This window comes from Lathyrus oleraceus, chromosome 3 (genome assembly GCF_024323335.1).
Source record: "Lathyrus oleraceus cultivar Zhongwan6 chromosome 3, CAAS_Psat_ZW6_1.0, whole genome shotgun sequence".
Lineage (NCBI taxonomy): Eukaryota > Viridiplantae > Streptophyta > Magnoliopsida > Fabales > Fabaceae > Lathyrus > Lathyrus oleraceus.
The window spans coordinates 178053763-178125851 of NC_066581.1; positions in this window are offsets into that span (position 1 = coordinate 178053763).

The window sequence follows — 72089 nt, forward strand, 5'->3', positions numbered from 1 at the left end:
ATCGGTCTCCAAAATTTAATTTGGTTTTAATTAATTAACAGAATTTAAATTAATAAAAATAATGTGTTTATTATTATTGTCTTGTGGTGATCGGTTGTGGCCTTGGTTTTCCTTTATTTTGTTTTGGGATTTTAAAATACGACTTGCGTGTCGTGCCTCTCTTTTAATCTCTTAATGTAACTTCTTTTCTCATCTCACTCCCTCGTATGTAAAACGAATTTCTTTTATGTAATATAATATTATGAAGAAAAAGAAGAATACAATATCAAAGGATGACAACCTTGAAGATCTTGCTTGGAGAAGCTTAGATCGTTATTAGGTTAGCTTAGGTTCTCTCACTGGCTTGGGAGAATAATTGTGTTAGGCGCTATAACTGTTTCATTATGTATGTTGATGCATATGAATGTATGTTGATGCATATGAATGTATGTTGATGCATGTGAGATACGTTTTATATGATAAATAAGCCACTGAGATCAGAATAATTGCAAATTCCCTTAAATTAAATATTAAGTTTATGCTTTCCAAGTTTTAGCACTATTCAAGACTAGTATCGAATAATGTAGGTTTCGCCTATGCCTGTCGCATTACGCGAAAAACCGGCGGGAAAACAGAACAACAGAGCCGCCACCGTGCGTTATTTATCCCAAAAGAGGGAAAGGAAACGCTCGAAGTAAACTTGGAAAAAAAATGGTCTCGCGACCAAAGAGAATGGGATCGGGAGTCGGTTATGCGAAGGGAAGGTATTAGCACCCCTACGCATCCGTCGTACTCGACGGGATCCACGCATAATAGGAAGGAAAATGGTTGCTAAAACGCTGCTCAAAAACATCACACACACTGGCTGAAAAAGACACAAGAAAACAAACAAGACTGACTCGGCAGGATATCGCATCCTGGGCCTACTTAGTCTATCAGGCATAGACATCAGAGTCTAAGTAGTTCGGACTGGGGAAACGACACATGCTCGCTAGGATGTCGCATCCTATGCATACGTATCTTCTCGGACGAAGAAGAATCAGAGCTTTCGTAGCTCGGCTCACGCACACAAACAAAACAACACAGGAAATCGACTGCCAATCGCTGGGCTTACGTCAAACTCCTACACAAAACACGGGCAAACATGGAACCCGAATGCCAATCACTGGACTTACATCAGCTTCCGAACCAAACACACCCACACTGGAAACCAGATGCCACTTGATGGACTTATACCAGACTCCAAGCACACAACAAGAGGATACGGAATGCCGATCACTGGGCTTACATCCATCTCCTGACACACACAAGACAAAACAAAAACGGGCGCCCGGAGAGATCAGCTCATCTCCTGCCTACGTACCTCATCTGGTATGAGGATCAGGGCGACGTAGTTCCCCTACGAAGGGACAACGGACTAGCCTAACCAGATAACAGAGGGAGACACAACTAGGGAGACTAACTCGAGCCTAGATGTTATCATGCAAAATCATCCCTAAGTCAAGGTTTCTAGCTAACTTGCACAGGGAGCAAGCCTATCTTAATCAGCTCAAACAGCAAAGCAGACAATCACACATAGCACACACTATATACACACAAGTGGGGCTCAATCAATGGGTTAGGCTGCAAGAGCAAGCCAACTGGAAGGGTAATGTTAGCTCTTAACCTTGACATTGAGAGTCAAGGTGAAGCCAGATGAAAGGTGAGTGAAGATGAGACTTCACAGCTCTTATCCCTGGTCAGGGAGAGCTTCAGACAATGAAGTGTGGGTCCAGAAAGTGGGAACCCTTCTACACTTGTGACACTGACTCAACTGATCTTGGGTTAATGTCCACAAGGCATCAACATGTGATGTGAGCCAAGGGACGACTCAATAGAATAGCAGGAGGTGGACTACACACCTCTTGTGTCTGCCAATTGCCTTAACAAAGGTCTTTTCCTGCTTGGGGACAAAAATAAACAAGCACAAACATTGCCTCTTAAGGAGGACTTCAGACAGGTGCCTGGCCAAGTAACAGGCCAGGTCTTCCAGACTACATGGAGAAAAGAATGTTATACCTCAATGCAAATGCTATCAAGCAAAGCAATGCAAGTTCTCAAAGAACTATTAGCAACTAATGTACCTGAAATCAATCAAATACAATTAGTATACCAATCACAAAGTCAAAACAAGCAAATAAGAATCAACAGTCAACACAATCAATCAAATGTGCAAAGCACAAGCCCAAAGCAAGTGAGCTAAGCATCCTACAAAATAGAACAAGTTAGTTAATAACAATCAACCAAACTCAATCAACTTTCATTAATCTCCTTAAGGCATTTGCTTCCTAACCTGAAAAGCAAACTCAAACATGAGAAACAAGACCACTAGGCCAAGCCTAGGGTCAAAAGGAGGTAAAAAATTCAAAACAGCAAGTGAAAATTGATCAAAACCAAGATTAAACAATTAGGAAACAAACCCAAGTGGTTTCACACTCATATCATTCATCATTATCATTTCATGCACAAAACATGTCAAACTATGCACTTCAAAGGACCAAACAGAATGATCACAATCAAATCAATACCAAAACATTTCAAAAAATCCTAAAAAAATTCATGATCAAACAGCATTTATAACATGTCAATCATACCAAATTTCAGCTCATTTGGATCAAGGGAAGCAGGTCAATGAAATTCAGAAAGTCAACACAAATTCAAGCAAGCTCATTCATGGCATCAAAACAAGCATCAACTTCAACCAATCATAAAACAGAGACAAATCATGATAAATGAATGGGACCAAAGTCAAGATGCACTACAAGATGTCTACCATATACATGTCAAATTTCAGATCCATCCAATTAATAACCAAAATTTCCCAAATCAAATACAAACATGTCTCACAAAAAGTCAACAAATGACTAAACAGCAAATAAAATCCCAATCAAATAGGAAATGCCTTCAAAAATTCCAGAGAAAATCACATGTATTCTCAGCATCCACAAGTATCCTCATGCAAAAATCCAACTCAATTCAAGTTCAATAAGCATTGCAAATAAAATCAGGAAGATGCACAAGACATGGCATGGCACAAAATGTAACACCTCCAAAGATTATATCATATCTCTCAATCCAGGAACTCAAAAATTACAAACCACATACCAAAATCACCAGGAAAGAGTCTAGAACATGCATGCAAAATTTCAAGAATTTCTTATTAGGAATCAAGATTTTATGAGCAAAAGAGTGAGCATGGTACACAAAAGGACACATTCAAACAAACCCTAGCCAATAATTTTTCCACACGTGCACAATATTATTAAAAATCATCATAAAATCAAGCACATCACAAGGAGAATGATGCAAAAAATTGCACATGATTTGGCTTATTTTTGAATGAGTTATCATTTTTTGAATGCAAAAGAAAAAAAAATGAATAAAGGCATGGATGAACATATGAACATATGGAAAATTAATTGCCAAGCCAAAAAGTGGAAGTGGCTTCAAGCGGAATCGAAGGGAGTTCAGTTTAAAAAATGTGGCGCGCAAACACTTTAACACGTGAACAGTAGCGTAAACAAAGATCTAAACAGCATTTCCGGAATCTTCAACGAAAACACACGCGTTCTTGAGCAAATTCCAGCATGAACAAAATTTCACGAAAATGGACAAATAGCATATGGATCGAACCGTCTTCTCAAGCACAACAACAATATCAACATAATTGGACCTAATTCTCATCATGCTAAACAAATCGATCCAAGAAAGTTTTCACCAACAAACTTCAAATTCAAATATCTCACTCAAGACCTAATGAAAACGCCCGATTCAACTTGCATTATGCTCACCAATACGAGATCTATCAAAGCCATAACCTAATTCTAGCAATGGTGAAATTCGAGATCCAACCTTAGTGATGATGCAGTTCGCGATTTGGTGGATTCAGGGCTCAAAAGTTGAAAACAGATGTTGATTGATGCTTTAGGAGATGAATGAAAGAGGTTCTTCAGCTCAAAACAGCTCCAGCTCGAAGAATCTTCAAAATGCCATGTGAATTATTGGATGCAACAGTTGCGATTCTTCAGGATTTGGCCACGATCTCCTTCAAACAGATGCTCAATATGCCTGCAAATGATGAATAGAACAAAGAGGAAGCAACAGGAATCAATGAATTCGATGAAAAAGTGAATAAAAGATTGAGAGAGTTTTGAGAGAATTTGGTGATTTTTCTGTTTGGATCTGAAAGAATGATTGTGATTATGTGAAACAGTTACAATTAGTGCTTTATATGATGTACTAATCCAATTTGTTAATCAAGATTAAGCAAATTCAAGTGGATTAGCAAAAATGCAATTTTAAGCTAAGTGGCAAAAATGCCCTTTTTCAATTAAAGCCAATGGAACAGTAAAAGTGCAGCTGAAACAAGTCACATTTTCCATTTAGAATGTGTTGGAAATGGTTTGAAGTGCAAATGACATGTATTTTTCAAATTGACTATTTTTCCCACCAAAATGCAAAATGAACACTTGAAAAATGGACTTTTGCTATGATGATTTTTGATGAAATGTGATGATGCATCATGAAAGTTCATGTCAAATGTGACTTGCTCAAAAAAGAATCACCCAATTTGGCCTTTCCATTCAAAAGTTATGCCACTTTGAATTTCAACATTTTATGAAAATGATTTGATCATAACTTGCCAACCACACATGAGAAATGAGTGTTCTTAGACTTTTTGGAAAGGTGAGAGCAAGATCTTAAACTTTCATGTTGGACAAAATTCCATTTGAAGCTTGTATGATGAAGTAATTTTGAGAAGAAGAACTTTCCATTTTTGGCAGTTTCCAATTACAGGTCACCTGCTATTTCTGGAAACTTTTCATCTGACTTCAAATTCTTCAATCTTGATCTTTGAAATGTTAAATGAGACTTGTATGGACATGAATGAAGCCTTTCAAACCAACTCCCACCTTCAAATCCTTGATTTCTGGCACAGTTGACCACAGTTGACTTTCTAGGGTTTCAGATGAAAACCAGCTTGACTGATGACTTCTGAGCATCCAATCTTTGGTCAAACCACTTCAAAATGGTCCCTAGGTTATGTGAACTTGATGAACCAACCATAGGGCTTTGTTTCCTTGAGAAATACACTTGCTTGCTTGATTGACTGATTCTCCTGATCATCTTGACCTAAATCTGTCAGATGACTTGCACTTGGGCAAAGGACAATGCAATGTTATGCAGTGGACTATGTTATGTTAATGACCTAATGATGAAAATGTATGTACAAAAGGTAGGTGCAAATTTGAGGTGCTACAGCTGCCCCTATTCAATCAACTGGGAACCCGAACGGATGAGAGCAACGGCTGTCAGACTTTCAGGGTAAACAGGGATTGAATACCAAGAACCGTAGAATTTGCACACTGCGGGGAATCTTTTCATTTTCTTTCTTTTCAGAGGGTAAAACCACATCCAGACATCTCAACACAATGAATGGGAAAGGGAATCACAACTAGATGCCAACGGACAAATAGGAAACACTCAACGTTTACCAAGACCAACAGAGAGGTAAATCAACTGGGGACGACCAGGAAGGGATACAACCATACGTCAGCGGACGACATGGGAAAAACTCATCGTTTACCGAAACCAACGGAGAGGTAACCAGACATCAACGGAGGACGGATGAACTGGGAAGGACTCGACCACACGTCAACGGACGAAAGGGAGAAGCTCGACGTTTATCGACACCAACGGAGAAGGAGAATCAACTGGGGATGACCAGGAAAACTCGACCAGACGTCAACGGACGAAAGGGAGAAGCTCGACGTTTATCGACACCAACGGAGAAGGAGAATCAACTGGGGTCGACCAGGAAAACTCGACCAGACGTCAACGGACGAAAGGGAGAAGCTCGACGTTTATCGACACCAACGGAGAAGGAGAATCAACTGGGGACGACCAGGAAAACTCGACCAGACGTCAACGGACGAAAGGGAGAAGCTACTTCACTGAAGAAGGGTACAACAACCTGAAACCGAATAGGACGTCACCGACGACTCTACTGGGGATTCTGGCTGGGAATCAACCAGACATTAACGAATGACTGGAGAATAGGATACACAATCAGACGTCAACGGACGAATGAGAAAAACTCAACGTTTACCGAAACCAACGGAGAGGTAACTTTGCATGGGGAAAGGTACAACTAGACGTCATCGGACGAATAGGAAAAACTCGACGTTTATCGACACCAACGGAGAGGAGGAATACTCTGAGGGGAATCATATGGTATTACCAAATGATCTGTGGGGACAAACAACTATACGTCATCGGACGCATAGGAAAAACTCAACGTTTATCGACACCAACGGAGAGGAGGATATATTTCTGGGGATAATGAACACAACCAAATCATCAACGGATGATCGGGAAAAACTCAACGTTTATCGACACCAACGGAGAGGAGGAATGCTTCACTAGGGAAGGAGGACGACGTTACGAACATCGAAAGATGATGTTTACCGACATCAAAAGAAGGCCAGACACTACGCATGACTGGGAAAGCACTGAAAGATGGTGTTTACCGACACCAAGGAAGACCAGACACTTACGCATGACTGGGAAATCACCGAAAGATGGTGTTTACCGACACCAGGGAAGACCAGACACTTACGCATGACTGGGAAATCACCGAAAGATGGTGTTTACCGACACCAAGGAAACAACACACGCGGGTGCTGACAGGACGACATCTACATATGTCAGGGCCAGGCTACACACTTGCAGGGGATCTCACTGGGGATCAAGGTCACGACAGCAAGCAAACGGGAAGGAACACCAAGGATACCGGGTTGTAGGTATGACACGGGTGACCGACCAAAGCGTGAATTGGTTTGTATTCTAAAACACTCATCATCCTGAAGAGGGCTAGAAAAGCAGTCTTGTTAAAGGATGGACATTCGATTCCGAACAAAGGAATACGAATCCTACTCAGTTGGGGAGGACGACTTCGACCCAAGAGCGCATGAAATATATTATCTATAGCCGTCAAAACGTAGATAATACACTCGCATGGAAGATTATCCATAACCGGGCTGGAGGTTGTAAAATGGATAGATCGACCGACATCATCCTGAAGAGAGCGAAAGCAAACTTGTTAAAGGATGGACATTTGATTCCACAAGGAATACGAATCTTACTCAGCTGGTGAAAACAATCAAAAAACTGACCAAAGAGTGCATGAGATATATTATCTATAGCCGTCAAAACGTAGATAATACACTCGCATGGAAGATTATCCATAACCGGTTCGTAGGTTGTTAAATGGATAAATCGACCGAAAAAAAAAGCATCGGGGTACCAGACTAGGTATGCAAAGATGACCAATCAAAAGGGGAAACCACAAACATTACCAGCAAACGGTGAATGAAAGAGGACCCGCTGGGGATAAAATTGCTTACTTGGAGCAAATATCCGACAGGTGAAAGGAATATCAATACCGAGACTGGATAATGATAACCACAAAGAGGGGATTACATCTACCGGTTTGTAGGTAGAAGCCAACAAACAGTCTGCTGAGAGACAGAGTGAGAAAAAAGGATTTACAGCTACCGGGTAGTGGGTAGAAGACCGCAAAATCCGCCAACAATCAGAATGAACCACAAAGGTTACCTCTTCTAGGGGATGAAAGTGGGATTTTACAACTACCAGATATTAGGTAGAAAACCACAAAGATAGGACTTACAACTACCGGTTTGTAGGTAGAAGCCTACAAATTCCGCTGAGGATAAGATGAATGAGTGTCGGTTAGTGAGCAACTATTCATTTATACCACAGGGAAGCACAAGAGACAGCCACAAGGAAGCCAATTTAGGATCAATCCAAAGAGGCAAACTGAATCAAGACATCCTAATGAGGAAAGAACTCAATAGGGAAAACCCATCCCAAGGGGAGGGAACGGAAACAACCGTCATCCACGAGGATATAACTCAGTGGGGAGATGCAGAAGGAAATGACAGACACTTTCTGCTTAAGGGGTCGACTCTATATGGAGAGATCAGACACACCCACGTCTGCTGGGGGAATGGATCCAAGCATGCCAAATGCTACCAATTCTGGGGAGTAACACTGTCGGGGATACCCACTCGACTAAAGAGTCACTTGCTGGGGAAACACCTCTCTCAACCCTGCTGGGGAACCCAATTCCGAAATCAATCCAAAGGCGCGAGGCTAAACTCCTTCCAACAATCCATTCTCGGATGGTCACCACGGCCTGGGCTAATGGATATGCTTGCAATGCAAATGCATAAGTTTTTTTTGTTTTACACAATGCCCCATGATCATGGAAATGCTACGCACTAATGATGCAATATGCTATGCTTATCTAAATGATGAATGCATAAACACACGTCCCCTCCAGAGATAACACCGGGGAACTCCAGGAACTGTGCTGAAGCTTTCATTTCCACGTCAATTTCCACCCTGCTGGGAAAAGACAAACTTCGCTGGGGATGACCTCCATCGAACCCGATCCGCTTGGAGATTACCCTGCTAGGGGAGGAAACCCATGCTTATCTCTACTGGGGATGATTTTCTCCGAACCCGATCCGCTTGGGGACTTCGCTGAGGGAAAACCATCAACACAAACCCTACTGGGAAGGCAGTAACCTTCAGGCTTGCTGAGGAGACACTGATCTCAAATCTGTTAGGGAGATAACCCTCTCACACCCACTGGGGAAATACAGCCTATTGGACACGAAACACCTGTCGAGTTGCCGAACAGCGGCATCCATCGTCCACCCACAGTGTCGGCTTTCCACTTTTGAGAACTCCCAGACTCGCCTAGACTCTTCTGATTCATCCCACGAAGATCGAATTCCTGGGATTCATACAAACTTTCCAGTCCTTAGGCTTTGAAGAGTCTTCTTGATTAGCTTTCAGGGATTGTCGTCACAACTCTGTCACGGGCTTTTCACCGTTCGTCTGTCCATTGCCCCTGGTCGGGCTCTGCAGGGATCTTTTGGTCAAAGGGCTTCATATCATAGCCTGCCAGCGAGTGAAGGTATCTAACAGTATCTGCACAAGAGATCGTCAGATAAAAGCGTGCCCCAGGCGTGCCAATATTTCAACACCTAGGTCACTCAAACTTCCGAATAAGATTTTCAGACTTCAATCTTATAAGCATGCATCGGAAGGGACCTCTATGTTTCAAAATGCAAATATTCTTATCAAAACGAACGGATGTTTTCGTAATCAAAGCGGTAATGAAAACAAAACAAAACTATTTGACTGAACACGCATTTATTGACTGAAAAAGGGTGGCTCAGAATCGAGCAACACACAGGAAGCAAACCCTGGAAAGAGGTGATTGCGCACAAAAGGAAAAACCTATCCTAATGGCAATGTGAAACCGTGATCTCATCGGGTTCCAACTCGGTTACACCCCATATGTCCTCAAGACTTTCCGCACTTTCGCCCTTCTGAACCAGACGCTTCCGATCGATCTTTGTCGGAGATTAGCCAAGTCATCTAAAGCTCAAACGATCATGCTAGACGCAGTTGTTCGTTTCAATCCCTCTTTTGCCTGGACCGCCCTTTCGGGTTTCAGTCCACCGGGATACCCTTTTTTGCCCAAGCCTCCCTTGTGGGGTTTTCGACTTGCCGGGTGTACAGTTCTTTCCTTTTATTATCCCTAACTTTTGCCCAAACCTTTTCTTCTTTTTTTCTTGGTTCGCCGGGATGCCCTTTTTTGCCTGGACTCTTTTATTCTTTTTGTCCAGCGGGTCTCTTTTTACGAAGTATTTTCTAACTGCGTCCGCATTCACAGGGGATGGAAAATCCTCGCCACTCATGGTTGTCAGCAACAAGGCTTTGTCGGAGAAAGCCTTCTTGACCATGCTGGGGATTCATGACTGTATATCCACTTGCCCCACGATCGTCTTGAGGAAGAAGGATCCTTTTCAACACCACATCTCTTCCATGGCACGCACGAGGTCGCACTTCTTAGTTAACAACACGCTTCATTTACTGGGTACAACTGCCCCATGACAAGTAACTGTCAGCCTCTTTTCGCAATCAGGCTCAATGTGTCATACTGAGTCCTCATCCACTCATCCTTTTTCAAGTTTACGTCCAACGGGACCCCATGACGAAACCTGAATCTCAAATGGTAGTACAACCTTCATCCCATACCGGAGTGAGAAAGGCGTTGCCCCAGTAGATGCACGTACCGAAGTACGACACTCAGGATACCAACTTCGTACTCAGTCACCATCGTTGGTGCATTCAAATGTTATCGGGGAAGCACTAGCTCATTCACTTTAAATTCTCCCCATCAGACATCAGAATCTGTTCGGATTCAGGGTCAGGCCCCTCCTCCGGGATCGGTCACTCTCAATCTTTCGATTCGAGCACCTCGAGATATCCTCATCAGGGAATTCAGACTTCCTGGGTTGAGAATCATCAATGGGTTGTTGGGCGAGATAACCATACAATACCCTCCTCTTGGTTGCTTTCTGGGAGGTATACTGAATATCGTATTCAGTCGACACCATTTGCCCTCTCGCAACCCGTCCGTTCAATGCTAGCCCCTCAAGCACATATTTGATCAGATCCATTTTGGACTTCCACAAGGTGGTATGAATCAGCGTACTGTCTCAGTCGGAGAGCAGCCTATGCCAAAGTACATCAAGTTTTCTCGAGCAGTGAGTGTATTGTTTCACAGTCGATAAACTTTTTGCTTAGGTAAATTGCATGCTCTTTTCGACAAGACTCGTCATGCCGACCTAATACACACCTCATAGACCCCTTGAGGGCTGTCAAGTACCAGATTAACAATTGTTTCTTCCACGGAATGTCTCAGAATTAGAGGTTCCTGCTACTCGTTCTTTTTCCAATGCCCCTTGGCAATCATTATCCTACCTGACCGTTTGATCTCTTCTTGTTCTCGGTTCAGGCATTTCTTGCATTATTTTTCTTTTTGTTTTTTTTTTTTTTTTTTTTTTTGCTTTGCAGGATCAACCTCGATTCCTCTTATCCGCTCACAACACCTCGGTAGCTTGACGGACAGCACTCCATAAGTGCACTGATTCGGACTTAACAATACGAGTTATCTCAACCGGTCAAACAACTTGCCCCGGTCTACCGGATGCCTCTGTTCTATTTGGGACTTTGTCATCATGTCCTCAACATGGCATTCGCTTTCATGATGAATCATATCATGAAACAAAGTCACCATAGACCTCTGATACGTGGCACCGGCCTTCTCGAGACGGAATGGCATCACCTTAGGACAAGAAGGTACCCCTTGTGTGATGAACATGGTTTACTTCATATCATCTGGCAGCAATTCAATCTGGTTTTGGCCCAGAAGCCATCCATGAAGATAATCACTGAGACCTGAGCTATATAATCAACCAATACCTCATTGTGAAGTACCGGGAATTCATCTTTCAGATTAGCTCTGTTCACGTCTTGAGGGTCCATACACATTCTCTCTTCCTCATCTTTTTCGGCACCGGCTTCCGCTTCTCTGGAGAACAGTCTTGACCTTCTCCTCGTACGGTTTAATCACCTTCTCCTCTTGTTTCAACAACCTGGCTAATTCCAGCAGATCACAATCTTCTTCGCCTTCTTCTTCGGCATGATAGATCGGATTGTCGAAGTCATGCAGAGGTGTAACCAAATTGTTATCGATGAGATCAGGAAGGTAATCACTTTTGTGGTCGGAACCAAATGAATCAAAAGGAAAGAGAATAAAAACATTGCCATCTTTATTTTTATTTTTTTAAAACTGTGAAAAGTGAAAAACAGGGAACACCGCTTTAATCACCAAAAACATCCATTTATTACTGATGCAAAATGTTGCACAATGAAACACATGAGGTGGCCCTTACAATGGACCATTACGTTTCGGGCAAAACGTATGGCTTTCATGCAAACAACATTAAAACACAGAAATACTACACTTCCGGATGAGTGACAGTGATGCTTTGGGAGGCCTTCCAGTTGCCTGGTACGCACGACTTTATCCACGCCTTGAGCTCGCGGTCAGTGTCGATCTCTTCACCCACTGAACAGGCATGGCTAGGATCCATCATTCCTGCACTGACAAAGGTGTACGGTGGACGACATCCTCTGTTTGGTCTAGACGACTTTTGATCCGGCTGATAACCGACCCCAAACATGTCTGCTTTTACCACAATATCAATGATCCTTCCCCAGCCTCGGGCCTCTCTGTTCTTCACCACTTCCAGGGCTTGTTTATAAGAAGAGATGGACAGTTTCTTCTCTTTCTCAGCAACAAGGGCATTCTCTACCTTGACGGTTTCAATTGCTTGACTTGGTGTTTCAAGTTTTTCACTGTCTGTTTCTACTTCCTTCATCTTCTGGGTAGTGTCTCCCATCACTACATATCCCTTTGTGGCGACGGCCGCACAACAATTATCATCATCAGGGAAAGCTCCATCCTTCATCAGAGGTTTTGGGACCACAGACATTGGAACCTTTAACTGATCCTCCTCAGTCACCTCCATTCTTCTCTTGTCCTTTTTCACCGTCTTCACTTTTATAGGACCCTGCCTGGGTACGGGGTTGACATCCCCATTCATTATCAGTGTCAAGCTGATAGCCTTAGAGTCCACCATGTCCTGGACTACATGTTTGAAAGCTCTACAACCCTCAATGTTGTGTCCGGGTGCCTCAGAATGGAACTCGCACCTGGCATTCTCATCATAGTGTGCAGGCCTCCGCTGTCGTTCTATGGGAATCAATATCCTCGGCCGGACTAACCCCAAATCCCTCAATCTTCTGAACAGAAGGGCATAAGTCACAGGCGGCTCCTCAAACTGACGATCCTCCTTCTTCTTCTTCACCTGGCTCTTAGCTCTCGGTGCCTTCTGTTGAGGTGCTGGTTGTTGCTGCGGTACAGGTGGATTACCAACAAGAGTGGTTATAGTGGCAGCGTAAGGGTGATAACGATCCTGACTGCGTTCCCTTTTTACCGGCATACCAACTGACTCAACCTCCTTCTTGAACGGACCACTGTCAGAGGGTTTCTTGGCTACAGTGCCAGAGGGTTTGTTCACTTCGGAGGACGGATCCTTTCCCTGAACTTTCTCCTCTATCAGCCACTTCTCAATCTTTTCCAATCTCTCAGCCATGGCTTTCTTCCCCAAGGCAAGCCCTTGCACAACACCGAGCAACTCTCTCATCATCTTTTTCAGTTCGAGGATGTTGGCGTTGGGAGGATCCATCAGTTTGGATTTGTTTCCCCTAGCAGGATATCTGAGCAAACGAGCTATGCGCACCGGTTGACACCTACAAAACAGCAAATGGGTTAGTATGACTCACACATGCAATGTCTATCCGTACCAGGAATATTCCGTCCTTTGATTCTAGCATCACTGAGACAGTTAATTTTTCATCAATAACAATCTGACATCTGGATGTCCCTCAACCAGAATCTCAATCAACAATGGACCCTGAGTACGGATCGACATGTGTTGAATGCAGATGAATGCGAAATGGGATGATGCAAATGCATGAATGCAGGTCATTGGGCCACCAAGTCATCTGAAGACCCATTCTCTGAACCAGTCACAGTCAACTGAGTCACCATAAATCCGACTTGGGGAGTTCCGAAATAAACGGAACTGGAGATTACATCCCTATCATCACATGAACATCCACTGAACGGATGACAGCCAGATCCTCTGAACAGGTACTCTCAAATTCAACTCGGGGATCCGAAATAAATGGAACCCGCTGATAAACCACGGATAGAACTCCGGCGTCCCGGAAATAAATGTCCATAATTCACAGTCACCATCAGTACCTCGAGTCACCAACCAGTCACCAACAAGTCAGCAACAGTACCTGTAATAATTATCCCCTCCCACTCACGGGTGTCATCTAGGCCAGGGTAAAGTCGAAAGAAACGCAGCATAAATAACCTTTTGCAGAATACCATCATATACACACCCGAAGTATGTAACGATAATATCCTACCAGGGTCTGAACTGCTCGTGATATCAATGTTCCGCTAAGTGGCGCATACCACCCGCTTCCCATGAATCACTCTATTCCTAGGTTTCCTAGATTTCACTCATAGCCTGGGTATTGGGCCTTTTACCTCGAGTAACTCCCACCCCAAACAGAGAGAACACAGCACAACCAGCAGATGAATATGAATGAATGCAAACATTAATGCAAACAATAAATGCAAACACTAAACAATGAATGCAATAAATTACAGCAAACAGCAACCAAAACCCTATCCTAGAGAGCGCTAGGAGAGACTCGCTCGGGGAAGATGGACCAGCAAGAGGTCAACTTCTCATTTTCCCCAGCAGAGTCGCCAGCTGTCGCATTACGCGAAAAACCGGCGGGAAAACAGAACAACAGAGCCGCCACCGTGCGTTATTTATCCCAAAAGAGGGAAAGGAAACGCTCGAAGTAAACCTGGAAAAAAAATGGTCTCGCGACCAAAGAGAATGGGATCGGGAGTCGGTTATGCGAAGGGAAGGTATTAGCACCCCTACGCATCCGTCGTACTCGACGGGATCCACGCATAATAGGAAGGAAAATGGTTGCTAAAACGCTGCTCAAAAACATCACACACACTGGCTGAAAAAGACACAAGAAAACAAACAAGACTGACTCGGCAGGATATCGCATCCTGGGCCTACTTAGTCTATCAGGCATAGACATCAGAGTCTAAGTAGTTCGGACTGGGGAAACGACACATGCTCGCTAGGATGTCGCATCCTATGCATACGTATCTTCTCGGACGAAGAAGAATCAGAGCTTTCGTAGCTCGGCTCACGCACACAAACAAAACAACACAGGAAATCGACTGCCAATCGCTGGGCTTACGTCAAACTCCTACACAAAACACGGGCAAACATGGAACCCGAATGCCAATCGCTGGACTTACATCAGCTTCCGAACCAAACACACCCACACTGGAAACCAGATGCCACTTGATGGACTTATACCAGACTCCAAGCACACAACAAGAGGATACGGAATGCCGATCGCTGGGCTTACATCCATCTCCTGACACACACAAGACAAAACAAAAACGGGCGCCCGGAGAGATCAGCTCATCTCCTGCCTACGTACCTCATCTGGTATGAGGATCAGGGCGACGTAGTTCCCCTACGAAGGGACAACGGACTAGCCTAACCAGATAACAGAGGGAGACACAACTAGGGAGACTAACTCGAGCCTAGATGTTATCATGCAAAATCATCCCTAAGTCAAGGTTTCTAGCTAACTTGCACAGGGAGCAAGCCTATCTTAATCAGCTCAAACAGCAAAGCAGACAATCACACATAGCACACACTATATACACACAAGTGGGGCTCAATCAATGGGTTAGGCTGCAAGAGCAAGCCAACTGGAAGGGTAATGTTAGCTCTTAACCTTGACATTGAGAGTCAAGGTGAAGCCAGATGAAAGGTGAGTGAAGATGAGACTTCACAGCTCTTATCCCTGGTCAGGGAGAGCTTCAGACAATGAAGTGTGGGTCCAGAAAGTGGGAACCCTTCTACACTTGTGACACTGACTCAACTGATCTTGGGTTAATGTCCACAAGGCATCAACATGTGATGTGAGCCAAGGGACGACTCAACAGAATAGCAGGAGGTGGACTACACACCTCTTGTGTCTGCCAATTGCCTTAACAAAGGTCTTTTCCTGCTTGGGGACAAAAATAAACAAGCACAAACATTGCCTCTTAAGGAGGACTTCAGACAGGTGCCTGGCCAAGTAACAGGCCAGGTCTTCCAGACTACATGGAGAAAAGAATGTTATACCTCAATGCAAATGCTATCAAGCAAAGCAATGCAAGTTCTCAAAGAACTATTAGCAACTAATGTACCTGAAATCAATCAAATACAATTAGTATACCAATCACAAAGTCAAAACAAGCAAATAAGAATCAACAGTCAACACAATCAATCACATGTGCAAAGCACAAGCCCAAAGCAAGTGAGCTAAGCATCCTACAAAATAGAACAAGTTAGTTAATAACAATCAACCAAACTCAATCAACTTTCATTAATCTCCTTAAGGCATTTGCTTCCTAACCTGAAAAGCAAACTCAAACATGAGAAACAAGACCACTAGGCCAATCCTAGGGTCAAAAGGAGGTAAAAAATTCAAAACAGCAAGTGAAAATTGATCAAAACCAAGATTAAACAATTAGGAAACAAACCCAAGTGGTTTCACACTCATATCATTCATCATTATCATTTCATGCACAAAACATGTCAAACTATGCACTTCAAAGGACCAAACAGAATGATCACAATCAAATCAATACCAAAACATTTCAACAAATCCTCAAAAAATTCATGATCAAACAGCATTCATAATATGTCAATCATACCAAATTTCAGCTCATTTGGATCAAGGGAAGCAGGTCAATGAAATTCAGAAATTCAACACAAATTCAAGCAAGCTCATTCATGGCATGAAAACAAGCATCAACTTCAACCAATCATAAAACAGAGACAAATCATGATAAATGAATGGGACCAAAGCCAAGATGCACTTCAAGATGTCTACCATATACATGTCAAATTTCAGATCCATCCAATTAATAACCAAAATTTCCCAAATCAAATACAAACATGTCTCACAAAAAGTCAACAAATGACTAAACAGCAAATAAAATCCCAATCAAATAGGAAATGCCTTCAAAAATTCCAGAGAAAATCACATGTATTCTCAACATCCATAAGTATCCTCATGCAAAAATCCAACTCAATTCAAGTTCAATAAGCATTGCAAATAAAATCAGGAAGATGCACAAGACATGGCATGGCACAAAATGTAACACCTCCAAAGATTATATCATATCTCTCAATCCAGGAACTCAAAAATTACAAACCACATACCAAAATCACCAGGAAAGAGTCTAGAACATGCATGCAAAATTTCAAGAATTTCTTATTAGGAATCAAGATTTTATGAGCAAAAGAGTGAGCATGGTACACAAAAGGACACATTCAAACAAACCCTAGCCAATAATTTTTCCACACGTGCACAATATTATTAAAAATCATCATAAAATCATAATGATGCAAAAAATTGCACATGATTTGGCCTATTTTTGAATGAGTTATCATTTTTTGAATGCAAAAGAAAAAAAATGAATAAAGGCATGGATGAACATATGAACATATGGAAAATTAATTGCCAAGCCAAAAAGTGGAAGTGGCTTCAAGCGGAATCGAAGGGAGTTCAGTTTAAAAAATGTGGCGCGCAAACACTTTAACACGTGAACAGTAGCGTAAACAAAGATCTAAACAGCATTTCCGGAATCTTCAACGAAAACATACGCGTTCTTGAGCAAATTCCAGCATGAACAAAATTTCACGAAAATGGACAAATAGCATATGGATCGAACCGTCTTCTCAAGGACAACAACAATATCAACATAATTGGACCTAATTCTCATCATGCTAAACAAATCGATCCAAGAAAGTTTTCACCAACAAACTTCAAATTCAAATATCTCACTCAAGACCTAATGAAAACGCCCGATTCAACTTGCATTATGCTCACCAATACGAGATCTATCAAAGCCATAACCTAATTCTAGCAATGGTGAAATTCGAGATCCAACCTTAGTGATGATGCAGTTCGCGATTTGGTGGATTCAGGGCTCAAAAGTTGAAAACAGATGTTGATTGATGCTTTAGGAGATGAATGAAAGAGGTTCTTCAGCTCAAAACAGCTCCAGCTCGAAGAATCTTCAAAATGCCATGTGAATTATTGGATGCAACAGTTGCGATTCTTCAGGATTTGGCCACGATCTCCTTCAAACAGATGCTCAATATGCCTGCAAATGATGAATGGAACAAAGAGGAAGCAACAGGAATCAATGAATTCGATGAAAAAGTGAATAAAAGATTGAGAGAGTTTTGAGAGAATTTGGTGATTTTTCTGTTTGGATCTGAAAGAATGATTGTGATTATGTGAAACAGTTACAATTAGTGCTTTATATGATGTACTAATCCAATTTGTTAATCAAGATTAAGCAAATTCAAGTGGATTAGCAAAAATGCAATTTTAAGCTAAGTGGCCAAAATGCCCTTTTTCAATTAAAGCCAATGGAACAGTAAAAGTGCAGCTGAAACAAGTCACATTTTCCATTTAGAATGTGTTGGAAATGGTTTGAAGTGCAAATGACATGTATTTTTCAAATTGACTATTTTTCCCACCAAAATGCAAAATGAACACTTGAAAAATGGACTTTTGCTATGATGATTTTTGATGAAATGTGATGATGCATCATGAAAGTTCATGTCAAATGTGACTTGCTCAAAAAAGAATCACCCAATTTGGCCTTTCCATTCAAAAGTTATGCCACTTTGAATTTCAACATTTTATGAAAATGATTTGATCATAACTTGCCAACCACACATGAGAAATGAGTGTTCTTAGACTTTTTGGAAAGGTGAGAGCAAGATCTTAAACTTTCATGTTGAACAAAATTCCATTTGAAGCTTGTATGATGAAGTAATTTTGAGAAGAAGAACTTTCCATTTTTGGCAGTTTCCAATTACAGGTCACCTGCTATTTCTGGAAACTTTTCATCTGACTTCAAATTCTTCAATCTTGATCTTTGAAATGTTAAATGAGACTTGTATGGACATGAATGAAGCCTTTCAAACCAACTCCCACCTTCAAATCCTTGATTTCTGGCACAGTTGACCACAGTTGACTTTCTAGGGTTTCAGATGAAAACCAGCTTGACTGATGACTTCTGAGCATCCAATCTTTGGTCAAACCACTTCAAAATGGTCCCTAGGTCATGTGAACTTGATGAACCAACCATAGGGCTTTGTTTCCTTGAGAAATACACTTGCTTGCTTGATTGACTGATTCTCCTGATCATCTTGACCTAAATCTGTCAGATGACTTGCACTTGGGCAAAGGACAATGCAATGCTATGCAGTGGACTATGTTATGTTAATGACCTAATGATGAAAATGTATGTACAAAAGGTAGGTGCAAATTTGAGGTGCTACAATGCGAGGTGCATATTCTATATTAGTAAGGTGTGATGGGACAATTGTAATATAATTGCTAAAACAGTGGGTCGAACTTAACTAAACAAATTATAATAAGATTATTTATGTTTAGAAGGAAGACTTGGAATAATCCATGTGATGGATTGGAATAAGGAGTTATTCACCCAACTAAAATATTCGAGAGTTGTATTAGATACAATTGGAAGGAGTTCCTACCTAAATAACCTAGTTTTGTGTAATCTGCCTACGCGGACTTAAAACAAAGTGAAATGTGGATCTCGACCCACTTGAAAATCTTCCAACGGGATTTTCCGAATCAAATGGTGAGGGTCATTTATTTTGAGTAAAATAGTGGGAGCATATTTAATTAAAGGTCTAATTAAATATATTATTGATACTTATATTTTCATTATTTTCATGTAGATTACCATGAAAACAAACACCTCTAACAACATTTTGAGATAAATCCTTGATAAGGAAAAATTGTCTGGGTCAAAATTTCTGGATTGGCACCGAAATCTGAGGATTATCCTTAAACATGATAGAAAGTTGTATGTCTTGGAGAAACGTGTTCTTGAAGAGGAACCTCCTATTTCTGCACCTAAGGAAGAAAGAGATGCTTGTCAGAAGCATGTCGATTATACCAATGAAACAGCTTGCCTCATGCTAGCTACTATGAACTCAGAGTTGCAAAATCAACATGAGAACATGGCAGCGTTCGATATGATCGAACACCTGAAGATGCTCTATCAAGAGCAAGCAATGCATGAAAGGTTTGAAGTTTCAAAACCCCTTTTTCAAGGAAAGTTAGATGAGGGAGCCCCTGTAGGTCCCCATGTGCTCAAGATGATTGGGTATGTGGAGAACCTTGAGAGGTTGGGTTTTCCCCTCGGAAAGGAACTTGCGACTGATTTGATCTTGCAATCGTTGCCAGATAGATTTGGTTAATTTGCCTTAATTTCAATATAAATGATATGGACAAATCTCTTCCTAAACTGCTAGCCATGTTAAGAACTGCTGAGCAGAATCTGAAGTCAAAAAGGAAGTCCACTCTGATGATCGGAAATGGAAAGAGACAAAACAAAAGACCCACCAAGCAGGGTGATAAAGGGAAAGGAAAGGAAGTTGCCAAACTCAAACCCACTGTTCCTACTTTGAAGCCTAGTGGAGGCATAGCAAAGGAAGGAACCTGCTTCCATTGCGGTAAGACCGGACACTGGAAGAGAAACTGCCCAAAGTACCTGGAAAATAAGAAGAATGGAGTAGAGACTTCAATTTCAAGTATTTTTCTTATTGAAATTAATTTATCTACTTTTTCATCATGGGTATTAGATACTGGATGCGATTCTCACATTTGTACCAATGTGCGGGGGCTAAAAAAGAGTAGAGATTTGGCAAAAGGTGAAGTTGACATACGAGTTGGCAATGGAGCAAAGGTTGCTACTTTAGCCGTAGGAACTTATGTATTAACTTTACCTAGTGGTTTAATAATTCAGTTAGAGAACTGTTATTATGTACCTGCAATTAGAAGGAATATTATTTCCGTTTCTTGTTTAGACAAGTTTGGTTTTTCATTTATAATAAAGAACAATTGTTGCTCCATTTATTTGAATGATATATTTTATGCTGCTACACAAATGAACAATGGACTATATGTCCTTGATCTTGAAATGCCTATTTATAACATTAATATTAAAAGGATGAAACCTAATGAGTTAAATCCAACTTACCTTTGGCATTGTCGATTAGGCCACATAAATGAGAAACGCATTTCCAAACTCTATAAAGATGGACTCGTGGACTCTTTTGATTATGAATCATATGAGACATGCATATCTTGTTTAATTGGAAAGATGACAAAGTCTTCATTCATAGGAAAAGGTGAAAGAGCTAATGATCTTTTGGCCCTCATACATACTGATGTATGTGGACCACTGAATATACCATTCAAAGGAGGTTTTCAGTACTTCATCACATTTACTGATGATTTCAGTAGATATGGTTATTTGTATTTAATGAAACACAAATCAGAGTCTTTTGAAAAGTTAAAGGAATTCAAGAATGAAGTACAAAACCAACTAGGTAAGAATATTAAAACTCTTCAATCAGATCGAGGTGGTGAGTATTTAAGCCTAGAGTTTGATGACCATCTGAAAGAGTGTGGGATCATATCCCAACTTACTCCTCCTGGAACACCCCAATGAAACGGTGTATCTGAGAGAAGAAATTGAACCTTGTTAGACATGGTCCGATCCATGATGAGTCACGCCGATCTTCCAAACTCCTTTTGGGGACATGCACTATTGACAGCAGCTTACACACTTAATTGTGTTCCATCCAAAAAGGTTGAGAAGACACCATATGAGATATGGAGTGGTAAGAAACCACATATGTCTTACATGAAGATTTGGGGTTGCGAAGTTTATGTGAAACGACAAATTTCAACTAAGCTTAAGCCCAAATCTGACATATGCTTATTCATGGGGTATCCTAAAGAAACAAGAGGGTATTACTTCTACAATCCTTCTGAGGGAAAAGTGTTTATCGCTCGAACTGGAGTTTTCCTATAAAAGGATTTTATTTACAAAGGAATCAGTGGGAGGAAAGTAGTGCTTGAATAAATTCAAGAATCACAAAGCATTGATACACCTATGGAGGAATTAGAGCAGGAAACACAAGTAGTTACGGAAGAGAAACCTGCTCAAGTAGAACAAGACCAGCGTAGGTCAAGCAGGATATGTCACCTACTTGAGAGATATGGATATCTCATTACTGATCAAGGTGATGTGTTGTTCATGGATCAAGATGAGCCTGTGACCTACCAAGAGGCCATAACTGGTCCCGAGTTTGAGAAGTGGCTAGAAGCCATGAAATATGAAATGGATTCCATGTACACAAACCAAGTTTGGACCTTGGTAGAGCCTCCTGTAGGAGTTAACCCTATAGGATGCAAGTGGATCTTCAAAAAGAAGACTGACATGGATGGTAAGGTACATACCTATAAGGCAAGACTGGTTGCAAAAGGATATAAACAAATTCATGGGGTTGACTATGATGAAACCTTTTCCCTAGTTGCAATGCTTAAATCTGTTCGGATTTTACTTGCTATCGCTGCATATCATGATTATGAAATATGGAAGATGGATTTCAAAACTGCTTTCCTTAATGGGAATCTTCTTGAGGATGTGCACATGACACAGCCTGAAGGATTCGACATACCAGAAGAAGCCCAAAAGTAATTTAAGTTACAAAGATCAATCTATGGATTGAAGCAAGCTTCTAGACGCTGAAATCTTCGTTTTGATGAAACAGTAAAACGATATGGATTCATCAAGAACGAAGATGAGCCTTATGTCTACAAGAAGGTTAGTGGGAGCATGATTGTTTTCCTAGTATTATATGTAGATGACATATTACTCATTGGAAACGATGTCCCTACTATGCAACAAGTAAAGTATTGGTTAGGGAAATCCTTTTCTATGAAGGACCTAAGTGAAGCAGACTATATATTAGAAATCAGGGTCTATAGAGATAGATCATAAAAACTGCTTGTCCTAAGTCAGAGTACATACATAGACAAAGTGTTGAGCCACTTTAATATGCATGATTCCAAGAAAGGATTCATACCTATGCAACATGGCTTGTGTCTATCAAAAACACAATCCCCTTACACTACGCCAAAAACTGGAATAGACAGCGCACCTTAGAGGGCGCTTTATTACAAAAGCGCTCTCTAAAGTGAAGCGAAAAAATAAGGAGCAATAGACAGCGCACTTTAGAGGGCGCTTCTGTAATAAAGCGCCCTCTAAGGTGAAGCGAAAAAATAAGGAGGAGATAGAGGGACAACAATACATGGCGCTTTTTAGAAAGTTCCCTCTAAGGTTACCCTTAGAGGGCGCTTTTAATAAAGCGCTGTTATAAGTCCATGTGCATTTCCAGCTTATAAAGCGCTTCTGGAAAGCCTTAGAGAGCGTTTCATAAGCGCCCTCTTAGGCCCCTTTAGAGGGCGCTTTTTTAATAAAGCGCCCTCTAAGGTGAAGCGAAAAAATAAGGAGGAGATAGAGGGAAAACAATACATGGCGCTTTTTAGAAAGTGCCCTCTAATGTTACCCTTAGAGGGCGCTTTTAATAAAGCGCTGTTATAAGTCCATGTGCATTTCCAGCTTATAAAGCGCTTCTGGATAGCCTTAGAGAGCGCTTCCTTAAGCGCCCTCTTAGGCCCCCTATAGAGGGCGCTTTTTTTCCACAAGCGCCCTCTAAGGTCCCATTTAGTAAACATTAAAATTATAACATACTGCGCGTTTTTTTATTTCACTCTCTGTAATTTTCGTTCTTTTTCACGTTAGGATTCTAAGGCGTTTTCCTTCCACCTCTGTTAGATCTACATTATTACTGCGCGTTTCCTCCTTCTACCAATCAAAGGTACACGATGCATACATTATTACTTTTACTATTGCTTTGTTTTAGCTTTGCCCAATTTCAGTTTTATGTTATTGTTTTACTATTGCTTTGTTTTAGCTGCGCGTTTACTATTGCTTTGTTTTAGCTTTGTTTTAGCGCATGCAATGGGACTACATTACCCAGTAGTTAGGGTTATACGACCTATGAACATCTGATTTTGTGTCAACACCAGTATCATTAGAAACCTAGGTCCGAATGTGTTTGAACTCTTCTGAAATTTTTTTTTATTTATTCTAATTAGTAATGGATAATACATGGATGTCTTCCAATCGATTGTCGAGAGAGTACGAGAATGGGGTATCAGAATTCGTTAAGTTTGCCGTTGCGCACGCCGAAGACCCCAGTAGAATGATATGTCCTTGCTTGGGTTGTTGTTATGGGAAACGGGTTGACGCAGTTCAGTTGACATCGCATCTAATGAGGCATGGAATTGATCGAAGTTATACATGTCGGAATTTGCATGGTGAGAAAAGTAACGAGAATGTTGAACCGGGGGATAGTACGACCTATGCCTCAAACTATAGTGGCGCAGATACATACGATTGTGATCGAGTTAAAGAGATTGCAGAAGCACTTGAAGGAGATCTTAAGGATTGTCCCGAAATGTTTGAGAGGTTGGTAAGTGATGCAGAGAAACCTTTGTATGATGGTTGCACTAAATTCACAAGATTGTCTGCGGTATTAAAGTTGTACAACTTAAAGGCGGGCAATGGATGGTCGGATAAAAGTTTCACAGAGTTATTAGCCCTTTTGAAAGATATGCTTCCTGAGGATAATGTTCTTCCCAATCGAACATATGAGACCAAAAAGATGTTGTGCTCTATTGGCATGAGCTATGATAAGATACATGCATGTCCAAACGATTGCGTTTTGTTTCGAAATGAGTATGCATCGTTAAATGAGTGTCCTAAATGCGGTGTCTCGGGATTTAAGAACAAGTTGTCTCCAGCAAAAGTCTTGTGGTATTTTCCTATTATTCCAAGATTTAGACGCATGTTTCGTAGTGAAACTGATTCAAGACACTTGACCTGGAATGCAGATGAAAGAATTATAGATGGAAAGTATCGACATCCGGCAGATTCACCACAGTGGTTGAAAATTGATAATGATTATCCTGAATTTGGAGAAGAATCAAGAAACCTTCGCTTGGCATTATCTACTGATGGAATGAACCCACACGGTATCCAGAGTATCTCACACAGTACATGGCCTGTGATTATTATGATTTATAACCTACCTCCATGGCTATGTATGAAGCGTAAGTACATGATGTTGTCTATGTTGATTTCTGGACCTAAACAACCAGGGAATGACATAGACGTGTACTTGAAGCCCTTAATCGAAGATTTAAAGATTTTGTGGGAGACCGGTGTGGAGGTTTATGATGGATATAGGAAAGAAAGTTTCAACTTGAGGGCGATGTTGTTTGGCACAATTAATGATTTTCCAGCATACGGAAATCTATCAGGGTATAGCATAAAAGGTCAATGTGCGTGTCCTATTTGTGAAGATAAAACAGATTGGAAGCGCTTGGAGTTTGGTCAGAAGAATGTCTTTCTCGGTCATCGGAGATTCTTAAATTCAAATCATCACTACCGTGGATGGAGAAAGGCGTTCAATGGAGAGACAGAACAAGGCAGAGCTCCACCTATATTGACGGGTGATCAAATTTTTGAAAAGGTGAAGGATTTGGATACTCAGTTTGGCAAGCCTTTTACCCACACACTTGTCAAAATTGGGTGGAAGAAGAGGTCAGTTTTTTTTTAATTGCCGTATTGGAAGTCCTTGTATGTGAGACATTTTCTTGATGTTATGCATATTGAAAAAAATGTATTTGAAAGTGTTATTGGCACGTTACTCAATATACAAGGAAAGTCTAAGGATGTCCTTAAGGCAAGAAAGGACTTGATAGCGATGGGAATAAGAACTGAATTAGGACCCTTGAAGAAAGGAAAACGAACATATCTATCGCCTGCTGCTTATACTCTATCTAGAAAGGACAAAAAACATTGTGTAAGTTTCTAAGTGATGTTAAAGTTCCAGAAGGGTACTCTTCAGATATTAGAAGACTTGTGTCTATGAAAGACCTCAAGTTAAAGAGTTTAAAGACCCATGATTGCCATGTTATAATGGAACATTTTCTCCCAATAGGTATACGTTCTATTCTTCCAGAAAAAGTAAGAAGCTTTATAACTAAGTTGTGTTCTTTCTTCAAGTCAATTTGCAGTAAGGTGATCAATCCTACGATCATACCAATGTTGCAAAAAGAAATCGTTATTACTTTGTGTGAGCTTGAAATGTTTTTTCCTCCATCATTTTTTGACATAATGGTACATCTAGTTGTTCATCTTGTGAAAGAGACACAATTGTGTGGACCAGCTTATATGAGATGGATGTACCCTGTTGAACGTTATATGAAAATATTAAAAGGGTACGTGAAGAACCGAAGTCGACCAGAAGGTTGTATGGTTGAAAGATACATTGTTGAAGAAGCGATTGAGTTTTGTACTGAATATTTGTCTAACGTTCAGTCAATCGGACTCCCCAAGTCTCAGCTTGTCGAAAAGAAAGAAGGAAAAAATCTAATTGGAAATAAAATTGTGGCAGTATCAAGGGTCGAACGGGATCAAGTGCATTTGTATGTTCTGCACAATGAGAATGAGGTTGAGCCGTATGTTGAAATTCACAAGGATGTTCTCCGAGGTTTAAATCCCAATAGAAATGAAAATTGGATAGTACGAGAGCACAATCGATGTTTTATACCTTGGTTTAAGGATCATATTTATTCAAAGTATTATTCAGATCCCGCTTCAATAACAGAAAGGTTGAGATGCTTAGCATATGGTCCAAGTTTCCATGTTTTTTCTTATAGCGCATACGCGATTAATGGATACACATTTTATACCAAAGAACAAGATGATAAAAGTACTATGCAGAATAGTGGTGTCACCGTGGTAGCTGAAGCAATGCACATATCAAGTGTGAAGGACTTAAACCCCAAATTTGCAAATCTGTCGTATTTTGGTGTTATCGAGCGCATTTGGGTGTTTGATTATGAGAAGTTTCAGATTCCTATATTTGGTTGCAAGTGGGTTGAAAATAATAACGGCATTCGAATGGATAAGTCAGGATTTTTGCAAGTGGATCTTAATAGGGTGGGATACAAAGATGAGTCTTTTATTCTAGCCTCTCAAGCTAGACAAGTGTTCTATGTCAATGATCCGAAAAGTACGAAATGGTCTATAGTTCTTTTTTCCAACAAAGTAATTGATGAAAACACTGGAGATCAAGGTGATATTGATGTTGAGATTGAATCGTTTACCAGAAATGATCAAGATGAGAATATTATATCAAATGATTCATATATTAGAAATGATCATAATGAGGGTATTTGGATCAATCCAACCGTCCGTGTTGTTAAGAGACATGTAGAACATATTCCAACCAAGAAAAGAAAGAGAACTTAGTGAAAAAGGTACAGGTCAAATGATTTTAATTGTTTTCTTTATTACAGGTAAAATTACTTTTATGATTTTAATTGTTTTTACATATGTCATCTGATTTTAATTGTTTTCTTTATTACAGGTAAAATGGCTATTATGAAGTCAATCATTCGTGCAAGGGGCAAGGGATACTCGAGAGTATCAATTGATATTTGTTTAGATGGAGATGTTCCATTGTCGTCAAGCCTCATTCGCGTAGATGATGATGCTGGATATTTGAAAGTATCCCTCTACGACAATGGAACATGTCCATCTAAACAAATATCAATTCTATCTTCAAAAGATAAGAGACCAAAAATATAAGGGGATTACGCAGCAAATCGAGTCAGTTGCATCAAAAAAAAAGGTATAAACACAATTATATGATATTTATGCATAGAAAATGTTAATTCTTGATCTTATACATCACCTAACTAATTTTATGATATTTTAGGTTCATGCTATTGATATTGAACAAAAAGAGGTTGTTGCTAAGAAGACTGCTGCTAGCAAAAAAAAACATACATCTCAGAGATGCTTTTGCTACTTAGTTTTATTTCTTTTTAAGTTATGAATTGGTTGTATATAGAATCTTTAGAAGTTAAACGATTATATATCAGTGGATTGTTGTATATGTATGGATTGTTGTATATAAGGCTTGTTGAATGCAATGTGTGAAAAAGGGCTTCAAATTATATAGTTTTGGGTGTACTGCTTCAATATACAGGTTGTCTAAAATAAATAAAAAAATATAGCGCTTTTTAAAAAAAAAATTTAAATAACCACCCACTTTAGAGGGCGCTTCCCAAAATAAGCGCCCTCTAAACCCTTTAAATTTCCACTTTAGAGGGCGCTTTCTAGTAAAAGCGCCCTCTAAACCCTTAAAAGTTTCCACTTTAGAGGGCGCTTTCCAGTAAAAGCGCCCTCTAAACCCTTAAATGTTTCCACTTTAGAGGGCACTTTTTTTAAAAAGCGCCCTCTAAAGTGGCCCTTAAAGGGCTTAAAGAGCCACTTTAGACAGCGCTTTCACCAGGAAAAAAAGCGCTGTCTTTACCTATGCCAGCGCCAGATTAGAGGGCGCTATAAAGCGCTGTTATAGGCCAAAAAAAGCGCCCTCTTTTCCCTTATTTGGCGTAGTGTTACTAAGGAAGAAAGGGATCGCATGAATAAGACTCCATATGATTCTGCAATAGGATTTATCATGTATGCCATGTTATGTACTCAACCAGATGTATCGTATGCTTTAAGTGCAACGAGTAGGTACCAATCTAATCTCTGTGATGCTATTTGGGTAGCTGTCAAGAATATCCTTAAGTATTTGAGAAGGACTAAGGACTTATTCTTGGTATATGGAGGTCAGGAAGAGCTTGCTACAATTGGATACACCGATGTTAGCTTCCACGCAGATAAGGATGACATTAGATCGCAATCTGGTTATGTATTTTGCTTAAACAGTGGCGCTATGAGCTGGAAAAGTTCAAAGCTAGATACAGTTGTTGATTCTACAACTGAGGCCGAGTATATTGTTGCCTCAAGTGAAGCAAAGGAAATTGTTTGGATCAAAAAGTTCATTAGTGAACTTGGCATAGTTCCTAGCATTGTGGATCCCATTGGTCTCTATTATGATAACAATGCTACTATCGCACAAGCTAAGGAGCCTAGATCTCACCAAAGATCCAAACACATACTTAGGTGTTATCACCTCATTCGAGAGATAATAGATAGAGGAGATGTGAAAATATGCAGACTATCTACACTTGACAATATTGATGACCCACTGACTAAGCCTCTTGCATAGCAGAAGCATGATGGCCATACTAGATCTATGGGCATTAGGGGTATGCCTGATTGGCTCTAGTGCTAGTGGGAGATTGTTGGTGTAAGTACTAAAAGGCCAATACTTTTGGTACTTGTATTGAATTGTTTATTAATAATAAAAGGTTTTTTCTTTATTATGTTTGTTTAATAAGGTCCCTAGAATAGCTAGTCCATTTAATGTATCAAGTGTGACTTAACCATGAGATCCCATTAAACATAAGGACCCTATTCTTAAAGTATCCATAGTCGAGCTTTGTTGTGAAGTGGGATAACATTAAAGCATTAAGACTATTATGTATATAGACTGATGATCACATCTCATGGATCATGGATAAGAAGTTATCAAGTCTTAAACATAAGTATGAATATTGAGAGTAATACTTATACTAGATTGACCCGCTATGAGAATACTATATAGAATGTTATGCTAAGTGTCATAAGTTATTCTCATGGTGATAATGGTGTATACCACCCTTTTACTTGAAACCATTATGTACACTAGATGTAGAGTCGAGTGCCTTATTGATGATCAATCATTGCCCGTAACTGGATGACCATAAAGACAATTATGGGTACTCCACGTAGCATGCTAAGGGACATGACTGACCTATATGGAATTTGCCCATCCTGCATAACAGGATAAATGTCTACGGGCCCAATATTGAATTGGAAAAGGATGACACGGTCTATGCCATGTGTTCAATATAGACATGGGGGCAAAAGGGTAATTGTACACATAAGTATTATCACAAAAGGACTTGTCATATCACATGACATTTTCGTGTCTTGGGTAGCAGTGATGCATTTCTAGATACTTCTCGCTATTTATTATGTTAAATACATGATTTAATATAATTGTCAATGCCGTGAAAACCTACAGGGTCACACACAAAAGGACGAATTGATGAGAGATAGAGTAACTAAGGAACACCATAAGGTATGGTGCATTTAAGTGAATTGTAGAATATCATAAGGTACGGTGTACTTAAGTAGAATATGAAATATGGTAAGGTACCACGCGCTTAAGTGATTTTGGCATATTATAAGATATGGGTCACATACACATAAGTGGGCTTTTTAGCTTGCAGCCCACATAAGTGGTTCTATAAATAGAACCCTTGTGCAGAAACATTTGTGCAGCTACAATTTCGTTTCTATCTCTCTCTCTCTCACTCAAAGCCTTCATTCGTAGCAGCTAGCACTGAGATTGAAGGAATTTGTTCGTGTGAACTGAGTAGAGGCGTTGTTACCATTCAACGTTCGTGATCGCTCCGTAGATCTGCATTAAAGGTTTCGATCGCCACAAGAGATAACGATTATATCACTGATCATGTCCATTCGTAAGGATCACTAAATGAGATATTTTTTTATTTTTGTTGCGTTTTGGATCGCTCTTCTCCTTCACATGAATCATGAGTGGTTGTTGTCGTTGTCTCGTGAGCTTGAATCTGAACGTATATTCGTTAAGGTTGTGTGAAAGAACAAGCGAAAATCACTTATCTAGGAAAGCACTTATCGAAAGAGTCGTAAATTACTTTTTCATGTTACTGGTTCTGCAATTTCATTCCTTGTTTTCATGCTTTTATATTATTACTTTTTTTAAAATAAAAATTGATACAACATGTGTCAAACTTTGATTGGTTTTGACTTAATATGGAAAAAAACTAATCCTACGTCTCCCTCATTAAAGATTACATTAGTAGGTTGTCCCTTTTATTTTTTATCATCGTTTTATTTATTTGTTTGTTGTTTTCTTAATTTCTTTTATTTAAGTAAACCATAGTGATTTAAATTTAGGTCTATTAGGCCTTGCTAAGATAGCACCCCTCACTAACTCTTACACTCCTATGTCTAATGTAATTAATTTATTTAGTTTATTTGTTAAAAATACCAAAAATCTAAAAATACTTTTAAATTTATTAAAATACAAAAAAAAATGAAATTAATTGATGAATCTTATTTAATTAAGTAGGATTTTCTTTTAAAATTAATTTTTTGGATAGTATTTAAGGTTAATTTTAGGGCAGTATTAGAGTTTTAAGTGATCCAATTAAAATAATTAATAATTATTTAGTTATTTCATTTAGGGTTTAGGATTTAAAATTGAATAAAAAAAATGTAGGATTAATTCTTAGTTATAATATTCATATTTTATATAACTAGGGATATATATATATATATATATATATATATATATATATATATATATATATATATATATATATATATATATATATATATATATATATCATTCATATTAGGGTTAATTAAATCAAGAAACATGGAATAGAATCAGGGATAATTTCTAGGGTTTTAAGGGATATAAATTAGGGATAAAATCGGGATAGGGGATATATCATATTGCGTCTTATTCAATTTATTTTCTCAACCAAATTAAATTATATTTGCAATCAAATGGGATAATAATCAAAAGGATAAGAACATGGGATAAAACATGGGATAAATTTCTAGGATTTTAAGGATTAAAAAAATCAGGGATAAGGGATATGTCATTAACTTTTTAATATTTTTATTAATTGAATATACAATATTATTATTAATTTTAAAAAATTAATTAGAACATGAGGAGATATAATTAGGGATAATCATGGGATAACTTAGGAATAGCATGGGATAAAATCTATAACAATTGTTAGGGATAAAACCAGGGATTAAAATCAGGGATAGGGGATACGGTCTTTGGGTTTCTAAATCAAACTTTTAATATTGGAATAATGATATAATATCACTAGGGATCATTTTCTTAAATCAAAGTAATGAGATTTTTTTTTGCAATCAATCAAAGAGAGATAAAATCAAATTCAACACACTTCAAATTATAAGACCTCTACCCTATTGTATTGAGGCATTTTCTCCAAGTCAATTACTTCTCCGTCTCCGATGCGTGAGAATTTTCAAGGGATAAAAACAATAAACCAACCAACATTTTTTAAGATGAACTAAGGGGCTCTGATCCTTCAATAAATTTGAGGGTACGTAGGCATAGAGTTGTAAGACTCTAGCGAGTATAATAATCAAAAACATTTATTTGGGATTCCCTTATTAAAATAATAAAACATTTTTGTAAATAAATAAATAATTAAACAATTAATAAATATTAAAGCAAACGTTCTTTAGAAACACATTAATCCTAGAATTAAAGGAGGATCTCATTGAGTACAATGGAGGTAAGGGGTGCCTAACACCTTCCCCTTACTTAACTGACTCCCGAACCTAGTATCTCACCCTTAGTCATTAGGTTTTATAATTATTTCCCTATTCCTTTGGAATGAATAAAGGATGGTGGAAACTCTATCATTTTTCCAGTCGCGACAGTTGGCGACTCTGCTGGGGAAGACTTATACTTTCCCTAAAGAGAGTTTGTCCTAACCTTTGGTTTTAGGGTTGTGTGTTCCTTATTTGGTTGTTTATGTTCCGTGTATTTATTTTATTGTTTATTTTCTGTTTATATATTTTATTGTATATTTTAATATTACATTATTATTGATATATCATATGGATGGGATTGTTACATGTGGGAAGCTAAAACCCAAGCTCGAGAAAAATATAAGCTTAAGTAAGGGGTCGTCTTGTCTCGTCCACCGGGATTTTCATCCCGTAGGGTCTTTGATGACGATTCCGCCCAGAATAGATCAACTCAAAAGGTTTATCATGAGAAGGCCAACACTTCTTCGTGATAGAACTTTGAGTTTGGTCCATGACTCTAGGGACCTCTTCTAGAACCCTCTTAACTTGGGGTGACCTTATGTTATCAACTTGCAAAGGTCGTTACTAAGGTCCTGCCTAGACGAGACTTATCCCGAAGGATTTCCATAGGAAGGCTTGCTCCTTCTCATGGTAAAATAAGGGTATAATCCATGACTCTAGTACTATTATCTTACCCAAAACATTATATCCTACAAGTGAGGGGATTGGGTAGTTTAAACCTAGATCTGGCCTATCATAAGAAGCATACCTTAGCTAGGCCATGCTTGCATATTACCTTACCTATCCTTAAACATGTTTGGTTTTCCCATGCCGATCATTATCCCTATCTATATGGAGCCTTCTTAAACAAGGTGTCCTTATATTCGTCACTATCTTAAACCCGTAAGGGTTTCCTTTTATCTGTTACTATCATAATGTGACACTTGCATTGCATCTAAAAAAACTTTTAGCATACCTTCAAAATTAAAAATTAAAAAAATATTTTAAAAAAATTTGCATACCCATGCATTTGCGTACATACACATACATTTGCATTTCCTTTCCGCTTTCACCCTTAGTCAACTATCATCCAGCTAGCAGACTTCCTAATACTCATGAACGAACTCGAAGGACGTCTCAAAAAAGTATATAGGGACTCAATAAGGGAAAGTACCTTTGAAGAGAGAAGGTAACCCTTTGCCATGCCAGCCACGGTCTACCTAGAGCCTCAAATACAACCCTGGATGATGACCTCCGTAACAAAGTCTGCAACAGTATCTACTTTAGCACCAACCTAATGCGCTTCATCAATCACAACAAATGAAGCTTGAAAGGAAATTGGATCCTACACCAATGTCTCATGACTTACTCAGAAGTGCCATAGTTAAGATACAATCCCTTGGTCCTTCTCTTCGTCCATATCCTCCCAGTTATAAAGAGAATGTCGGGTGTGAATACAAAATCCAAGACCGGATCGATGATAAGTCGTTGACTCTTGAAAAAGGAGTCGCATTGGTGAACAATCACCCCTTATCTTTATAAGTGGAAGAACATCAAAAAGCATCCCATAAAGATAGTGGATCAACAATAAAGCTCACCCTTGGGATCAATAGGGTTTATCAGTTCCAATTGTAATTTCTTTTTTGCTAAGTGGTTTTTGTATTAAAAGTTATACTCTTTGGGAAGTAATTTTAATAAAATGAGCATGCATGTTTTTGAAATCAATCCATTAGTTTACACTCTCTTTCTTATGCCATCATGAAAATAAAAATAAAAATCAACCAAACCTTTTATTCTCACTTCTCACCTATTAACAAACTTATGAGGAGAATGATGTAATAAACAACCGAATTTGTTGATGTATGCTTTAATAGTAAGACCGGACTAACGATGTAAGGCATTGTTTCATTTCCCTAAATACTGGATAAATAAGGAGATAATCCGTAGTCAACCCCTTCGAGCCTGAAGTTGGTGTTCTTTCTATAAAAAAAACCTTAATCTTAACCAGGGGAAGGATAGTTTTTCAATTAAGTCAATGATGCATTCTGATCTCAAGAGAATTATTCCATCTAATCACAAGGATAATAAGTTCAAGTACATCTTATTCCTCGCATATATCATCTAACATTGAGGAAGTTGATAAAGTGTAAAGCTTACAATAGCTAACATGGCATTCACAACTTTTTAAATCAAAAGCAAAATCACCAGAGTTATTTTAAAAAAAGCCCGCTAAGTAAAAAAAACGGAAACAACCATAATTGAAGAAAGACATCTTATGCGACGAAAGCCATTCAAATTCCATGATCAAATTCAAGATGTATACTTCAACTTTGATGTTTGGAGAAAGTTCAAATTCAACTTGCAAATACATGTGCCAAGAGGAATAATTATAGGTCATTTTTGGCCAATACCATTGAACAAGTGATTTTCCTCAACTTCCAAAATTCATAACTTCTTCGTGCCAAATCCAAATGAGGTCAAATTTGTGACCAAATTGAAGAGTTTTGAAAGAGATACAACTTTAATGAAGTAATGTTTGTCATTTGAAGTTCATAAGAAAAGGTATTCAAGGTGGAAGAAGTGAACATTTGACTTGGGACTTTGAAAATTTTCAAATATGTTTGATTTCCCAAACCTCCACCTCAAAATTCATCATGATCCAAGCTTCAAATGAAAAAGTGTTCAACATGAAAGTTGTTCCCCTTGATCTCACCTTTATAAAAAGTCCAAGATCATCTCATTTTGCCAAATAATGAAGGACTTGTGCATGGGTTTAAGTTGATGAACCATTTGGACGTTTTCCACTTCCACTTTTCATACATGATTGCATGCCTTTGTAACATGGTTTCAGCATGATTCACATTCAATTATGGACCTAATTGAATCACTTGATGGGCATATCACACGCCCATGCAAGCATGCAAATAGAATTTCAAAAAAAAATCCAAATTTGGAAGTGTGTGGAAATCAATCTCATGGCATATAAATAAGACCCTCATTGCTCAGAATTAAGGACCTCATGCCCAAGCTTTAAACCTGCAACCCCAAACCCTCACCATTGAAGGATAAGCTTGAAGATTTTCTTTGAAAATCGAGTTTCAATTCTCCATATGTTTTGAGATTGAAACTTCAAGAGTTCATACCTTTCATTGATCCTAATCACTTCCAACAAGCATCTGAAGCAAGGCCAACCATAATTGAAATCAAGATTGTGCCAATCTGAAGCTCCATTGAAGGTGATATTTCAGAATTTTTATCTCTTCGATTCTCCCTCATTTCTTCACCATTCTTGTTGATTTTTGGTTGTCTGAAGTCCTATCAATGTAGGCAAGAAGATTAAGTTGCTTAGAGGTCAAATCGAAGCAACTCAGTTCATGATCCTTGACATTCTAATCCCTGTATCTTTTTATATACTTGGAATTGGAGAAAATTGAGGTCAGATTCGTGCTCTTGAGAATTTTTCCTTCAAATTAGTGTATCCACTTTTAATTTTCCATTGAGTTGAGCCTGAACTAGACAGGTGGCTCTCACCGGAGAAGATGACCGGAGTTAGGGCTCTGGTGATGCGTTGGATCAATCCAGGCCATCTGATTTGGTTCTTATGTTCTAATCTCACGCGTCCATTGTGATTACCCAGCGTATGGCGCAATTGTCTCAGGAGTTTGTGGAATGCACGCTCCTGGCCATCTGATCTGCCACCTCAATTAATGAGGGAGATCAGATGGCCCTTGTTTTTTTTATTTTCTAATTTTTCCATTTAATCCATTTTTTTTGATTAATTCATATTAATTTCATTTTTAATCCAAAAAATATGGGACTTTCACCAAAAAAAAATCAAAATTTTTCCTCTTTCATTTTCTGAATTAAAATTATTTTTTGGATTAATTTTGATATTTTTCATGATTTAATTGTTTTTGTGCATATTTTTAATTGTTTAAAAATACTTCTGACCTTTCAAAAATAATGAAATTTTTTTGTCTAAGGTCCTTTGACTTTGTTTGACCTAGGATAAATCTCTTGGCCGTTTATTTGGTGTGTTGAAGAGGTTATAGGTTTTTGATCAAACATAATTCAATTTAAATGCATTTTAATTTAATTTTTAATTGATCAATTGTGTATAAATTATGTTGAGCCATTTTTATTGACTTGTGAAGTTTGACTATGTGTTTGGGCCTTGGTCAAGGTTGATTTGACTTTTGTTGGATTAAAATCACTGGATTTAGGGGATTGATGAAATGTACATTTCATCTCCCAAAATGAATGAATGATTTTAATTTGATAAAATTCCTCCCATGATCAATTTGTGTTTGTCTCATCTTCCCTCCCTCTTCATCTTTAATCCCATTATTTCTCATCCTCTCTATTGACCAATGAAGTCTCAATATCCAAAGATTAATTGGTTCATCAATGACTTTATGTTAGATTGAACCAATACAAGTATGGATGAGATAGGTCCACCCCTTGATCTTTTCTTTCTTTTGTGTGTGGTATTTTTTAGGAGTATGGTTCATTATACCATATCCCTAACATGCATTAACACCAAAAATTTCTATTGTCCGGCCTCAGATAGTTGTGACTTCTACATAAGTCCAATTACGATTGCTTAATATAGCGCTAAATTTTGACCTTAAAGGCATAACATTCTAGTAAGTGAGATTGTAAGTCTCCCCTCTTTCATGGTATTGTGTGGAAACTTGACCTTTTTTCCTTCCTTTGGAAGATGTCTTGGTTCAACGATCCATGCTTGTGAATAGAGGGTTGAGTGTTCTCCAAAGAATGACTTAATCAATTGAAAAGAAAAACATCACTAACATCTAATCAACTAACATTTGACTAACTTTTATTAATATTGCTTTTATTTCCAAGCCATTTACTTTTATGCAATTTAAACTCAAGTCACTTACCATTTCATTTGTCGTTTCACATATCATTTAACTTGTTTATGTTTATGTCATTCTCACTTTGCTCATTTGAGCCATATCTTGTGATTGTACATATTTGTTTGTATATCTTGTTTATGTTTGTAGTCTTAGGATCTTAAAATACTTAATAAACAACAAAAACCCTAAAAAATGTTTGTGTGGACTGTTGGATTTGGTCTGAGCTTTGGACTTAGAATTAGGCAACATTCCCTATGCAAAAAGGACTTGGCCAATGCCAACATTTCTGAAATCAAGTTATTGTGATTTGAGCTTCCATCTGATGCAAGTATTGGGATCCACATGAATTCATATGCTACATGGTCTTGATGCAAATGTTACTTTGAACTTGTGTTTAATGCCTTATTCTGAGCCAATTAAGGAGTATGTCATCTGATACATGGGAAGATTAAGAAGAAGACTGTGAAGTTAATTGCTTGGATGTGGCTATCTTTATTTGATGCCTTGCTCTTCATACTGCTACTTGCTTATTGATATTGTTTGATTTAAAGTCCAAAGGAAAAGTGGGTTTCTATATGACATTCTTATATATTGGATTGCATCTCATTGGTCAGATCTTTTCAACTCTTAACTTTTAAATTTTTGCTTAGGATTAGTCTCTTCATCTCCTACCACTTCTTAAATTTCAAATATCTTCCCCCATTTTTAAAAAAACTTCTTTTCTTGTGATTTCTAAACTTAGACTTGATTGCAAATTAGAAACTTTGGCCTTATGCCATTGAATTTTTAAACTCTTTTCATAAATCAAAGTTGTGAATGAATCTAATCATATTGACTTAAAATTTCAAAAGGAAAAAAGAACTAACACTCATTCAAACTCTTTTAGGCCCTTTGTTCCTCTTTTAAATTTAAATTTTTGTTAAAAGCAATTAACTCACTTTGAAATTGATACCACGAACTACGAGGATTTTATCCTTCATTTTTATGTTGGTACGTAGGCACAAGTCTGAAGGTCTTGTCAAACACAAATATATAATTAATGAATTCTTTTCTCATCCCCACACTCTATTTATTGCAAACATCTTTTATACCAAAACACATACACATATAAAAAAGGGCTCCCTATGAGTACCTAGGACACTTTGGGTGTTAACACCTTCCCTCTGTGTAATCAACCCCCTTACTTGTAATCTCTGGAATTTTATTAGTTTTGATTTGGAAACTTCTTATATTTGGTTTTTGTTCGTACTTTTCCCTTTTCCTTTGCAAACAATAAAAGCGCGGTAGCGACTCTGGTTTTATTGACGTTAAGTTTATCCATAGCTTAATGGTCATGAATTTACCGCTACAGGTAGGAGTTTCTTTCTTCATACACATACAACCCTCATGTTTAACCAGGTACAGGGTAGTCTTCAGTTAGTTTGAACTTGCGTTCAGAATTTCAGAAAGAGAATATATCATCAGGTGATCGATCATACAATATCACTCTCAAGAGGATGGAATCACAAATTCAGAATGGTTATCCCTTACCTACAAAAGGAGTGAGATAGTCACAAACCGCACAATGAATCAAAAAGTAGAGTATCACAGGTTTTACTCCGGTACAGAAAAGAAAGATGAAATAAGAACATTAAAAGAAAATCAGAAATTCCGCTAAGTCAAAATCTTGAAAACAAGATTGACTTAGGCAAAAGTTAGGGCATCCCGATGGGTTGCAGACCCAAAGGATCATCCCAGGCAAAAATCAGGGTAAGCAAAAATAAAAGAAACAGAGGATCAATATCAAAATCCTCAGTAAGTGCAAATCCATGTGACTGCAAACAAAAGCAGATGGTGAATAACCAACCCCCTTACTTGTAATCTCTGGAATTTTATTAGTTTTGATTTGAAAACTTCTTATCTTAGGTTTTTGTTCGTACTTTTCCCTTTTCCTTTGCAAACAATAAAAGTGTTGGTGTAAGCCCTAGAGGCCAATACTTTTGGTACTTGTATCGAATTATTTATTAATAATAAAAGGTTTTTTCTTTATTATGTTTGTTTAATAAAGTCCCTAGAATAGCTAGTCCGTTTAATGTATCAAGTATGACTTAATCATGAGATCACATTAAACATAAGGACACTATTCTTAAAGTATCTGTAGTCGAGCTTTATTGTGAAGTGGGATAACATTAAAGCATGAAGACTATTATGTTTGTAGACTGATGATCACATCTAATGGATCATGGATAAGGAGTTATCAAGTCTTAAACATAGGTATGAATATTAAGAGTAATATTTATACTGGATTGACCCGCTATGAGAATACTATATAGAATGTTATGCAAAGTGTCATAAGTTATTCTCATGGTGATAATGATGTATACCACCCTTCGACTTGAAACCACTATGGACCCTAGATGTAGAGTCGAGTGCCTTATTGCTGATCAAACATTGTCCGTAATTGGATGACCATAAAGGCAGTTGATGGATACTCCACGAAGCATGCTAAGGGACATGAGTGACCTAGATGGAATTTGCCCATCCTGCGTAACAGGATAAATGTCTATGGGCCCAATATTGAACTGGACAAGGATGACACGGTATATGCCTTGTGTTCAATATTGACATATGGGAAAAAGGGTAATTATGCACATTAGTATTATCACAGAAGGATTTGTCAGATCACATGACATTTTCGTGTCTTGGGTAGAAGTGATGTGTTGCTAGATACCTCTCACTATTTATCATGTTAAATACGTGATTTAATATAATTGTTAATGCCGCGAAAACCTACAGGGTCACACACAAAGGACGGATTGATGAGAGATAGAGTAACTAAGGAACACCGTAAGATACGGTGCACTTAAGTGAATTATAGATCATCGTAAGGTACGGTGTACTTAAGTAGAATACGAAATATGGTAAGGTACCACGCGCTTAAGTGAATTTGGCATATTATAAGATATGGGCCACATATACTTAAGTGGGCTTTTTAGCTTGAAGCCCACACAAGTGGTTCTATAAATAGAACCCTTGTGTAGAAGCATTTAGCCGTTTCAATTTCGTTTCTCTCTCTCTCTCACACTTAAAGCCTTCATTCGTAGCAGTTAGCACTGAGATTGAAGGAATTCGTTCGTGTGGACTGAGTAGAGGCATTGTCATCGTTCAACGTTCGTGGTCGCTCTGTAGATCTGCATCAAAGGTTACAATTGCCACAAGAGGTAACAATTATAACACTAATCATGCCCATTCGTAAGAATCGTTAAAGGAGAAATTTGAAATTCCGCTGCATTTTGGATCGCCCTTCTCCTTTAGTGGTATCAGAGCCACTTACGAAACCATGCATCTGATAGTTGTTTATTTTCTGTATTTTCTGTATTAATACGATTAAAAGACAGAATGAATCAAAGAATAAACGAGTAACTAAATTTGGCATCATGTGTGTACGATTTGGATGATTGATGTTGACTATGCTTCGGAATCCGACATTAGTATGGTGAAGCAGCGATACATCGATCGTCCATAGGTTATGTAATTGAGATCGATCAAGTTATATATATATGATATAAGTAATCCTGATGCAAAATACGGTATATATGATATATGTTTCTGTTTCGTTCATTCAAACACTTAATGGTTGTTTTCCTTTGAACGATCAATGGTCGTTTGCTTCTTGATTCGACATTAGTATGGTGAAGCAATGACGTGTTGATCAATCATACTAAATCAACTAACGAGATGTGTTTGACGGTCTGAATTGGTGTATTAGGGTTAATGACGGCACAAGGGTTGTGTTGTCAAAGAGTTATGTGATTAGGGTTGTGACTGCGCAAGAGTTGTGCCTTAAAGTATCAAGTGTTGATGCGAAAAACGACGTCTATTTCAAATGAATTGTTCATTAAAATTTTCGGCCAGGGGCGCTGCCCCTACAACCCCGCAAGGGGCGCTTCCCCCTTGACCCCCGTCCGCTGAACGGTCAGCGGAACCACCGTCCGCTGACCGGGCAGCGGACCCCGGACTAACTCTGCGTAGTGTGATCGGTCTCCGAAATTTAATTTGGTTTTAATTAATTAAAAGAATTAAAATTAATAATAATAATGTGTTTATTATTATTGTCTTGTGGTGATCGGTTATGGCCTTAGTTTTCCTTTATTTTGTTTTGGGTTTTAAAATACGACCTGCGTGTCGTGCCTCTCTTTTAATCTCTTAATGTAACTTATTTTCTCATCTCACTCCCTCGTATGTAAAACGAGTTTATTTTATGTAATGTAATGTTATGAAGAAAGAAAAGAATTCAATACCAAAGGACGACAACCTTGAAGATCTTGCTTGGAGAAGCTTAGATCGTTATTAGGTTAGCTTAGGTTCTCTCATTGGCTTGGGAGAACAATTGTGCTAGGGGCCATAACTGTTTCATTATGTATGTATGTTGATGCATGTGGATGTATGTTGATGCATGTGAGAGACGATTTATATGATAAATAAGCCGGTGAGATCAGAATAATTGCAAATTCCCTTAAATTAAATATTAAGTTTATGTTTTCCAAGTTTTAACACTCATCAAGACTAGTATCGGATAATGTTGGTTTCGCCTACGCGAGGTGCATATTTTATATTAGTAAGGTGTGATGGGATAATTGTAATATCCAATTGTTAAAACAATGGGTCAAACTTAACTAAACAAATTATAATAAGATTATATATGTTTAGAAGCAAGAGTTGGAAATGATCCATGTGATGGATTGGAATAAGATGTTATTCACCCAACTAAAATATTTGAGAGTTGTATTAGATACAATTGGAAGGAGTTCCTACCTAAATAACCTAGTTTTGTGTAATCTGCCTACGCGGACTTAAAACAAAGTGAAATATGGATCTCGACCCACTAGAAAATCTTCCAACGGAATTTTCCGAATCAAATGGTGAGGGTCATTTGTTTTGAGTAAAATAGTGGGAGCATATTTAATTAAAGGCCTAATTAAATATGTTATTGATAATTATATTTTCATTATTTTCATGTAGATTACCATGACAACAAACACCTCTAACAACATTTTGCGATCAATCCTTGACAAGGAAAAATTGTCTGGGACAAATTTTCTGGATTGGCACCGAAATCTGATGATTGTCCTCAAACATGATAGAAAGCTGTATGTCTTGGAGAAACCTGTTCCTGAAGAGGAACCTCCTAGTTCTGCATCTAAGGCAGAAAGAGATGCTTATAAGAAGCATGTCGATGATGCCAATAAAACTTCTTGTCTCATGCTAGCTACCATGAACTTAGAGTTGCAAAAGCAACATGAGAACATGGCAGCGTTCGATATGATCGAACACCTGAAGATGCTCTATCAAGAGTAAGCAAGGCATGAAAGGTTTGAAGTTTCAAAGGCCCTTTTTTAACGCAAGTTAGCTGAGGGAGCCCCTGTAGGTCCCCATGTGCTTAAGATGATTGGGTATGTGGAGAACCTTGAGAGGTTGGGTTTTCCCCTCGGAAAGGAACTTGCGACTGATTTAATCTTGCAATCATTGCCAGATAGATTCAGTCAATTTGTCCTAAATTTCAATATAAATGATATGGACAAATCTCTTCCTGAACTGCTAGTCATGTTAAGAACTGCTGAGCAGAATCTGAAGTCAAAAGGGAAGTCCATTCTGATGATCGGAAATGGAAAGAGACAGAACAAAAGACCCACCAAGCAGGGTGATAAAGGGAAAGGAAAGGAAGTCGTCAAACCCAAACCCACCGTTGCTGCTTTGAAGCCTAGTGGAGGCATAGCAAAGGAAGGAACTGCTTCCATTGCGGTAAGACCGGACACTGGAAGAGAAACTGCCCAAAGTACCTGGAAAATAAGAAGAATGGAGTAGAGACTTCAACTTCAAGTATTTTCGTTATTTAAATTAGTTTATCTACTTCTGCATCATGGGTATTAGATACTGGATGCGGTTCTCACATTTGTACCAATGTGCAGGGGCTAAAAAGGAGTAGATATTTGGCAAAATGTGAAGTTGACCTACGAGTTGGCAATGGAGCAAAGGTTGCTGCTTTAGCCGTAGGAACTTATGTATTGACTTTACCTAGTGGTTTAATAATTCAGTTAGAGAACTGTTATTATGTACCTGCAATTAGCAGGAATATTATTTTCGTTTCTTGTTTGGACAAGTTTGGTTTTTCATTTATAATAAAGAACAATTATTGCTCAATTTATTTGAATGATATATTCTATGCTACTGCACAAATGAACAATGGACTATATGTCCTTGATCTTGAAATGCCTATTTATAACATTAATACTAAAAGGATGAAACATAATGAGTTAAATCCAACTTACCTTTGGCATTGTCGATTAGGCCACATAAATGAGAAACGCATTTCCAAACTCCATAAAGATGGACTCTTGGACTCTTTTGATTATGAATCATATGAGACATCCAAATCTTGTTTAATTAGAAAGATGACAAAGTCTCCATTCACAGGAAAAGGTGAAAGAGCTAATGATCTTTTGGCCCTCGTACATACTTATATTTGTGGACCACTGAACATACCAGCCAGAGGAGGTTTTCAGTACTTCATCACATTTACTGATGATTTCAGTAGATATGGTTATGTGTATTTAATGAAACATAAATCAGAGTCCTTTGAAAAGTTCAAGGAATTCAAGAATGAAATACAAAACCAACTAGGAAAGAATATTAAAACTCTTCGATCAGATCGAGGTGGTGAGTATTTCAGCCTAGAGTTTGATGACCATCTGAAAGAGTGTGGGATCTTATCCCAACTTACTCCTCCTGGAACACCCCAATGGAATGGTGTATCTGAGAGAAGAAATCGAACCCTGTTAGACATGGTCTAATCCATGATGAGTCACGCCGATCTTCCAAACTCCTTTTGGGGACATGCACTATTGACAGCAGCTTACACACTTAACTGTGTTCCATCCAAAAAGGTTGAGAAGACACCATATGAGATATGGAGTGGTAAGAAGCCACATATGTCTTGCATGAAGATTTGGGGTTGCGAAGTTTATGTGAAACGAAAAATTTCAACTAAGCTTGAGCCCAAATCTGATAAATTCTTATTTGTGGGGTATCCTAAAGAAACAAGAGGGTATTACTTCTACAATCCTTCTGAGGGAAAAGTGTTTGTCGCTCGAACTGAAGTTTTCCTAGAAAAGGATTTTATTTCCAAAGGAATCAGTGGGAGGAAAGTAGAGCTTGAAGAAATTCAAGAATCACAAAGCATCGACACACCTATAGAGGAATTAGAGCAGGAAACACAAGTAGTTGTGGAAGAGCAACCTGCTCAAGTAGAACAAGACCAGCCTAGGTCAAGCAGGATACGTCACATACCTGAGAGATATGGATATCTCATAACAGATCAAGGTGATGTATTACTCATGGATCAAGATGAGCCTGTGACCTACCAAGAGGCCATAACTGGTCTTGAGTCTGAGAAGTAGCTAGAAGCCATGAAATATGAAATGGATTCCATGTACACAAACCAAGTTTGGACCTTGGTAGAGCCTCCTGTAGGAGTTAACCCTATAGGATGCAAGTGGGTCTTCAAAAAGAAGAATGACATGGATGGTAAGGTACATACCTATAAGGCAAGACTGGTTTCAAAAGGATATAAACAAATTCATGGGGTTGACTATGATGAAACCTTTTCACCAGTTGCAATGCTTAAATCTGTTCAGATTTTACTTGATATCGCTGCATATCGTGATTATGAAATATGGCAGATGGATGTCAAAATTGCTTTCCTTAATAGGAATCTTCTTAAGGATGTGTACATGACACAGCCTGAAGGATTTGACATACCAGAAGAATCCCAAAAGATATGTAAGTTACAAAGATCAATCTATGGATTGAAGCAAGCTTCTCCAGAAGCTAGAATCTTCGTTTTAATGAAACGGTAAAACAATATGGATTCATCAAGAACGAAGATGAGCCTTGTCTCTACAAGAAGGTTAGTGGGAGCATGATCGTTTTTCTGGTATTATATGTAGATGACATATTACTCATTAGAAACGATGTCCCTACCCTGCAACAAGTAAAGTCTTGGTTGGGGAAATGCTTTTCTATGAAGGATCTAGGTGAAGCAGCCTATATATTAGGAATTAGAATCTATAGAGATAGATCATAAAAACTGTTTGGCCTAAGTCAGAGTACATACATAGACAAAGTGCTGAGATGCTTTAATATGCATGATTCCAAGAAAGGATTCATACATATGCAACATGGAATGTGTCTATCAAAAACACAATCCCCTTCAACTAAGGAAGAAAGGGATCGCATGAATAAGATTCCATATGCATCTGCAATAGGATCTATCATGTATGCCATGTTATGTACTCGACCAGATGTCTCATACGCTTTAAGTGCAACGAGTAGGTACCAATCTGATCCTGGTGATGCTCATTGGGTAGCTGTCAAGAATATCCTTAAGTATTTGAGAAGGACTAAGGACTCATTCTTGATATATGGAGGTCAGGAAGAGTTGGCTATAATTGGATACACCGATGCTAGCTTCCAGACAGATAAGGATTACTTTAGATCGCAATCTGGTTATGTGTTTTGCTTAAACGATGGCGCTGTGAGCTGGAAAAGTTCGAAGCAAGATACAGTTGTTGATTCTACAACTGAGGTCGAGTATATTGCTGCCTCAAGTGCAGCAAAGGAAGTTGTTTGGATCAAAAAGTTCATTAGTGAACTTGGCATAGTTCCTAGCATTGTGGATCCCATTGGTCTCTATTGTGATAAAAATGGTGCTATCGCACAAGCTAAGGAGCCTAGATCTCACCAACGATCCAAACACATACTTAGGCGTTATCACCTCATTCGAGAGATAATAGATAGAGGATATGTGAAAATATGCAGAGTACCTACACTTGACAATATTGTTGACCCACTGACAAAGCCTCTTGCGCAGCAGAAGCATGATGGCCATACTAGATCTATGGGCATTAGGGGAATGCCTGATTGGCTCTAGTGCTAGTAGGAGATTGTTGGTGTAAGCCCTAAAGGCCAATACTTTTGGTACTTGTATCGAATTATTTATTAATAATAAAAGGCTTTTTCTTTATTATGTTTGTTTAATAAAGTCCCTAGAATAGCTAGTCCGTTGAATGTATCAAGTATGACTTAATCATGAGATCACATTAAACATAAGGACACTATTCTTAAAGCATCCGTAGTCGAGCTTTATTGTGAAGTGGGATAACGTTAAAGCATGAAGACTATTATGTTTGTAGACTGATGATCACATCTTATGGATCATGGATAAGGAGTTATCAAGTCTTAAACATAGGTATGAATATTAAGAGTAATATTTATACTGGATTGACCCGCTATGAGAATACTATATAGAATGTTATGCAAAGTGTCATAAGTTATTCTCATGGTGATAATGGTGTATACCACCCTTCGACCTGAAACCACTATAGACCCTAGATGTAGAGTCGAGTGCCTTATTGCTGATCAAACGTTGTCCGTAATTGGATGACCATAAAGACAGTTGATGGGTACTCCACGAAGCATGCTAAGGGACATGAGTGGCCTAGATGGAGTTTGCCCATCCTGCGTAACAGGATAAATGTCTATGTGCCCAATATTGAACTGGACAAGGATGACACGGTCTATGCCTTGTGTTCAATATAGACATAAGGGCAAAACGGTAATTGTGCACATTAGTATTATAACAGAAGGATTTGTCAGATCACATGACATTTTCGTGTCTTCGGTAGCAGTGATGTGTTGCTAGATACCGCTCACTGTTTAATATGTTAAATATGTGATTTAATATAATTGCCAATGCCGTGAAAACCTACAGGGTCACACACAAAGGACGGATTGATGAGAGATAGAGTAACTAAGGAACACCGTAAGGTACGGTGAACTTAAGTGAATTGTAGAATATCAAAAGGTACGGTGTACTTAAGTAGAATACGAAATATGGTAAGGTACCACGCGCTTAAGTGAATTTGGCATATTATAAGATATGGGCCACATACACTTAAGTGGGCTTTTTAGCTTGAAGCCCACACAAGTGGTTCTATAAATAGAACCCTTGCGTAGAAGCATTTAGCAGTTTCAATTTCATTTCTCTCTCTCACACACTCAAAGCCTTCATTCGTTACAGCTAGCACTGAGATGGAAGGAATCTGTTTGTGTGGACTGAGTAGAGGCGTTGTCATCGTTCAACGTTCGTGATCGCTCCGTAGATCTGCATCAAAGGTTACAATCGCCACAAGAGGTAACGATTATATCACTGATCATGCCCATTCGTAAGGATCATTAAAGGAGAAATTTTAAATTCCGCTGCATTTTGGATCGCCCTTCTCCTTCAAAAAGTACGGTGGCGACTCTAGTTTTATTAACGTTAAGTTTATCCATAGCTTAATGGTCATGAATTTACCGCTACAGGTAAGAGTTTCTTTCTTCATACACATACAACCCTCATGTTTAACCAGGGGCAGGGTAGTCTTCAATTAGTTTGAACTTGCGCTCAGAATTTCAGTAAGAGAATCTATCATCAGGTGATCGATCATACCATATCACTCTCTAGAGGATGGAATCACAAATTCAGAATGGTTATCCCTTACCTACAAAAGAAGTGAGATAGTCACAAACCGTGCAATGAATCAAAAAGTAGAGTATCACAAGTTTTACTCCGGTACAAAAACGAAAGATGAAATAAGAACATTAAAAGAAAATCAGAAAGCCCGCAAAGTCAAAATCTTGAAAACAAGATTGACTTAGGCAAAAGTTAGGGCATCCCGATGGGTTGCAGACCCAAAGGATCAGCCCAGGCAAAAATCAGGGTAAGCAAAAATAAAAGAAACAGAGGATCAATATCAAAATCCTCAGTAAGTGCAAATCCATGTGACTGCAAACAAAAGCAGATGGTGAGTGACTATCGCTTAAAACTCTCAATGGATTCCTTAACCATCATTGTTGATATTCAAAATCTTTTCTGAAAGATGAACGCTTGTTTTAAGCTAATTGAATGTAGGACTGGAGAACATCATGGAGAATGGGTGCGTTAGAATAGGTTTTGAGCCTTATATCCTTTCTTTCAAAAAACCGTGAACCAGGTCACGTTACAAGCCTCAAAAGACCTAATTAAAGCAGGGTTTATTTCAGAAGCATACTATGTTAACTTCACGTTAGGATGACTCCTAAACATTTGCTTATCATATGTATTGAGACTGATATGGCATTCTAATAAGTGTTTCATTCACTAGATCTCATAATCTTAGTGAACACACTTGAGTTTTCAAAACTTGCATGAACATGACATTATAATTATCATTCACAAAATGAGCATTTTACATTCGAACAATCATTTGACATTAAGGGAGCTTACAAATTGGGAAGGTCGAACAAATTCCTTATATCCCATAGCCCAGGTCTCTTCAGGGGCCAATCAATTTGGGGAAGCCACGTCGAGATTCTACGAATCTCTCCAAATCTGAAAGACAGGGGCAAGTTATTTCAAGGCTCATATTAGGACAAGCTACCTCAGGAGCATGAGAAGTCAATCATTCCCAAGATGGTTAATCAAGGGAATATAGTTTCAAGATGTTGAGGCAAGCCAGTTTGAAATATTCAGATGTTGAGACAACCCAATTGTCGCATCCTGCGAAAAAACAACCGGCGAGCTAAAACAAAAACACACAGAGCCGCCACTGCGTGTTATTTATCCCAAAATAGGGAAAGGAAACGCTCAGAGAAACCTGGAAAGGAAATGGTCTTGCGACCAAAGAGAAAGGGTAAGGGAGTCGGTTACGCAAGGGGAAGGTATTAGCACCCCTCACGTCCGTCGTACTCGACGGGATCCACGTTCTAAAATAAAGAATAGGTTGCTAAAACATCACACACACACACAGGGAACGCAGGTGGGGTTAAGAGAAGGGAGCTCGATAGGACATCGCATCCTATGCCTACATATCTCGTCTGGAACGAGAATCAGAGCCACTGTAGTTCGGCTTACGCACGCCAAACAACACACGCACACAAACAGGCAAACATGGAGCCTGAATGCCAATCACTGGGCTTACATCAGCATCCGAACCAAACAGGCACAAACAAACAACAACATGCTAAGGAGTCGGGGACTCGATCCTAGCAATTGTCAAACAACACACACAAAAAGAAAAAAAAGGCGCCCGGAGAGGTCTCGCACGACCTCCTGCCTACATACCTTGTCTGGAACAAGGATCAGGGCGATGTAGTTCCCCTGAACAGGGGAGAAACTCTAGCCAGAAACAAAGGGAGACACACTACCAGGGAGCTGTACTCGAGCCTAGTGTTATCATGCATCATTGCCCTATGTTCAGGTTTCTATCCTACTTGCATAAGCAAGCTAATCCTATCCAGGAAAGAAGCAAGCATACAAGCATACCAACATACATCAAATGAGAACAAGCATCTCAAACAGATATCCACATAGCACACACTATAACCAAACAAGTGGGCTCAATCAATAGGTTTGACTGCCTCAGCAAGTCATCTGTACAGGCTGTGTTTGCTCTTAACCTTGCCATTTAGGGGCTAAGGTGAAGCAAATGAATGGATGAAGTGAGGATGAGACCTCACAGCTCTTATCCCTGACCAGGGAGAGCTTTTGACAAAAGAGCATGGGTCCAGAATGAGGGAACCCTTTTATACTCAAAGACTCTGACACAATTGTGCAACAGCACAGGATCTTGGGCTTGTGTCCCAATGCATCAACACACAGCAGTGTGAGCAGAGGGACGACTCAACAGAATAGTGGGGGATAGATTGCATATCCCTACCTTCCACCAATTGCCTCATAGAGGTCTTTACCTGCTTGGGCACAAAAAGTAAACAACCACAATCATTGCCTCTTAAGGAGGACTTCAGACATTTGCCCGGCCCGGTAACAGGCCCGGTCTCCCAGACTACATGAAGTCAAGAGGACCTACCTCAATTGGTTTACACAACCAAGCAGCAGCAAGCAAGTTCTTAAAAGAACTATAAGCAACTAAATGTACCTGAAAACAATCAAGTATCATCAGTACTCAAACAGACAAACATAAACAGCAAATGTTAATCAGTCAGACTATACAAGTCAATGCACAAACAAGGCAAGCTATAAACTTAAGCCCAAGCTTCATAACCTACAAAACAAAGTTATGTTAGTGTACAAACATCAAACAAACTCAATTGAATTAACTTGATTCAATCTCCTTGAGCATTATGCTTTTTGTCCGGAAAAATCAAGCAAATGTGAGAAACTAGACCACTAGGCCAAGCCTAGGGTCCAAAGGTGAGAAAAAAATCTAAACAGCAAGAAATTCTCAACCAAAATCAAATTAACACAAATAGAAAGCCAAGGCAATTGATCCCATGCTTATATCATTCATTATATTCATTTTATGCACAAAACAAACCAAACTAGGTCAAATGCAACATCCAATGTCCAAACAGAACTATTGCATTCAATTCCATATCAAAACAATTCCAAAAATCCTCAAATAATTCTCACCTAAACAGGACATATTCAAGGTATAGCATGTCAATTTTCAGCTCAATTGGACAAAAGGAACTATGACAATGAAAATCAAGAAAAACAGACACAAATATTCAAGCCAAACCATAGCATCAACACATGCATTCACTTCAAAAAATCATAAGTCAATGAAAACAATAAAGAAATGAATGGGACCAAAAGCATCATGTCCTATCATGTGCCTATAACCAGCATACCAAATTTCATGTTCATCTAAAACCATATGAGCATTTAACATCAAATTTACAAACATGTGTCACATGGACTTGCATAATTGACCAACAGAGATGAAAAATACCAATCAAATTGAAAATACCACATAAAAATCCAGAAAAATGTACATAGCATCTCAACATATCAATGATCCATCATGCAAAATTTCAATTTATTCCAACATCTCTAGGTCATGAAAATAAATCCAGAAAATTGACCTAGCTAGGTGTGACACAAATTGTCACACCTAGATTCAAAAATTCATAACTCAATCACCAAGTATCCAAAATTCACAAAATTTACATGTAAATCACCATTGGCATGTCTACAATCACCACAAAAATTTTCAAGCATTTCTTTTAAGGCATAAGAATTTCACAATAGAAATGGCAAAATGTGCACAAAAATGACCTAAGTCAAACATCTCTAAGTCAAACCAATTTTTTACCATGCACAACTTCTAAAAATATGTCCAAAAAAAACTAGAGAGGAAATGGAAGCTACCAAAAAAAACCTCATATTTTTCTGATCATTAAAATATTTTTTATGGATTTTTTAAGGTGTTGGGGATTTTTATAATAATTATTTGGATTTAATTAAATTTCCAATGGCATACTTGTAAATATTGAGACAAGGCGCGGTAAACAGAGAATTTGAAAATTCAAACGAAAAAATGGATCAAACAGCCTATATTTTCCAGAATTTCTTCATCCTTTCCCAGAAACTCAAGAACACGATGAACATCAAACTTTCACAAAAATTCTCATGCGTATAGGCATTGGAACGGTCTCACTCTCAGGAACACGAATATCACCATGATTCATCCTAAATGTTCATATATTTTGTGAATCGAAGGAGTTAGGGTTTGGTGTCATTACTTTGAATCAAGATCTCTCTCAACTCTCTCAATCATTTTACAAACCAATTGCTACATGTTAACCTATGATCAATGGCCTACACAACGCATATGATAATTGGCAAAATCGTGAGACTCGAACTTTGAGTACCTTGATATAGCAGTGATGATTTTGATGCTCTTTGCGCATGGAAGTCAAAAACAGATGAGGAATGATGATGAGGAAGGTGCCTGGAGGTGTTAGGTTCAACTGAGATCACTTCTAGTGGAAGGAATCTTCAAAAGCCATTGATGAACACTCTTTCAACAGCCACGATTCATGAGGATTTGGATGCTCCTTTCCCAAAACAGTTGAGGTAGAAGATGAATAGAGATCAACACAAAAAGAATTTTGCAAAATGCTGAAGAATTGGAAGAGATTCGATGGATTTGGCTTTGATGTGTTCTTGAGGGTTTTGATGAATTTGGAGGGAAATGATTGTGATTTTGGTGAATTGTGATTATTCATCTGAAGTTAGTTAGGATTAAGAATATATACTCCCACTTAAACAAGCCTTAATCACCAAATTAATCAAAATGGAAATGATTAGCAAATTTGTCATTTTCAAGCTGGGGGCAAAAATGTAACTTCACATGCCAGCTCATGACAGCTCAATGCCAGCTCATACAAACCCTAAACACCTGTCATGAGCTGTTGCCACTTGTTTCATGTTCATTGGACATGTATTTTGCATTTTCCACATGTGATGGCTATGTATTCATTTTTTCAAGTTCATTTCAAAACCCAATTCTCAAACCACAAGGCCTTGGCATATTATGATGATTCCAACAATTTCCAAATGTCAATTGTGAAGTGTTGCAAAAATCCCCATCCAAAAATTCCCATTATTTCTCAAGTTGGACAATTTTGCCCCTGGTTCTTTTAACTGTACAGTTGAAATTTGACTTTTTGCATTGACCATTTTTGAAGAAATCCAATTATGCACCATGAAAGTACATGTCAAATGGAGTTTGTGCATATAAAGAACATCCAATTTGGACACTCCATGTGGAAGTTATGCCCTCCTGATTATGGGTCATTTTTGAAATTCACTGGACCATAACTTGACAACCATACATGGGATTTTCAAGTTCTTGGACTTTTTGGAAAGGTGAGAACAAGATCTACAACTTTCATGTTGAACAAATTTTCATTTGAAGCTTCCTTGGACATGTAATTTTGAGGTCAAAAACTTTCCATTTTTGGAAACTTCTATTACAAGTCACTTTCTATTTTTGGCAGTTTTTGTCCTGACTTGATTTTCTCCATTCTTAAGCTTTGAAATGTCAAATAACACTTGTCCCAACATGAATGAAGTGTATCCAACTCATTTCCACCTCCAAATCCATCAGATCATGTACAGTTGACCACAATTGACTTTTTTCAACTGATAGATGAATTTGGCCATGCATAGATCCAACTGAGCCCCAATCTTCAGATGAAATGGCTCAAGGGTGATACCCTAGCCTCAATTAGCTCAATACAACCATATAATGAACCCCATAACCATCATAGACCCCATCTCCTGATTATGCCCTGATTGGCCCAGTGCAACTGATTAGGGTTGACCAGTGGTCAAAACCCTAATCTCAAGGAATGTGCTTCAATCACTTGATGACATCCAACCATGATGATGATGATGTATCATTGTAATCAAGATGAATACCCATATCCTTTGAGAATCATGAAACCCCAATTCATAGCCCAATCCTCAGATGGCCAATGATCAGTCAAATGAAACCCTAGGCTTGCACCTTGACTTCTCCATCTTCTGATCAAGACTTGGGAGAATGGCTTGCACAATGTAACCACATGATATGCAATATGCAATGCCTAATGACCTAAAAATGTATGTAATATGTTAATGCTAGTCCCAAGAGAGGAGGGCAAATTTTGAGGTATTACAGCTGCCCCTATTCAATCCACTATGAACCTATCGATACGAATAGCCTCGGCTTTCGGATGATCAGGATGAAGAGTGATTGAATACCAAGAACAGACGAACAATTTGCACTCTGATGGGATATAATTAACAACGCCTGTCAGCATCGGCGAAGAAACAAACTTGAAAGAAAAGTCCGTCTGGTACGGAGAAAGCCGGCCTGAATACCGCACATCCACTCGGGATTATTATTCTCTCTTCTTTTTATGCTTTTCTTGAACCCCGAAATTTTTCTGCTCTTTTTATTTTTATTTTTCTTGAACCCCGAAATTTTTCTCTGCGCAAACGATCCTCGGATCTCTGCATTTGAACCCCACTCTCCTCTTTGCCAAATAATGAACCCCATTCTCCGATTTGAACCCCAGTCGCCTGACGATAACTCGCGATCGCCAATATGAACCCCATTCTCCAGAAAATGTCGCAACATCTCCCTTTCTCCATTTGAACCCCGTCTCCAGAAAATGCCGCAACATCTCCCTTTCTCCATTTGAACCCCGTCTCCAGAAAATGCCTCGACATCTTCTTTTCTCCATTTGAACCCCATCTCCAGAAAATGCCTCGACATCTTCTTTTCTCCATTTGAACCCCGGAAAATGCCTCAGCATATCCTTTTCTCCGATCTCTCGTGATAATTCCGCTGGCAACGTCGGAAATAACACCAAACCACTCTGAGGGCGACATGTCAGAGGGTATACCTTCACAAAAGAAGGTAACATGTGTATCTCTTCCTCAGAAGACACCTATAACGACCTCCATTGGCCTCAGCCAAAGTCTAAGGTAACACATGAACAGAAGGTAATCCTAAGGACCTCATCCCGGATACAACCTTCAACTTCACTCTCCATTTGAACCCCAGAAAATACCTCAGCATTTCCTTTTCTCCATTTGAACCCCGGAATCGCGCTGATCGCGTAACGTCCTCTGAGTTTATTTCCATCTCCGTCCGACGGAAACATTTCCTCCAATATCGCACTACTGGGGAACACTGCTGATCTGACGTCATGATGCTAGACTCCTCAGAGTAACATCTTCACCACTCAGGGCAACAAAACTTCAAGCGGTAACCACGGCTTGAGTTGCGCTGATCGTATCATATTTCCATCTCCGCTCGACGGAAAAAAAACCTCCTCCAGTATCGCACTACTGGGGAAACACTTTTGATCAAGTCATGAGGCTAAACTCCTCGGAGTAATACCTCGCTCGGCCGGCAAAAACCACTTCTCAAACGGTAACCACGGCTTGAGACTAGCTTATGCTGGCAATGATGCATGATTGATTTTTTTCTGCGTAATGCTCCATAATCATGGAAATGCTACGCGATTTATCATTTTTTTATGCAATATGCCATGCTATTTTTTCATGATGAATGCATAAAAAGGAATATCCCCCTCAAGGGACTCTTCTGGGGAGCACGAGACACTCTGCTGAGGAACCCGATATCGCTCTGATTCCACCCTACTGGGGAATAACACTGCTGCTGAGAATAAGGCAACCCTTGATGGGAAGAACCTCCTTTGCACCCAATCCGCTCGAGACTGCTGGGGATAAGCACCACCAACACTCTGTGGGGATACAATAGTCTTTGACTTGCTGGGGATAGCAATCCCGACTCTGCTTCGGGAAACCCTCACAGATACCTGACGACTTCACTGGGGAAATGCTCACAGATACTCCGTTGGGGAAATAGCAATCTCCAGGCTCATCGACTGGGGAAGCATCAATCTAATCACCTGCTGGGGATAACCATCCTGACCCTGCTAGGGAAACGCATACTACTCCGCTGGGGGACAACCCATGCAATCCATAGGTAGCATCAGCTCAACTGGGTATGCAAAATCTGTCCGCTACGGGAACTTGTCCAATCCACTGGTAGGATGAACACTGCTGGAGATATATTTCATTGAAACCCGCTCCACTCGGGGAACAACAACCTTCTGACCTGGCTGCTGAGGAAACACCGTTGTAAACCTGCCGGGGATAACCATCCTGACTCGGCTGGAGAAGTCACAGATCCGGAATCTGCTGGGGAGCTAGTCCTATAATTCTGCTCGGGGACCTAGCTGGGAAATGAGAAAGGTTGGCACAGAACACCCGCCGACTCGTCGAAACACGGTATCCCCCTTACAATCTCGTATCAACTTTCCACTTTTGAGAACTCCCAGACTCGTCTGGACCTTTTCTGCTCCATCATCTTGTATTCCCAATCGTTCCGCGCTCGACAAAAACGTACTCCTGGGATTTATACAGAAATTTCAATCTTCCGACTTTGAAGAGTCTTCTTGATTAATTCCAAAGGTCGTCGGACGTCTCAACGTCGTCTCTTCACCGTCCTTTCTTCATGCACTCGTCCCTGGTCGGACTCTGCGGGGAATTACATACTTTCAAGTCTTCCGACTTTGAAGAGTCTTCTTGATTACCATCAAGGATCGTCGTACGTCGCAACGTCACTTCGTCGTTTCTTCATACATTCGTCCCTGAGCGAACTCTCTGGGGATTTGTTACAAAGCTTCCACATCACAACCTGCAAGGGAGTGAAAATATCTAACAGTTCCTGCAAAACAGATCATTAGATAAAACCGTGCCCCAGGCGTGTCAAGATTTCAACACTTGGGTCACTCAACCTTCCAAATAAGATTTCAAGTTTTCAATCTTATAAACATGCATTGGAAGGAACCTGTATGTATTAAAATGCAAAATTCCTTATCAAAGATAATCAAATGTTTTTGCAATCAAAGCGGTAATGAAAAACAAAAACAAAATTTTTTGACTGAATATGCATTTTATTGATTGGAAAAGTGTGGCTCAAATTGAGCAATACAAAAGGAAGCAATTCCTGAAAAGAGGTAATTGCACACAAAAGGAAAAATCTATCCTAATGGCAATGTGAAACCCGCAATCTCATCGAGTTCCAACTCGGTTACACCCCATATGTCCTCAGACACTCCATGCTTTCTGCCTTCTGAACAAGACGATTCCAACTGATCCCTACCGGGTATTATCCGCGATGCTTTAACCAAAGCGCAAATGATCATGCTAGACGCAGTTGTTCGTTTCAATCCCTCTTTTGCCTGGACCGCCCTTTCGGGTTTTCAGCCCACCGGGATACCCTTTTTTGCCCAAGTCGCCTTTTCAGGTTTTCGGCTTGTCGGGTGTACAGTCTTCATTTTTATCCCTAATTTTTGCCCGAACCTTTTCTTTCTGTTTTTGGTTCGCCGGGATGCCCATTTTTGCCTGGACTATTTTATTCTTTTCGTCCAGCGGGTCTCTTTATACGAAGTATTTTTTAACTGCGTCCGCATTCACAGGGGATGGAAAATCCTCGCCATCCATGGTCGTTAACAACAAGGCTCCGCCAGAGAAAACCTTCTTAACCACGAATGGACCTTCATAATTCGGTGTCCATTTGCCCCTTCGATCGTTTTGAGGAGGAAGGATCCTTTTCAGCACCATATCACCTACGTGATATACCCGAGGTCGCACCTTCTTGTCAAAAGCACGCTTCATCCTCTGCTGGTATAACTGCCCATGACAGATGGCTGCTAGCCTCTTTTCTTCAATCAGGCTCAACTTTTCATACCGGGTCCTTACCCATTCAGCCTCTTGCAATTTCACGTCCATCAGGACTCTCAAAGAAGGAATCTGAACCTCAACAGGTAATACAGCCTCCATCCCATATACCAATGAGAAAGGAGTTGCCCCAGTAGATGTACGCACCGACGTTCGATACCCATGCAATGCAAACGGCAACATCTCATGCCAGTCTTTATAGGTTACCACCATTTTCTGCACAATCTTCTTAATGTTCTTATTGGCTGCCTCAACCGCCCCATTCATCTTCGGACGATAGGGAGAAGAATTGTGATGCTCGATCTTGAATTCCCGGCACAGTTCTGCCATCATCTTATTATTCAAATTAGAACCATTATCAGTAATGATCCTCTCGGGAACCCCATATCTGCAAATGATGTCTCTCTTGAGAAATCTGGCCACGACCTGCTTTGTCACATTCGTATAAGAGGCTGCTTCTACCCACTTGGTGAAGTAATCAATAGCCACTAATATGAATCTGTGCCCATTCGAAGTCGTAGGCTCTATCCTTCCGATCATATCAATGCCCCACATAGCAAACGGCCACGGAGACGACATCAAGCTCAACGGATTTGGAGGCACGTGCACCTTATCAGCATAAATCTGGCATTTATGACACTTCCGCACGAAATTAAAACATTGGGCCTCCATCGTCATCCAGTAATAACCTGCTCTCAGCAGCTTCTTCACCATTGCATTCCCACTGGCATGGGTACCGAACGACCCCTCATGAACTTCTTTCATCAGTTGGCTTGCTTCTGCATCATCCACACATCTGAGCAAGACCCAATCAAAATTTCTCTTGTACAAAACCCCATCTTTATTCAGGTAGAACACCATGGCCAACCTCCGCAGAGTCTTTCTATCTTTCTTCGATGCTCCCTCGGGATACTCTTGAGTCTCAAGATAGCGTTTGATATCATAATACCACGGCTTCTCATCATCAGGCGTTGTATCAACAGCAAACACATAAGCCGGTCTATCCAGACGACCTACTTCAACATTGGGGAACTGATTCCACCACTGCACCTTAATCAAGGCAGCCAGTGTAGCCAAAGCATCTGCTAGAGGATTCTCCTCTCTGGGCACATGATGCATCTTCACCTTGGTGAAAAACGTCAACAATCTCCTCGTATAATCTCGATACGGAACCAAATGAGATTGATGCGTATACCATTTCCCGTTAACCTGATTTATCACTAGAGCTGAATCTCCATATATGACAAGGTTCTTGATTCTCAAATCAATCGCCTCTTCAATCCCCAATATACAAGCTTCATATTCAGCTACGTTGTTGGTGCACTCAAATGTTAGCCGGGCAGCAAAAGGAATGTGAGATCCTTCCGGCGTAACCAAAACAGCACCAACACCGCTTCCATTCACGTTAACGGCCCCATCAAACATCAGAATCCATTCGGATTCAGGGTCAGGCCCCTCCTCCGGGATTGGTTCCTCACAATCTTTCGATTTGAGAAACATGATGTCCTCATCAGGGAATTCAAACTTCATCGGTTGATAATCATCAATGGGTTGCTGGGCGAGGTAATCAGACAATACACTCCCCTTGATCGCCTTCTGAAAGGTATACTGTATATCATATTCAGTCAGAATCATTTGCCACCTCGCAACCCTTCCGGTCAATGCTGGTTTCTCAAAAATGTACTTGATCGGATCCATCTTGGAAATCAATAAAGTGGTATGAACCAGCATGTACTGCCTTAGTCGGCGAGCAGCCCAGACCAAAGCACAGCAAGTTTTCTCGAGCAGTGAATATCGGGTTTCACAGTCGGTAAACTTTTTGCTTAGGTAGTATATGGCATGCTCTTTTCGACCAGACTCGTCATGCTGCCCCAATACACACCCCATAGACCCCTCGAGGACTGTCAGGTACAGTATTAACGGTCTTCCCTCCACAGGAGGCATCAGAATCGGCGGCTCCTGCAAATACTCTTTTATTTTTTCAAATGCCGCTTGGCAATCATCATTCCACCTGACCGTTTGATCTTTTCTCAACAACTTAAAGATTGGTTCACACGTGGCTGTTAGATGAGATATGAACCGTGAAATGTAGTTCAATCTACCTAAGAAACCACGAACCTCTTTTTCCGTTCTCGGTTCAGGCATTTCTTTTATCGCTTTTACTTTTGCAGGATCAACCTCGATTCCTCTCTCACTTACAATGAACCCCAGCAACTTACCGGACCGCACTCCGAACGTGCACTTGTTCGGATTCAACCTCAGTCTGAATTGTCTCAGCCGGTCAAACAACTTAGCCAAATCTACCAAATGCCCCTCTTCTGTTTGGGACTTTGCTATCATGTCATCAACATAACATTCAATTTCATGATGAATCATATCATGAAACAAAGTCACCATGGCCCTCTGATAAGTAGCACCGGCGTTCTTGAGACCGAATGGCATCACCTTGTAACAAAAGGTACCCCACGGTGTAATGAACGTTGTTTTCTCCATATCATCTGGCAACATTTTGATTTGATTATAGCCAGAAAAGCCATCCATGAAGGAAAACACCGAGAATTGAGCTGTATTATCTACCAACACGTCAATGTGAGGTAATGGAAAATCATCCTTCGGACTAGCTCTATTCAGATCTCGGTAGTCCACACACATTCTCACCTTCCCATCCTTCTTCGGGACTGGCACAATGTTCGCGACCCACGGCGGATAATTAGTGACAGCAAGGAAACCAGCGTCCCACTGCTTCTGCACTTCTTCCTTAATCTTCATTGCCATGTCAGGTCGAGTTCTGCGCAACTTCTGCTTCACTGGAGGACAATCTGCTCTCAATGGTAGCTTGTGCACAACGATGTCGGTATCCAACCCTGGCATATCTTGATAAGACCAGGCAAAGATGTCGACATACTCTTTCAACAATGCAACCATTCTGCTCTTTACGCTTTCCTCCAAAGCAGCCCCTATTTTCACTTCTTTCTTGACCTCGTCGGTACCCAGGTTCACGACCTCAATCTGTTCCTCATGCGGCTGAATCACCTTCTCCTCTTGTTTTAACAACCTGGCTAATTCCCCTGGCAGCTCACAATCTTCTTCGTCTTCTTCTTCAGCAAGATAGATTGGGTTGTCGAAGTCATACAAGGGTGTAACAGGATTGTTATCAATGAGATCCGGAGAAAAATCGCATTTGCATGAATGTTGATTCATGCATTGCTTTAGAACCGGTGTGAGAAATTGAAAAAAGAAAAATGAAAACATTGCCATTTTTATTTGTTTTTATTTTTAAACTGCAAAAATAAATGAAAAACAGGGAATACCGCTTTTTGATTGAAAAACATCCTTTATTAATGATGCAAATTTGCAAATTTATGAACATAAGGAGGCCCTTACCATGAACCATTACGTGTCGGGCAACACGCATGGCTTTCATGCATATAAAATGAAAACAAGAAAAATATTACTCTTCGAGGAGAGTGACCCGGATGATCTCTTCGGCCTTCCAGTTTTGGATTTCTATCCCTGGTGTGCACGGCTTTATCCATTGGTCCATGTCACAATCGCTATCAGCATCTTCACTCATCATACAGACGTGATCTGGATCCAGCATTCCAGCACTTGTGAAGGTTACCGACGTACGACGTCCTCTACCTCGCCCTGAGCCTCGGCCCGGTTGATATCCAACCCCAAATCTGTCTTTCTTCTCAGGGATCTCCGTTATTCTGCCCCAACCAGGAGCTTCTCCACTCTTCACCACCTCAGCGGCCTGCTTGTAGGATGCGATGGACGGTTTCTCCTCTTCTTGCTTAGCAAACAGAGCATTCTCCACCTTGATGGTTTCGAATGCCTGGCTAGGTGTCTCCCAGATCTCGCCATCCATTTCCACATATTTGAAAGAAGACAGGTGGCTGACAAAAATGTCTTCCTCTCCGCAAACAGTGACAACCTGACCTCCCCAGACATATTTCAGCTTCTGGTGCAAAGTCGAAGTGACTGCTCCCGCAGCATGAATCCATGGGCGACCCAACAGGCAACTGTATGCCGGCTGAATATCCATGACATAGAAAGTTGACTTGAACACCTCAGGTCCAATCTTCACTGGCAGCTCCACTTCCCCGAATATGGCCCGCTTTGACCCATCAAATGCTCTAACAATCAAATCAGTAGGAGTGAGAATCAGCCCATCACAATTAAGCTTTGCCAAGGCCTTCTTTGGCAACACATTTAAGGAGGAGCCGGTATCAACCAGCACATGCGAAAGCACGGCTCCTTTACATTCCATAGCTATATGTAGCGCCCGATTGTGATTCCTTCCATCCACTGTCAGATCCATATCCGTAAAGCCCAGCCCATGGCTAGCATGCACATTGGATACGACCGTCTCCAGTTGATTGATGGTGATCTCCTGAGGAACATACGCCTTCTTCAGAATTTTCAACAAGGCCTCCGTATGCCCCTCAGAGCTCAGCAGTAATGAAAGAATCGAAATTTTGGAAGGAGTCTATTGCAGATGATCAACCAACTTATACTCCGATTTTTTGATGATTCTTAAGAACTCTTCAGCCTCATCATCAAATTTGTTGTCCGACCCCGCAGGCGCCGGTGTCATCACAGGAGTATTATCATTATCCACCACAGCCTTCCCTCTTGCCCTGGCTAAAGCCTCGGCCTTTTCTTTTTTATCTTTTTCTTCTTCTCCCCTCCTCAGCGCATCAGGAGCAAATAATCTACCACTGCGAGTGAAACCGCTGGGACTGGCATTATCCACCTTTAGCACGGTGGTTTCACTTGCAGACTGCTCTTCCAACTTTATCCCCGTTACAGTAAACTTCCCCACCATAATGCCATGGCACGGCATCATCTTTGTCATAAGGAATGGGCCCAGGTACCGTGATGGTAACTGGAACCTCCTCGCTAAGATTCGACAAATCCACCGGATCATAATAAATTGTTATGATGGAGACCTCTTCTTCTCCTTTATCAGCCCTCTCAATCATGATAATCCCCTCGTCCATCAGACCCTAGACACACTTCCTCAGAAGCTCACCCCCATTCACAGAACTAGTGCACTTAGTACACCCATGGCCGCAGCCCGGATAGACCCCATTCATCAGCAACTGACTCTTCAACTCAACCAAAGGCGTCTTCAACTGATCCACAGCAGACACCCCAACCCTATTCTCCGTAGAAACGGCATTCACTCCCCTCTGACCATGCGCAGGCATGGGATTTGCATTGGCATTAGGAGATGGCGCGAAATTGATGGCCTTTGAATCCACCAGGTCTTGGACTACGTGCTTAAAAGCTTTGCAGTCCTCAATGTTATGTCCGGGAGCACCCGAATGGAATTCGCACTTGGCATTTTCATTATAACTAGCTGGCCTTTGATCAGGTCTCAAAGGTGCCAAGGTTCTCAATTGTACCAGCCCAAGGTCCAGCAGTTTCTTCAACAGAAAGGAGTATGTCACGGGAGGCCTATCAAATTGTCGATCATTCATCCTTCCCCTGACTTGGTATCCAGCCCTCTGCGGCCTTTGTTGAAACGGTTGTCTCTGTTGTTGTTGTTGCTGTTGTTGCGGTGCAGGTTGGGACTCAGCAGGAATGGTTACTGCAGCATTGTGCTGGAAGTAACGGTCCCTACTGGGCCCTCGTTGTGTGTAGACTGCGCTTGTGTCACCTTCTTTCTTCCTCTGACCCCCATTACCGAACGGTTTCTTCGATCCCGAAGAGGAAGAAGATGCAGTCCCCTGAATCTTGCCCAGTTTCAACCAACTTTCTATCCTTTCCCCTGCCACCACAATGTTAGAGAAATTGGTGACAGGACAACCCACCATCCTTTCAGCAAACGGCCCCTGCAAGGTCCCCATAAACAAGTTTGACATCTCTCTATCCACAAGAGGAGGTTGTACCCTCGCAGCCAGTTCCCTCCATCTTTGGGCATACTCCTTAAAGCCCTCATTATGCTTCTGAGACATACCCTGCAGCTGGGTACGACTCGGAGCCATGTCAGCGTTGAACTGGTACTGTTTGAAGAAAGCATCCCCAAGATCCTGCCAGTTCTTTATATCAGAAGATTTCAGTTTGGTATACCACTCCAGGGAGCCTCCGGACAGGCTGTCCTGGAAAAAGTACATCCATAGCTTCTGGTCCATTGTATATGCAGATATCTTGCGGACAAAAGCTTGTAAGTGCGTCTCTGGGCAAGAACTCCCGTTATATCTGTCAAAACTGGGCACCTTGAACTTCTGTGGGATCACAATCCCCTCTACCAGCCCCATGTTTGACATATTCACCACCCCGGGAGTGGCATAGCTCTCAAGCACTTTGATTTTCTCAGCCAGCAGCTGAATCTCCTTGTTCTGAGGTGGAGCGTTATAGGGCACGAAAGGTTCATTCTGCATTGAGAATTGGTCAGCCTCCCTGTCTTCCTCCTGGTCTTCATCGAATCCGTAGAATGGAGGCACAAAATTATCTTTCTGATTCTGACCCGGCCCAGGTTGACCAGCAGCACCACCGAAACCACCAGCATTATTCACAAGACCGACAGTTGTTCTCTTTCCGCCGTCTCGAGACCCCTGCCCCTGGTTGGAGACTCCATCCAGGTTGACCCCACTGTTTGCTGCAGAAGCCCGCTCGAGCTTTTCAACTTTGTCAGCCAAAGCTTTCTGACCAACTGCAAAGCCTTGCATTATGTTGATCAGCTCGTTCATTTTATCCTTCAACTCGAGTATATCGGCGCTGGGAAGCTCCATGAGTCTGGGTGTATTGCGTCTGGTATAATATCTGTGAGGGCTTGTTGAGTGCAAAGGTACCATTCTTCGAGCGCGAGCAATGATTCCTGAAACAATCAAGCACGTTAGTAACAAACACCTGCAAAATAAAGCACAGTTATTATGATCAATGCATGAATGCAGTGTCTATCCATATGAAGGACACTTCGTCTCTCGACCCTGGCGTCATTGAGACAAATAATAATCCGGCATCAATATTCTGATATTTAGCATCCGATTCATCGTGCAGATCGGAGTTATGTGATTTAGCATGATACCCCCAACCATGTGTGTGCTTGTGTGAGTGCATACGGTAAAGCAAATAAAGCTTAAAAACCAATCACTGAATGAAAAATCACCATCACATAACCAAGAGTGCACAAACAGCGCCATAGTCATACATCAAGTCAAATAAAGTCAAATATAATCCTCCAGAATCAGGAAAGAAATACAAGCAAGTGAATTCCGTCAACAAGCCTGACGGTAATCCAATACAAATGAAAGATCTAACTGGATGAGGGTCCCACAGATGGCCCTATCTCGTCTCCCATCCTCACGAACTCTGCGGCGAACCTGAGCTCGGTGTTCTCCTGCTGCAGTCTCCCCACTTCCTTCTGATGAATCTTCATCTGCCTGAAGTAGTGATCTCTCTCTGCCATGTAATGATCTCTCTCGACGACGATCTTTGCTTTCTCTGACTCCTTCGCCTTCAGCTTAGCCTCCCACTCAGCAATGAGACCCCTGACCCGGTCATCCCTCTGATCTTTCACCAAGATTTGCCTCCTCTTCTCATCTTCAATGACTTTTGAAGCTCTAGCCAATCTTTCTTTGGTGATGTCGTGCTCCCTGTTGGACGATGCTAAGGCTTGATTAACCTTCCCATAGTAGGCTGTATCCATCTCAAAGCGCTTGGCTTCCAAGGCATGTCGCTTGTCTTGATCTTCCATCTTCATTTTGATTTCCTGATTAGCTGCCTGAAACCGAGCAACACTTCTCTCCAATTCAGCTTTCTCTGCAAGTAGCTGATCTCTGGCTCTCTTCATCTCAAGGAATTCCTCCATGCTGACAGAAGAACTTGGACCCTCAATCATAGGACACACAGGATCACCTCCAGGAAATGGTAGAAATGTAACCTCAATTCTCTTCCGCAACCAATCTTCAAACAAAGGAAAATACCGACTATTGACTTTGCCATAAGGAACCTTACCCTTCCTCTGGATATCACGCCACTCATCCAATACCTGCCTCAGCTTGGTCTGATTACCATCAATAGGGAAATAAAAGGACTCCTGAATCTCTCGCTCAAGAGGAGGACCCTCTACAGCAAACCCCATCTGTCTCCTGAGAAGCACCGGATTGTAATTGACACAACCCTAAACTCCAATAAGAGGCACATTAGGTAGACTCCCACAACTGCATATGAAATCCCGGCCAGCCAAACCATTATGAGTCCAAGCAATATCATCAGCCCGCAAACCCATCAACCGGAAGGACCACTTGACCGACGGATCAAGATGAGCAAAAGCACCTCTGGAAGGCAGATACCCTATGAACCACTTGAAGAGCAACTGAGAGCAGCACCTGATCAAGCCACCACGTCGCTTCTCATTCCTGTTATGCACCGAGTAGTAGACATCTCCGATCAAAGTAGGAATAGGGTTTCTCTGCATGAATAATCTGACAGCATTATGGTCCACAAAGTTCTTCTGATTAGGAAACAGAACTATCCCATAAATGCTCACAGCAATCAGAGCACAAACCGTCTTCCAGTTACCCGCTGCAACATATTCCTTGGCTTTAGCTTCCAAGAAACTCAAGTGGAATCCAGGTAACCTTCCTTTCTCCTTCAAACCCTCCTTGACCATTTCCGGACTCAAATAAAGAGCACGTGAAATCCCAAGGACATCTGGCTCTGCTTTAGTGACATGGAAAGGAATCTGATCTCGGATCTGCATACCCAAGATGCTAGCATAGTCCTCCATCAGAGGTCCCAACAAATAATCAGGAAATACGAAACACCTCAGCCCCGGGTCATAGAACTGAAGAAGAGTATGAATGGCGCTTCTGTCACTGTCACTGAGTCTGAAAACCATCTTCAAGATACTACCGTATGCCTCTCTGAACATCCCCACATGGTCGGGAGTAATCAATGCTATCATCTCCTTCAGCACACCAATCTCAGGATCGAAGAAACTGTAGACAACATCGGGCTTCAAACCGGTCCTCATCTTTGAGCAAAGAAATCTCTCAACCAGGATCTTGATCAAAAATGTCCCTGCATATGGGTAAACATGTGTTAGATGCAATTAATGCAAGATGTAATGATGCTGATGAATGAATGCAATGCGTTGCCATCCTCCCAGCCATCTGATCATCTGCACTGAATCTGGTTTCTGAACTGATCATAACCATCTGAGGAGTATGTAACCATCAATCTGACCCACGGGTTCCGAAATAAACGGAAGACAGATACATCATCATCATCATCGGTCTCTGAGCAGACACTCACAATCATCTGAATCGGCCCGGGGAATCCTGAAATAAACGGATCCCCACTGATAAATCACGGACAGCCCTCCGGCGTCTCGGCAATAGATGATCATAAATCCGACTTATAAATAAGACCCACGGAACAAAAGTCACCATCTGAGCAATGCATCTGAAAGAATCACCCTCCCCTCACAGGTAAATTCTAATCAGGTTATCCTAAGGCGGATAATAGTCTCGACAATCGGGCAAAGATACTCAATGGGTTTGCCCTTTCGGGTGTGCCATTGTAGCTCCCTTAAGATCGTCTAAACCAAAGATCCGGGAAATGACCGGTTACCAGAGTCAATAGTTCAGATGAAGTCGCTCAACCAAAGTGGATACTCCACAGAGGAAGAGTTACCTCAAAGGAACCTCGTCCGGCTTGTAGTACATCACATTGCCAAGCACATGTTCACCTAACATGAAAGAGGCAACATGAGACCACACTAGTCCTAGGTGTATACTCGGGCCTGGGTTTTAGCCCCACTCAGAACACCCACCCCAAACAGAGGAATCACCTGCATGGAAGATGGCAACATGACAGAATGATGCATGCAAATATTTAATGCAAATATATACATTGGTTAGAATAAATAAATGCAATAAATAAAACAAAACAAACAACCTAAACTAATCCTAGAACGCTAGGAAGGACTCGCTTAGGGACGATGGACCAACGTAGGTCTACATCAGGTATTCCCCAGCAGAGTCGCCAGCTGTCGCATCCTGCGAAAAAACAACCGGCGAGCTAAAACAAAAACACACACAGAGCCGCCACTGCGCGTTATTTATCCCAAAATAGGGAAAGGAAACGCTCAGAGAAACCTGGAAAGGAAATGGTCTCGCGACCAAAGAGAAAGGGTAAGGGAGTCGGTTACGCAAGGGGAAGGTATTAGCACCCCTCACGTCCGTCGTACTCGACGGGATCCACGTTCTAAAATAAAGAATAGGTTGCTAAAACATCACACACACACACAGGGAACGCAGGTGGGGTTAAGAGAAGGGAGCTCGATAGGACATCGCATCCTATGCCTACATATCTCGTCTGGAACGAGAATCAGAGCCACTGTAGTTCGGCTTACGCACGCCAAACAACACACGCACACAAACAGGCAAACATGGAGCCTGAATGCCAATCACTGGGCTTACATCAGCATCCGAACCAAACAGGCACAAACAAACAACAACATGCTAAGGAGTCGGGGACTCGATCCTAGCAATTGTCAAACAACACACACAAAAAAGAAAAAAAAGGCGCCCTGAGAGGTCTCGCACGACCTCCTGCCTACATACCTTGTCTGGAACAAGGATCAGGGCGATGTAGTTCCCCTGAACAGGGGAGAAACTCTAGCCAGAAACAAAGGGAGACACACTACCAGGGAGCTGTACTCGAGCCTAGTGTTATCATGCATCATTGCCCTATGTTCAGGTTTCTATCCTACTTGCATAAGCAAGCTAATCCTATCCAGGAAAGAAGCAAGCATACAAGCATACCAACATACATCAAATGAGAACAAGCATCTCAAACAGATATCCACATAGCACACACTATAACCAAACAAGTGGGCTCAATCAATAGGTTTGACTGCCTCAGCAAGTCATCTGTACAGGCTGTGTTTGCTCTTAACCTTGCCATTGAGGGGCTAAGGTGAAGCAGATGAATGGATGAAGTGAGGATGAGACCTCACAGCTCTTATCCCTGACCAGGGAGAGCTTTTGACAAAAGAGCATGGGTCCAGAATGAGGGAACCCTTTTATACTCAAAGACTCTGACACAATTGTGCAACAGCACAGGATCTTGGGCTTGTGTCCCAATGCATCAACACACAGCAGTGTGAGCAGAGGGACGACTCAACAGAATAGTGGGGGATAGATTGCATATCCCTACCTTCCACCAATTGCCTCATAGAGGTCTTTACCTGCTTGGGCACAAAAAGTAAACAACCACAATCATTGCCTCTTAAGGAGGACTTCAGACATTTGCCCGGCCCGGTAACAGGCCCGGTCTCCCAGACTACATGAAGTCAAGAGGACCTACCTCAATTGGTTTACACAACCAAGCAGCAGCAAGCAAGTTCTTAAAAGAACTATAAGCAACTAAATGTACCTGAAAACAATCAAGTATCATCAGTACTCAAACAGACAAACATAAACAGCAAATGTTAATCAGTCAGACTATACAAGTCAATGCACAAACAAGGCAAGCTATAAACTCAAGCCCAAGCTTCACAACCTATAAAACAAAGTTATGTTAGTGTACAAACATCAAACAAACTCAATTGAATTAACTTGATTCAATCTCCTTGAGCATTATGCTTTTTGTCCTGAAAAATCAAGCAAATGTGAGAAACTAGACCACTAGGCCAAGCCTAGGGTCCAAAGGTGAGAAAAAAATCTAAACAGCAAGAAATTCTCAACCAAAATCAAATTAACACAAATAGAAAGCCAAGGCAATTGATCCCATGCTTATATCATTCATTATATTCATTTTATGCACAAAACAAACCAAACTAGGTCAAATGCAACATCCAATGTCCAAACAGAACTATTGCATTCAATTCCATATCAAAACAATTCCAAAAATCCTCAAAGAATTCTCACCTAAACAGGACATATTCAAGGTATAGCATGTCAATTTTCAGCTCAATTGGACAAAAGGAACTATGACAATGAAAATCAAGAAAAACAGACACAAATATTCAAGCCAAACCATAGCATCAACACATGCATTCACTTCAAAAAATCATAAGTCAATGAAAACAATAAAGAAATGAATGGGACCAAAAGCATCATGTCCTATCATGTGCCTATAACCAGTATACCAAATTTCATGTTCATCTAAAACCATATGAGCATTTAACATCAAATTTACAAACATATGTCACATGGACTTGCATAATTGACCAACAGAGATGAAAAATACCAATCAAATTGAAAATACCACATAAAAATCCATAAAAATGTACATAGCATCTCAACATATCAATGATCCATCATGCAAAATTTCAATTTATTCCAACATCTCTAGGTCATGAAAATAAATCCAGAAAATTGACCTAGCTAGGTGTGACACAAATTGTCACACCTAGATTCAAAAATTCATAACTCAATCACCAGGTATCCAAAATTCACAAAATTTACATGTAAATCACCATTGGCATGTCTACAATCACCACAAAAATTTTCAAGCATTTCTTTTAAGGCATAAGAATTTCACAATAGAAATGGCAAAATGTGCACAAAAATGACCTGAGTCAAACATCTCTAAGTCAAACCAATTTTTTACCATGCACAACTTCTAAAAATATGTCCAAAAAAAACTAGAGAGGAAATGGAAGCTACCAAAAAAAACCTCATATTTTTCTGATCATTAAAATATTTTTTATGGATTTTTTAAGGTGTTGGGGATTTTTATAATAATTATTTGGATTTAATTAAATTTCCAATGGCATACTTGTAAATATTGAGACAAGGCGCGGTAAACAGAGAATTTGAAAATTCAAACGAAAAAATGGATCAAACAGCCTATATTTTCCAGAATTTCTTCATCCTTTCCCAGAAACTCAAGAACACGATGAACATCAAACTTTCACAAAAATTCTCATGCGTATAGGCATTGGAACGGTCTCACTCTCAGGAACACGAATATCACCATGATTCATCCTAAATGTTCATATATTTTGTGAATCGAAGGAGTTAGGGTTTGGTGTCATTACTTTGAATCAAGATCTCTCTCAACTCTCTCAATCATTTTACAAACCAATTGCTACATGTTAACCTATGATCAATGGCCTACACAACGCATATGATAATTGGCAAAATCGTGAGACTCGAATTTTGAGTACCTTGATATAGCAGTGATGATTTTGATGCTCTTTGCGCATGGAAGTCAAAAACAGATGAGGAATGATGATGAGGAAGGTGCCTGGAGGTGTTAGGTTCAACTGAGATCACTTCTAGTGGAAGGAATCTTCAAAAGCCATTGATGAACACTCTTTCAACAGCCACGATTCATGAGGATTTGGATGCTCCTTTTCCAAAACAGTTGAGGTAGAAGATGAATAGAGATCAACACAAAAAGAATTTTGCAAAATGCTGAAGAATTGGAAGAGATTCGATGGATTTGGCTTTGATGTGTTCTTGAGGGTTTTGATGAATTTGGAGGGAAATGATTGTGATTTTGGTGAATTGTGATTATTCATCTGAAGTTAGTTAGGATTAAGAATATATACTCCCACTTAAACAAGCCTTAATCACCAAATTAATCAAAATGGAAATGATTAGCAAATTTGTCATTTTCAAGCTAGGGGCAAAAATGTAACTTCACATGCCAGCTCATGACAGCTCAATGCCAGCTCATACAAACCCTAAACACCTGTCATGAGCTGTTGCCACTTGTTTCATGTTCATTGGACATGTATTTTGCATTTTCCACATGTGATGGCTATGTATTCATTTTTTCAAGTTCATTTCAAAACCCAATTCTCAAACCACAAGGCCTTGGCATGTTATGATGATTCCAACAATTTCCAAATGTCAATTGTGAAGTGTTGCAAAAATCCCCATCCAAAAATTCCCATTATTTCTCAAGTTGGACAATTTTGCCCCTGGTTCTTTTAACTGTACAGTTGAAATTTGACTTTTTGCATTGACCATTTTTGAAGAAATCCAATTATGCACCATGAAAGTACATGTCAAATGGAGTTTGTGCATATAAAGAACATCCAATTTGGACACTCCATGTGGAAGTTATGCCCTCCTGATTATGGGTCATTTTTGAAATTCACTGGACCATAACTTGACAACCATACATGGGATTTTCAAGTTCTTGGACTTTTTGGAAAGGTGAGAACAAGATCTACAACTTTCATGTTGAACAAATTTTCATTTGAAGCTTCCTTGGACATGTAATTTTGAGGTCAAAAACTTTCCATTTTTGGAAACTTCTATTACAAGTCACTTTCTATTTTTGGCAGTTTTTGTCCTGACTTGATTTTCTCCATTCTTAAGCTTTGAAATGTCAAATAACACTTTTCCCAACATGAATGAAGTGTATCCAACTCATTTCCACCTCCAAATCCATCAGATCATGTACAGTTGACCACAGTTGACTTTTTTCAACTGATAGATGAATTTGGCCATGCATAGATCCAACTGAGCCCCAATCTTCAGATGAAATGGCTCAAGGGTGATACCCTAGCCTCAATTAGCTCAATACAACCATATAATGAACCCCATAACCATCATAGACCCCATCTCCTGATTATGCCCTGATTGGCCCAGTGCAACTGATTAGGGTTGACCAGTGGTCAAAACCCTAATCTCAAGGAATGTGCTTCAATCACTTGATGACATCCAACCATGATGATGATGATGTATCATTGTAATCAAGATGAATACCCATATCCTTTGAGAATCATGAAACCCCAATTCATAGCCCAATCCTCAGATGGCCAATGATCAGTCAAATGAAACCCTAGGCTTGCACCTTGACTTCTCCATCTTCTGATCAAGACTTGGGAGAATGGCTTGCACAATGTAACCACATGATATGCAATATGCAATGCCTAATGACCTAAAAATGTATGTAATATGTTAATGCTAGTCCCAAGAGAGGAGGGCAAATTTTGAGGTGTTACACCAATAACTTGTGACTGGGGCAGTTAGTGCACGTATCCAGTACATTGGGAAGAGGCAGGCTACGTAGGTACAAGCTCTCTCCATGTTTCAGACATAATCCAGAGGTATTACAATAGTTATTGAGCTTGAAATAAGTGCCTAAGAATCATGTCTAGATGATCTCGTATCCT